Source organism: Diadema antillarum, unplaced genomic scaffold (genome assembly GCF_040938485.1).
Source record: "Diadema antillarum isolate AM-2024a unplaced genomic scaffold, OU_Dant_1.0 seq00000984_RagTag, whole genome shotgun sequence".
In the NCBI taxonomy this organism is placed as follows: Eukaryota; Metazoa; Echinodermata; class Echinoidea; order Diadematoida; family Diadematidae; genus Diadema; species Diadema antillarum.
In genome coordinates this window covers 136,642-197,041 of record NW_027271824.1, presented here as the reverse complement: position 1 = coordinate 197,041, position 60,400 = coordinate 136,642, and the positions used below count along the sequence as shown (strand labels likewise).

General features: G+C 37.8%; 3 protein-coding genes across 3 annotated transcripts; all 3 read left to right on the top strand.

Moving 5' to 3' along the window:
• Positions 1-37,005: 37,005 nt before the first annotated feature.
• Positions 37,006-41,688, top strand: LOC139742194 (4-galactosyl-N-acetylglucosaminide 3-alpha-L-fucosyltransferase FUT6-like). Its single transcript, XM_071652772.1, has 2 exons — positions 37,006-37,065; positions 38,329-41,688. The coding sequence occupies exons 1-2, from the start codon at positions 37,054-37,056 to the stop codon at positions 39,907-39,909; spliced, it is 1,593 nt and encodes a 530-aa protein (XP_071508873.1). The 5' UTR covers positions 37,006-37,053; the 3' UTR covers positions 39,910-41,688.
• Positions 41,689-48,034: 6,346 nt separating this feature from the next.
• Positions 48,035-49,069, top strand: LOC139742192 (protein FAM43B-like). Its single transcript, XM_071652771.1, has one exon. The coding sequence runs from the start codon at positions 48,035-48,037 to the stop codon at positions 48,887-48,889; it is 855 nt and encodes a 284-aa protein (XP_071508872.1). The 3' UTR covers positions 48,890-49,069.
• A 5,347-nt stretch (positions 49,070-54,416) lies between these two features.
• LOC139742191 (lys-63-specific deubiquitinase BRCC36-like) lies at positions 54,417-60,125 on the top strand. The gene is made up of 6 exons (XM_071652770.1): positions 54,417-54,631; positions 56,065-56,184; positions 56,935-57,022; positions 57,477-57,630; positions 58,786-58,961; positions 59,483-60,125. The coding sequence occupies exons 1-6, from the start codon at positions 54,527-54,529 to the stop codon at positions 59,635-59,637; spliced, it is 798 nt and encodes a 265-aa protein (XP_071508871.1). The 5' UTR covers positions 54,417-54,526; the 3' UTR covers positions 59,638-60,125.
• The last annotated feature ends 275 nt before the right edge of the window (positions 60,126-60,400 follow it).

Below are 60,400 nucleotides of genomic sequence, written 5' to 3'. Positions count from 1 at the left end.
TTTGGGGGGTGTTTTGTGTTTCTTACAGATTCAGGTTTCAGGTTGAATGACATTTATTTCCAGTAAATATGAATATATGAGTACAAGATTAACAACATAACTGTAATCAATTTGAAAATGATGGGGCCCGTCTATAAAAGTACTAAAACTTGTGACTGATGAATCTTAAAAGTCATATCATATCATATCTTATCATATATCATATCATATCATATCACATCATCAGTAAGCGAATTATTTCCCTTATTCATGTCATGCTCTTTCGTATCACCTCCTAAATTTTATGATATCGACGCGCAGACACACATCGCACAACACAGCCATGTATACACACTGTACACACTGTAAACAGAACCCATGTATAGCAGCAAGATCGGCCCGCATGTGATATCAATTAGCTAATGGTTGTCGATGAATTTTCCATGCATTATTTCAATATCGCTCTTATCATCATATACATTATTTACGCACAAGATAATTACTTTTGCCTCATGTTGTCTATACCTCTGCTGGGAAGCATGCTTCTCGTCGCCATGCCAACATGGAAGTGAGTGCATAGAGGTAACCACGGGCTACACATGTCGCTGTTCAGCTGACAACAGCAGTGTCGACTGCAATGTAGGTAAGACACCGAGTCCTCAAGATCGTTCCTCGAATTCCTTCTTCCTTTGTCTTCCGCTCTCTCATTCAAAAATAGAAATAAAACAATCATCTATGTAAAAGCACATGTGCTAAATTTCATTTTCTTTGAATTCTGAATAAGATTTATCAGAACGTGATTTTGATTCATTTTGCGATTTCTGATGGTAAACCGTAAACCATGATTTTGATAGAAAATACCTTTCGGACTCGGGAGTCCTTTTTTATCAAGTTGATCCATTGACACGTTTATTTAGATGCCTTGCTTAAATAATGATAAAAAGAATTGCTTCCTAACAAACACCAAGTAGACAGTCAGTTACTGTCGAAAGGTCTTCGTCTCCTACGCCTATTACTGTCAATTTGTGTCCATTTATTTCTATAAGCCAGTTCGTAATTCCACTTTGCGCATGAGCAGAAAAAGGTCATTTGTACCAAGATGCACGTTGGTTTTCAAATTCACTGAGATAAGCATCTGTCATATAATGATTATTCATGTCATCCTTGTAAATAATGCTTGCCAGTACATCCATCTGACAGCAAACCTGGTATTTGGCAATATGAATAAGACAGTTTTTTAATGCATTCAAAGCAAAACAATGATATGGATGCTTCCCCGATGGCCGATTGACGGATCATTCTGGTCACCTGGTCTATGCAGTGCCTAACCAATTGAGAACATAGAAAGGTCATTTGTACCAACGTGCCCATGAGCTAATTACGAACTGGCTTATTTCGCCTCCTAGGAAATGATACTACGTACAACCATACAATGGTTGGCGAGGGTGTTCGCTTACTCGAATCAAGGGCAAGGCGCGAAGGCCTTGTTGAGGTGCGGTACGACGGACAGTGGTATCCTGTGTGCGGGCGCTATTGGGACATTTACTCGGCCCAAGTTGTCTGCGCCACCCTGGGCTTTCCCGGCGTCATTGCGGCACACCCTCCCGCCACCAACACGTACAGGTATTTTTTGTTTTGTTTTGTTTTTTACGTGATAATATGTTTCCTTTCTCATGCTATACATTCACAATACACGAAACAGGACCATTGATATACAGAATACATTGAAAAACACTTCATTGTTTCATTCAATCGGAAAAATCCTCGCATCATACACCTTCATAATTCATAATTTTCACTTGATGATCATAAGATTTCAAGCTTGTAAATAATCTTTTTTTTTTTCATTTCAAATAGCTTCTAATCGAAATCAAAAAAGATGCGAAATCATAATTCCCACCTTAATACCCAACCAAGGGAGGTATACAACCCTTAAACTTTCCTCACATCACAAACACCTTGCATAAACACTCCCAAAAAACTCATAGGCCCCTACCCCTACACAGACAAAAAAAAAACAACAACAACAACCCGTGTATACGTTATGTTCCCTTGATCTTTATCGATTTCATTCTCAAATCATACGTAGATAAAACAATCCGTTCTGGATTCAAAGCGAAACATGCAAGTACAGTTGAAGACAAAACCAGCATATTGAGGGATTTATACGACGATAATGTCTCACTTTGACATCAACAATCAGTGATAAATCAATTAAAATCCCACCATCTGAACCTTAACATCAGCAATCGTGATAAATCGATTTAAGTCTAACCACCGAACTAAATTCTAACAAAACAATATTTTTGTTGAAATGCATTATATTCCATTTGAATATGATTTTGTTAACATATGAAACAATACTTCACTCAAAGAAATGTGCAAAAATAAGTCATATCCCACCTTCAAATATAATGTGCAGGAATACACTTGCAACATTTCGTAAAGGCCTTGTCAACCTTTTACCTCCCCCCCCCCCCCTAGATATAAAAACAAATGTGGATATATCTCTACTTCTTTATTCAAAAGGAGAACAAAAGTAATCTGACTCAAGTCCGAATTCTAAAAGCGTTTGTTTCGCATATACAGCCCCTTCTAATGATTTGTATGAAAACTCCCGTTGTCTTCTACATACCATTGCATTTTTCGATCAGCTTTTTTTTTCGATGATACATGTATTTTCTTTCCTTCCTTTTGCCATACAGGAATGCCAATGCGGCACCACCTCCCGAGATTGCGCCCCCAGCGTCACACTCTCCAGAAGCAGAACTGTGGCATACTGGTAGTTTAGCTTCTCCTCTGTCGGGCAAAGATGATGCGACTACGCTCAGGCTCAGTTGTCGGGGGGATGAACGCCATATTTCACAGTGTCTAATACTACTGACTGACGCCGGCGAGTGCGCATGGAATGACCGAGCTGCAGTTGTTTGTGGTGAGCGTCTAAATGAAATTACAGTTGTATTTATACATCATAGTGAGTGTGTAGAGCCCACAAATGTAAAAATCAATCGTCCACTAATGTCAAAATTACCACAAATGTTATAACACATCAACCACAAATGTCATAATTATCACAAATGTCATAACACGTCAACCACAAATGTCTCAATCTAATTAACCACAAATGTCACAACACGTCGATCACAATGTCAAAAATTTCCATTCTTATACTGCAAATGTCATAACGCGTCAACCACAAACGTCGAAACTTATTTTTGCATTAAAATAATGAACATAGTTATTCATAGGCCTACTATTTGATCAACGTTTGTCTGTCCAGGGAGGTGGAAAGAGTTTCTTCTCACGAATGGGACTAAATCTCTGCCAGTAATCAACTCTTGCGACTGTGATTGACAGGATTATATGGGGTAAAAGGGATAGTAGTTTCATTCCTAATCCCGTAATGAGTGTTCATCTCTACGTACTTTGCGACGCAGAGAAAAAAAATGAATTTTAGGAATGCAAAATGATAAAATGTATTTTTCACTGAAGCGTGATTAAGGGATTAACATTAAAAATCTACATTTCTTGCAGACATATACTACTATGACGAGAGTTATGCTGCTGTTAATGAGAGTGACCCTTCTTCATGGATGACGTAAACTTTCATGGCAACGGAATCGGCATCGGATGGCATCGTCTAACCATAACCATGAACAACAACTGCCCCCCACGATAAGGGCATAAGTGTAATCTAAAGTTCCTGGATAACTGCATTGCTACTCGTGCAAACGGCGAGCTCTACCGCTGTGAAAAATAAAAATGGATGACATTAAATCTTTGGCCAGCACCAAAATATTAGCAAAAATCATCGGTTAAATTAGATATACGCACACAATAAGCTATTCTTGTCTGCTCTATTGATCTTTGCGCAAAATTAGTGTATGTGTTTAAAAAAAATGATTATGAGCTGCAACGTGTTGAAGTAAACAGAGAATATTGGATCATGTAGCCCCTGTAATTTGCAATATACCCATTATGTGCCATAGCTCATTATGTGATTCTAAACAGTGTAATCAATGGTCACCATGCTTTAGGCCACATTCTTTATTTGTTATCACTTCCCATTATTATGAATTAAAAATGCCCAGCGAGTCATAGAGTGTAGTCTTTTATTTACTACGTTAAAATGCTGCTTCTTACAGGAAAAAATTGTAATAAAATGAAATAAAATGAAATGAAATAGTGGGGATTATTGCACTTGATAAATAACTGAACTTTAGATCCGGCTTTTCAAATGTGTGTAAGATAATTTGTAAAGTGTTAATTACGTTATGCATATGTATATACCCTAAAAAGTGCAATTATGTTGTCACTAATGATCACATGTATTTTGTCAATTCACGTTTTTTAAATTATAACGAATATGTTTTGTTAATGCATGTATATAATTTCCCCTGTTTATTCAGTTGGATTGAATTCATATCAAGTGAGAAAATGAGTGCAGAACAAATCTATAGGAAAACGTCACTTATTTGCAAGCATAATGCGTCGATCTTTTAAAGGAAACCAAAGCCAAGTTTAAACGTTGTTTTTGTAAAAGCAGCAATATAAGTGGGACACATCAGTGAAAGTTTGAGGAAAATCGGACTATCAATCAAAACCTATGAATTCTCAAAATTTTGGTGCCATCGCCACTGGATAAGGAGACTACTTCATAACATCATATCGGACAAGAAAATGATTGAAACATTCCACAAACGTCATTTTTTTCATGAGAAGTACACATTCCATCGGCTTATTACTGAAATAGGGCCTATGTGAAAGTTAATATCAATTTCCCTGCTTTTTTAAAGATGCGAGTCAAGTGCTCTTTTATCATGCTAGAAAACAGAAAATGTTTTGCATTTTCTTTATATGTTCTTTATGTTGTCGTCGATAATGACGTCGTGAAGTATAGTAGTATCCTTATCCAGCGATGACGCCACTAAAGCTTTAAACGTTCATTATTTTCTAATGCATTGTCTGATTTTACTCACAATTTTTACTGAAGTGTTTTACAAATATTGCTGCCTTCACTCAATCCACATTTATATTTGAACTTTGGTCTAAATATTGCTGCTTTCTCTCTGCTGGTTTTCTTTGGTGGTATTTAAGGGTCGAATGACCAATGGTATTCCATTCCAATTGACATGCGACATTCACAACACCGGGGTCATCCCACGAGACCAACACCCACGAGTCATACAGCCCACGAGTTCGACATTGAAAACAGGTCCATGAGTCATACAGCCCATGAGTTCGACACTAGCCATGAGTTCGACACTAGGTAAAAACAGCCCACGCGTTCGACAGATACAACACGGGGCTTAATGTGTCGGTCTCGTGTGCTTTGTTTGCTTAGTGTCGAACTCACGGGCTGTATACTGACTCGTGAGCTGTATAAATCGTGGGCTGTATGACTCATGGGCCGTATGACTCGTGGGCTGTATGACTCGTGGGCTGTGTGACTCGTGGTTGTCGGTCTTGTGACGTGCACCCACAGAATCTACCGCGTGGAAAACATGTGGCAAGTAGAGTTTAATTTGTTCGTAGGGAAAACTGGAGTTATGGAGTCCGGGGATTTGATACCAGGGTTATAAGGCTTTACAGATCCGTGTGTCTGCAGTCCCGCAACACTTTACTATCTACGCCTTCATTTCACCACGTTAAATACCCAACTTTGCATACTAACCGGAGGGCCAAACCCCAAAAAGTCGCTTACTTAACGAGTGAGTTGCACTCTCTCTACAAACTAAGTAGACCATGCTTATTTTCAAGTTTTTATTGTAACAAACAACATTCCGCTGGTCTACCTCAAAAAATTTGTTGCGAAAGCCTCCAAAACCAAGATGGCGTCCAAGATGGCCGCCATATTAACTGAATTTATTTGAAAGATAGAATTTGATTGAAACATCAGATTTCAACAAATTTGATGTCATATGAAAGAGAATAAAATCTTCTACAAGTTGATACCATTTTTGTGGGTTATTGTGATAGCTGGATTGAGATTTTAAGGAAAAAACACTCATTTTTTGATATTTTTCTGAAAAAAGGAAAATCATGAAAATGCTTGATTCATCATAAATCAAAGAAAGACTAGAGGATTATCTTGAAACATCTTAAGAATTTTGTTTGACATATAATCAATATTTGGAGAAAATTAGGGGTCAGTACCATTTTTGGTTCAGGAGTTATAATGTCTCAAACTTGAAAACTCACTATGTAAAAATGGCCACTTTAGTTGTGACAAGACTTTGTTGGTCGTAAAATAAAGCCTGCGCGCACCAAGACTATTACACGCACCACTGGCACTGGCGCTTGTAGCAGTGCCAGTAGTGCGTGTAGTAGTCTTGGCAAACGCAGACTTTTTCTTTGACAAACAAGGGTTTGTGCCTGCAAACTAACTTTTCATACCAAGTGGTAGCTCAGGTGACGCTGATTGCTATTATTTCAAAGTAGATTGTTCTGAAGCAGATGAGATGAAGCAAAAAATATCTTTCAAATAGAGGTAGAAGCTTGAAATAACCTTGCTGTAGAAAGTTTAAAACAAAATTTGGATCAATCACTCAAAAAATTCAAGATTGCAGGCCATCAAAGCTGACATAGTGTATTGCGCTAAAGTAAATGTATCATTTCGATTTTTATACAATTTTGTCTGTTTTGGTGTCTATTTATATGGTTTTTATATGTTCTGAACATTTTAATGCTATTTCAAACCATCTTAGGTTTTTATGGAGACATTTTCCAGAATGCACCATGAATATTTCTCTAAAAAGTTACAAAAAATTTAATTAAAAATGTTTATGAAAACCATGCAGAAATTCAAATCTTTCCCATATAATCAATATTTAGAGGTCAGTATTGTATTTGGTTCAGGAGTTATAATGTCTCAAACTTGAAATCCCATTTTACATAATATGTATTTGCACGCATCTGTTCCCAAAGACGTCACAGAGGGTCAAATCCAAGATCGTGCTTACTTTTCGAGTTCCATCACTCTCTCTATAAACAAAACCATACATAATATTAAGCATACTAAGCAATGTTCCGTAAGTACACCTCAGTAGATTTGTTGCAAAAACCTCCAAAGTACAGATGCGGTCCAATAGGGCCGCCATTTTTATTGAATTTAACATTTCAAACATAAAATTTGATAGAGACATTGGATTGCAACAAATCTGATGCCATATGAAGGAGAACAAAACTTCCTAAAAGTTGATACCACTTTAGCTGTGTATTGTGATAAATTGTGTGTGTGTGTGGGGGGGGGGTTGTTTGCTTCTCTCTTTTTTTGGGGGGGATCCATATTTTTATATTCTTTTGAAAAAAGGAAGAAATGTAAAAATGCATGATTTAGTATTTATCAAAGAAGAACTGAAGAATTATTTTGAAACCTGCGAATGAGATTGAGATTTACTGAGATTGAGACATAATTCATATTTCTGGAATTACAGGCAATATCATACACTGTTGACAAGTTAACATCTAAAACTTGAAAAAAATATATTCATGCATTATAAATTTTGCATACAATGTGTTTACATGGTCACATGTAATACTGTAATGGTCTAGTGACTTGCAAGTACCTGCAAACTAACTTTTCATGCCAAGTGGTAGGTGACGCTGGTCGCTATTACTGTAGCATTTCATCATAGTAGATTGTTCTGAGGCAGATAAGATTGAACAGAAAGTATTTTTCAAAAAGAGATAGGAGCTTGGAATTTGGCACAAATTTTTCCAATGTGTAATAATTAGCGATAAAAACAGTATCCACACAAAATTCAAGATGGCGGTAATTAATCGAGGTTGTCGTTCAAGGCATTATTTACCATTAGTGCACGTAAAACAAAAACCCAGCTTTACTTAATTCCTCAAGCTAATTCTAAACTGTGAGTTAGGGATAGAACAACTAATGTACAAACTTAAATCAGTATGTTTAATGCTAAATATTCTTAGATGTGCTAAATAGATCTGATAAGAATGTTTTTTTTAATATAATTCAAATTCAAATTCAAATTCAAATTCAAATATTAAATTGTTAACAGTTATCATGGTTATGGTTTCTTGAAAAGAAATGGTGATATCGCCGTATGTTTTAGGCTTTATTATGATTTTTTACATGGTAGAATGTTTTGTAATACAACTAACCTGCACATATAAATCGAATGTGATATCTCTCCCAATGGCAAACAACATCTTAAGTGCGTTGCGTGAAAGATAAATCTCAACTTATAATTTGATATACATTTTTAATCTTCTTATCTTTCTGTCTATTACATGTATATATACATATATACATCCGAACGATATTGTACTAGTGTAAACCATATTGAGGGTCTTTTTTTGGGGGGGGGTGACGCTCATTCCAGTGTTTGGGTAAGGCTCAATCTTTGATAAAAAAAAGAAATGCTTCTGTGTCAAAGATACTATATGCTTTTTTACTTGTATGTTACTCTGCTGTTGTAGAAACGTGAATGATGATGGTATATGTGTAATAATGTCTGATCCGTAGATCCCTTCTGATCCGACCCCCCCCCCCCCACAAAAAAAAAAAAAATCTGACATGGCGGCAATTTCTCAACTTTGCCCTTAAATGTGTTGTGCGAAATTGCTTTTCAGTATATTGTTCGAATAAAATTTTCCAAATTGATTATTCGTGCTGTATATTCACATTTACAAATAAGCATGCTGAAACTGTATTTACTGTTATCAGATTTTTCTTACATTGTTTTTGGGCTGATTTCATGTGGGTTATAGTGTCACAATTGATCTGAACTTATGCCATTGGTAGATGCTTTCCCATATTAGATATCAGGATCACTCGAGCGTGAAAATGTTCATTTTCATTTATTTTAGAGTGACCTCGGGGATCACTCGAAGAGTGACGAGTGATCCCTATTCAAAGGCAGGGCTCGACACTAACGTTGGTCCGGTGGCCAGGGGCCACCAAAAACGCACATCGGGCCACCAAAATGTCAGAAATGAAGAATTTGGTTACCTGATCGGGCCACCAAAAAGGTCGGATATTTGCCTTTGGGCCACCAAAAATAAAAGTTAGTGTGGAGCCCTGCCTAAGGTCACTCTAAAATGAGTGAAAATGAACATTTTCACTCAAAAGTCACTCCAATTTCACTCTAAATTCACCGTTTTCTGTTATTCACTCCTCACATCAAAAGTAAAAACTTCCACTCGATTTGTTTTTTCTTTTTCGGAGAGTAGAATATCACTGGTTTTAAACATGTGTCCATAAAAACCTAAGACGGTTTAAGATATCACAACAGACAAAATTGTATCAAAATCGAAATAATACATTTAATTTGGCGCAATACACTATGTCAACTTTGATGGCTGTCATCTTGACTTTTTTTGGAGCGGTTGATCTAAATTGTGTCTTAAACTATCTATAACAAGATTGGTGCCAAGTTTCAAGCTACTACCTCTATTTGAAATTTTGTTTGCTTCATCTCATCTGCTTCAGAACAATCTACTTTGAAATAATAGCGATCAGTATCACCTGAGCTACCACTTGATATGAAAAGTTAGTTTGCAGGCACAAACCCTTGTTTGTCAAAGAAAAAGTCTGTATTTGCCAAGACTACTACACGCACTACTGGCGCTGCTACCAGCGCCAGTGCCAGTGGTGCGTGTAGTAGTTTTTATGACCAACAAGGTCTTGCTCACAACTAAAGTGGCCATTCTTACGTTGTGAGTTTTCAAGTTTGAGACATTATATCTCCTGAACCAAAAATGGTACTGACCCCTAATTTTCTCCAAATATTAATGGTATGTCAAACACAATTCTTGAAACGTTTCAAGATAATCCTTCAGTCTTTCTTTGATTTATGCTGAATCAAGCATTTTCATGATTTTCCTTTTTTCAGAAAAATATCAAAAAATGAGTTTTTTTTCCCTTAAAATCTCCATCCACTTATCACAATAACCCACAAAAATGGTATCAACTTGTAGACAATTTTATTCTCTTTCATATGACATTACATTTGTTGAAATTTGATGTTTTTATCAAATTCTATCATTTAAATCACAAATTCAGTAAATATGGCGGCCATCTTGGACGCCATCTTGGATTTGGAGGCTTTCGCAACAAATTTTTTGAGGTAGACCAGTGGAATGTTGTTTGTTACAATAAAAACTTGAAAATAAGCATGGTCAACTTAGTTTGTAGAGAGAGTGCAACTCGACCTCTGTTTTTAGCTTTTGGCCCCCCGGTTATACAGTTGTATCTGTTTTCAATATGTTCTTTTTTAATTGTTGCTCATAACTTCAGGAAAAGCCAGTTTAGGTTCATTGTGCTATTGGAACGCTTTGCACAGAGCTGTGCTAAATTTCACAGTTTGTTCTGACACGTATGGTGTGATTTCACATGAAAGTTTGGCTACGTGTGTGCCATACCTAATCGTTTTCATTTGGCGCCACTGTCAAAACAGGCCTCAAAAGAAATGAAAACTAAGGAGTTAAGCTGTCTTCAAAAAAAAAAAAAACATTTTTCTTACATAAAAAGAGGAGAAAGCCAGACTAGAATGCACCTTCAGAAGCCATTTGCTGATATGGCTCGTATGGAAGTCCTTGAAACCTTGAAAAGTAAAGAAATAAGAAAAGGAAAATATGCACTGAATATGAATTATGTTAATTTTCCCCATTGAAAATTATGTGACCTAGTTCCTGCGTCCTCTCACCGTTATTATAAAACATTTATACACTATATAGTGAAGGGCATGCAGTCAGTACAATAGGAGATTTACGTGAATGGCTGTTTTGTGTCATTTGATTGTCTGCTTTGGTGATAGGCAAAACAGTCCGTCCTTCAAGAAGAACATACGATGGAGGCCCCATGTCACAATTACACAAGTAAAAAACAAACAAACAAACAAACTTATACAAAAACTTCACTTCATTCCACACAAAAAGTGGAGTACAAATCCTTTGAAATGGTCGGCTTTTGATTACACAAAGGAAAACACGGGCGAGAGATGCTCATCCAGCTAGATTCGCCAAAGGAGTTTAGCATCAGTCCTGTAAATGGTATTTACCAGCCCTGTAGAACCACAGAATAAGAAGAAAAAGAAGAAGACTAAACTAGTGGAAGAGTTGTCTTGAAAGACGCTTTCTGCGTGCAGTGATCCTCGCTATAATCGAGCTCGCTTTAATACAACGAGTGTAACGCTATTAAAGGTGATCTTGTCGGTCCCAGTTTCATTTCCCTCTAAACATAATGGCAGAATGGTTCGGTTATAACGAGATTCCAGTTGTAACGAGGAGACATCGGTATTTCAAGGACCTCGTTATAACATAAGAGGTCTCGTCCATGGTAGGTAGCTGAAAATGAAATTGTATTCCAAGGTTAATTCACATTTGATGAATAGAATAGAATTCAATTCAATTCAAATCAAATTATTTTATCAAACAAACTGAACAGTGAATTTTTCGGTGAATACAGAAATATTGAGCACCTGGTGAGAAAAAAAAACAGTTTTCAAATGTCTTCACAGTAATTCCAAACGCAACCATGATTGAAATTAAGTAAGGAACTGCTTGATGCTAGGACTGGTCCGTTCACCTCTTATATATACCGACGTTTTGCCATGATATATTATTCAGACTATAATGTTTTGCCAAAACCTCAGCTGCTCCTTCTCTCTGCATGTATATAAGTAAAAGCTGATTTATAATTCTATTACATGACACTCCTGAATGTAAAGTATTCTTTTTACTGTTTGCCAAAAGGAAATATTATCAAAGATTATAACTTGAGAGGCGTTTCGTTCACAAACACACACACACACACACACACACACACACACACACACACACACACAAAAGTTGTGTTAGTCCTTTGCAGTATATACCATTTTTCTAACGTTTGAAGAGTTCCTTTCAACAGGTGCTAAATCCACTGGAAGGAGGGGGATTTATTTTTATTTCACAAGTTTCTAAGTGTCTTCATGCAATGACTTCATGTCCCATATTCGTCTAATATTATCAACAATGGGATAACAAAAATGTGCCGTAGGAAAATCTGCCGTCTACAATGGCATTTTTTAAACAATTGATATTTTAGGAGATTATGTGGATTTAGCACATTTTATAATAAAAATTCTAGCATGGAGATACATCATTTAAATATTATACCTTCTATACAGTTTTTGCCACTTTGTGTATTTTAGTCTATGTGTTATCTCTACACATTCTCAACTTGTTATCTTCATCTTCTAAAGACTTTATATGTATAGAAATGAATTCATAGCTAACAATCAAGTGATATGTGGGTAATCTGGGAAGTAATAATACATAGCTTAAGAGAGCTAGCCAGCCTAATCTTACTCTGGGTTCATAGTGCAGTCAAGCATGCACACTGGTTTCCGATTGGATCCCTCGGGACTTAAGACATTTTGCAACAACGTAAACAGTTTTTTTTTTAATAGCGCCTTTTGGAATGTAACTCATTTCTCATCGCCTGATTACTCCATTTCCTCTCAGGGATTTTAATACTTTGAAAAGTTTTTTTTTTTTTACTGTATGGGACGACTAAAAGTAAATGCATTTCTATAGGAAAAAAAATGATGAAAAATGGATCTTTTGAAAAGGAACTCTTGAGCATTTATCATTTTCTGGTAATATGATGGTATCTGAAAACGTACATACTGGCTAAATCAAGCATATAAGAACATAAAACTTTCGAATATTAAACAATAAGTAATGTAAGTAATAGGCCTTTAAGTAATTACGGAAATACATTTCTATAGGAAAAAAAAAGTCCAATTCGATGAAAAATTGATTTAGCATCTTTGGAAAGTAACTCTTCATTTTGTCTGTTTATCATTTTCCAGTGATGTGAGCGATGGTATCTAGAAATGTTACAAATTGACTAAATCGAGCGTGAGAACCTTTAAAACGTTCGAGTATCGAACAAGAAAAATGCGTTTCCAAAAATAAGTGACATAAGTAAAAACATTGCTATACAATGAAAAAATGTCCAATCCGTGAAAAATGGATTTTCCATCTTTGGAAAAGATTTCCTCAATGTTGTCTGTTTATTATATTCTGGCAATATAAGCGAATGTATCTAGAAACGTTCCTACTGATTATCAAAATCAAGCATAGAACCTTTTAAACTTTCTGATGTCAAACAAGAAAAATGCGTTTCCAATATAGGAAAACTTTCGCATCCTTGATGACTTGTATAACGTTTTCCGAACTGATATTCTTCTCCAAATTCACTGTTTGCATATCTCAACGTTTCTGTGTCTGCTTTTACTGCAATGTGTTCTTCCCTCGCTCCATTCAAACACTACCTACTTAGACAAGATTCTTACAAAGGAGGGACTTGGATTAAGAAGCAGGAGTGTTTACCTAACGGGTTGACAGAGCCCTATACCTATGCATAACACACAACCAACAAACGCGTGGTGGCGACCTGTTACTTTCAGTCAGTATAGACTGCGAAGAAAGGTAACGCCCAGTGAAAGTTGCCTTGCAGAATACCTCCTTAGTGGAGACAAAGATGTGGTAACATGCCGTATCACGTGTAATCGCTAATCCTGGACGGAACGCTACCTGTGTGCATCAAGTACGACAGATTGGTGAGTATTTTATAGATCAAAAGACGACAGGCATTATTATAGTAATGATTACCTTTGCAAAAGAAAAGCGGAATGATGGAGTTGAAAATAACATCATCGAGCAATTCTTCATGGTTAGTATGCTGGGATCATGGTGAAGGACTTTTTGAGCCGTTAAAGTTTGATGATAAGGGTAATTAAGTATTCCTTTCGATATTGTAGATTTGTTTTGTGTGTGACTCAGTACATTTGATTGTCTTTGGGACCCTGAGACCGACAGAGTTTTGATCATATGATTTTTTTTCCTGATTAGTCTACAGCTTATATTCCTTGCCTTTATTTCTTCTCAACCAATGCATATATCACACCTTTAAATATCAATCTGTTGTATAAGTCAGTGATTTACATTATAACCAGATATGGCAAGCTGGTTTAAGTCAGATTGACACACTATAGCTTCCAAGAATAGGGTGGAGGCTTCATTCACAACTTGCGTAAGTTTTCATGGTCAATAAGTGGATTAAGGTTTGTGCTTTCACACACAGAATGTCCAAGATTTGTGTCATGTTTCTTGTGGCCCTAAAAGTGTCCAACCTTTTCTGTGCCATGGAAGTTGGATAGTATAGTGTACAACGCCAGGGGTATAACACCATGGGGTTTTTGGGGTTTTCGTTGCCATCGTCACTCAAAGCATATACAAAGGGTTCATCCACAATGCTCCTCTCTATACGAAGTGTGCCATAATCGGTACTCGGCTTGAAAAACACGGTGGTATATAGGGTGGTTGGTTTTAACTCGACTGTATGCGGATGATGCGGCGCAGGAGAGAAACCGAAGCCAGATTCATGGCCTAAATCCTCGCCATGAAATGAATTGAAAACCGGTAGGAGCAGGGTGGATCAAATTCCCTATTTTGTAAAACAAACAAACAAACAAATAAATATACAAACAAACAAACAAACAAAAACAAAGCAATGATAGATTCATGATCTATCGATAAATTCTCAAATTTATATGCAGTAAAACCAGCGTGCGCGTAAGCGTGTCAGCACTATACGTGATTGGAATGTCCAAAGGGTGGGCCCGATACACGTCAGTTATTCACAGTTCGTAGTATTTGATAGAACAAGATGACTTAGTCACAGCGATATTTCAAGGCAAACGGTAGCATTTATGAAACTCTTAATCTTTCTTCATTTTTGGGGCGTCTAAATCAGGAATTTTGAAGACCCACCCTCTTCCACCTGGCCTCGCCCTCCACCCACACACAAAATTTCCTTCTCGCTTAGGCTACGGTCACAACTCAGAGCGGCGACCGACCGATTTGTAGCCTGCTCGGTCGCTGCTGAAATTTTGGCACCGCCCAGCAGTTTTTGGAGATGCTGAGCAGGCTGTAAAACCCTGACGATGACGGAGCAGTGCCCTGTCGATTTCCCGTCGGTCACCGATCGATTTCAGTAAAATTTTGGCGAAATATGGGGATCTGCAACGCGCAGAGTCCGAGCAGTCACCGAGCGATGCCCCATCGGCAACCACTGGCAACTGGACGATCTCCCACAGGTCACCGGCCGATTTTTACGAAATCGCTCAGCGACCGACAGGTGATCGATAGGTTATCTATCGGTGACCCGTAGGCGTACCGACGGCCACCCGCCGGTGTCTGCCGGAAATTTCTCACGAGCTACCTGTGTTTATTAATGTACAGTGTACCTATATGTGATTTGTGATGTGTTTCCTTAACTATCAATTTAGACATGTTAGATAAAACTCGAGGAAAAAGATCTAAGAGTTAAATTATCAACTAACAAACCTCAGCTATGTGATACCACAGATAACTAGAAATTAGGAAATAAAACAAAAGGGAGGAACACCCAAGATTAAACAAATTTAGAATAGATTAGATTTTTCCAAAATATCTTGTATATTTAACAGTATTATTCTAATCCTATTTAATTGTATATTTCAATTTTCCCCATTTATCTCTTGTCATTCATTTCTTCTTCAATCAATAGGCCTTAAATGAATGATAAGGTAACCAAACCATATTTTACTACGTCAACATAATCTATTACCAACACTAACTTTTAGCTTTCATCTCTTTTGCCCCAAAGTGGTTGCCTCTGACTTCCATGTCCCTCATGTTTGTTGCCGAGATGTTGAGATGCTGAGATGTTGGTGGGGTTTCCTTGCCTTTTATTTCTCCCCCTGCTTCTTCCACATAGCGTTAGATTATCTTCTCCATCTAGTCCCTGGTTTCCTTCAGTGCTTTTGTCATTTTTGTCTTAACATTTTTAGTCCCTAAGTCGCTCGACGGCGACCGCTCGATCTATTCTCTTGGTTTTCTTCTGTGCTGTTGTCATTTTTGTCTTTATTATTTTTGTTCCCTAAATCGCTCGGCAGCGACCGCTCGATTAGGTCAGTTTTGGGCAGCGAGTGAAAACTGGTCGGTCGCCGCTGAAATTTTAACTCCGCGCTAAAACTTCAGCGGCGACCGACTGATGCCCCAAAAATCAGTGGCGCCTGGTCGGTCACCGGTCGGTCACCGGTCGTTGTCCGACCGGTTTTGTTCAGTTCAGTTCAGTTCAGTTCAGTTTTTATTTCTGCATTTCAAAATCAATACAAATCAACAAATCAACAAAATACTTACATAGTCATTTACACAGCTAATATTCGTAACGTTTCGATCTTACATACATTTTCTTTTTTTTCAAGAACGAATATCATATATGAAAGGAAGCAATAGGAAATGATAAAAATGAAATGCAGGGGACCATCATCATAAGCTAAGCTTGACGAGGAAGATGGCCCCAGGTAAAGAGATACATAAAGAAAATCTTGCCACTCACTGAGTGGGGGGTAATTGTGCGAAGGGCACAATAAAGAGATACATAAAGAAAATCTTGCCACTCACTGAGTGGGAAGTAATTGTGCGAAGGACGTGCGGTGCAGTGCGGTGTGCATTGTGTTGGGATGAATCTTGGTTTGTACGTTGAGTGTTATTTTGTGTATCAGTGTGATGAGGTGAATGTTACTTCAGTTATGGCCGTGAACTCATTGTTTAGGGTGTTTGTTGACCAGGTGGTATGAATATTTATGTGTCAGAAGTATACTGGATTATGAGGGTGTTTTTTAGTTCTCGTTTGAAAATGTTCAACGACGTACATTGTTTTAAATTAGGGGGTAAAGAATTCCAAATATCTGGTCCATTATGTTTTAATGATTTTTGAGCTAAAATGATTCTGGGGTTTTCGAGATGGTAATCGGACGACTGACGTGTTGGATATGAATGAACGGTGGAATTTGGAGTGAAGAAGCCATCAAAAATTTTTGGAAGACAATTAAATGTATATTTATACATAAAAACAGCAGTTTGAAAGGTGTGAAGATCCTCAATTTTCAATGTTTTTAGTTGACGAAATAGGGGATTGGATGGGGATAAGTAACGGGAATTGGTAATCAAACGTACAGCACGTTTTTGGAGGGTAAGAATTGGATTAATTTTAGTTGAGCCACAGTTTCCCCAAACGATATTGCAGTATGTGATATGTGGTAAGATCAATGCATTATATAGAATAGTTTTTCAGTCGATATAAAATTCCTACAGTTCTTGAGACAGACGTGTGGATATTATGAATGTGATCGCTCCAAGTTAAACTCGAGTCAATTGTGATTCCTAAACATTTAGTAGATCTTACTTCAGTTAAGGATAATCCATCAATATTAATATTATAACTGCTGTTAATGTTCTGTGAAGCGGTAGGTTTGAAACGTATAAAATTTGTTTTAGAGACATTAAGGGATAATTTATTACATATAAACCATTGGGAGACTTTGTCTATTTCCGTGTTCAGAGTATTAAACAGTGTTTCGAGGTTCTCATGGGAGTAAAAAATATTAGTATCATCCGCAAAAAGTATAAATTTAAGAGTTTTTGATGTATTTAATATATCATTGATATATACAAGGAACAGTAAGGGGCCAAGAATTGATCCCTGGGGACACCACATACAATATTAGAATTCGGAGATTTAGATGACTTAAATAGTATTGCTTTCTGTTGGATAAATAATCAATAATCCAAGAAAGTGCTAAACCACGAATACCATATCTTTTTAATTTGTAAATTAATATATCATGATCTATGGTATCAAAAGCCTTTGATAAATCCATGAAAATTCCTATAAAGTATTTTTTATTTGCAAAAGATTCAGTAATCTTATCTAACAATTGAATTATAGCTAAATCGGTGGAATGGCCCTTTCTAAATCCAGACTGATTAGGTATAAGTAGGTCAATTACATGAAGAAAAATGTACAGGCGTTTATGAATAATTTTTTTCCAGAATTTTAGAAATACTAGGTAATAACGATATTGGTCTATAATTTGTTAAAAGAGAAGGGTCGTCTTTTCTTTTGAAAATTGGAACTACTTTCGCAATTTTTAATGAGTTTGGGCATATTCCAGAAGACAGTGAAAGATTGAAAATGTAAGATAAAGGTGTATTTATTTGTTTGATGATTTTCTTCAGTATATAAACACTTCATCATGGCCACTAGATCTACTTGGCTTTAATCTGTTAACAATCTCGAGTATTTCTTCCTCATCTGTTGGGGTAAAGAAAAGGGATTTGTCGCAGTTTGGTGGAAGAAATTCAGTAAAGTTTGAATGAACATGTTTGTTTTTTATTTTTGAAGCTAATTGGGGGCCAATATTTACGAAGTAGGAGTTAAAAGCATCAGATATTTCATCAGGGTTTGTGAGTTCTTTGTTGTCATTATAAAAAACGGACGATGTTTCCTTATTATTTTTACCTGTTATTTCATATATAGTTTCCCATAAGCCATTTACGTTATCCTTTTGATTATCAAACTTATCGGAATAATACATTTTACGAGAAATACGAATCAAGTTACTGAGTATATTTCTATACTTTTTTGTAACCTGTAAAATGTTTTGTATTGTGGGTAGTAATCGCCAGTTTATACTATTTATTACGGGTTTTTATTGAATTGATGATTCCCTTTGTAATCCAGGGATGTTTGTTCTTTCTACGTGTTTTTTTCTTAACTAAAGGAATGTTTTGGCTAAAAACTCGCCGACCGGTCGCCGAGCAGGCTGATTTTGGGGGTTGTGACCGTAGCTTTAGTATCTGTGGAGGTCGGACGCCACTCAGTCAGCAGAAAAATAAAGCTGGCCATGGAAGCTGGCCATGCAATGCAATATAAAACTATTTTTTAAATCCTAACTTTTCGTCCTTTTCAGCTTGTCTTACAGCTTTTTATGCCTCCGCCAAGAAGTGTAGCCGTGTCTATATCATCAGAATATTAGTCCCTTTGATCTTATTCTATACACTGTGTTTTCTTCGGCGAAACTAGGATCAGGTGAGCTCCAAATAGGCCTGCGGATTGAGGCTGAATTTGGGGGTCAACTGGCAACTATCGTATAACAAACAAATTTTGTAATTTTTTGAAAGTATATGTCTTAACAAACTTACCAGTAAAATTTACCCGAAATTTCTGCGTCGGAACATGCTCGAATGACGTCATCAATATGGCCACCCCAAAACCAAAAAAAAAAAATCAATGAGAATTTTAGGATATCTCAAGTGTTCATTATACAACTGACATTATAATCATTAGATAAGTTGCCAGTGTATGCATTTCTTATTTCCTGCCTTTCTTCAAACAAAATTGGGCCCATTTGTGACCTCTTTTCAAAAAATCTGAGCCCAAATTAGGTCATTTCTATGGCAACTTTATGCTGAAAACATTTTTTTTTCTCAAACAAAAAATGCAACACCCTCTCAACGATAAACACCATTCTAAATTTATATAAGTATGTAAATTTAATAGACTAGAGTTGAGACCTAACCTGTGAGAGACCATAGCTACCATGGTTACACCCAAATTTGCCTGTAGCCATTATAACACAGCTGTCCAGATATCACAATTTTTATTATTAGTGGTGTATCATGTATATTCCATCTCAGTAGCTGGATTTTTTGTTGTTTTTCGTTTTGCATTTGGCACAATCATAAGACAATCTGACATTTTGTTCAAGCCAATTAGGCATAGAACATATAGATTATTAAAGTCAATTTCTCATACTAGATGAGACCCTCCTCCACCTCAGCCCCCTTGTTAGTTCATGGCTGTTCCTTTCTTGCAGTCCTGTAGGGTGTTTCACCAAACTTCTCATTGGTTTCAGTTTCACTTCACTGGTTTCAGTCTCGCTATCTCACTTTTTTATTATGTTTCAGTCACGAGGACTTGCTAAGTGAAACTGAAAACACTAATTGACACTGATCTCACTGAAATCAATGTCGGTGAAACGGGTCTTGCATGGATTTCTGTACGATATCAAAGCAAGCTCATTATACTCGATGGACTACTACAACAAGTACTGTACTTCTGAAAGAAATGAAGCACTGTTAACAGAAACTGGATACACATTTTGTCATAGATCACATTAGTCCAGTCAAACTAGGGTTTCACCCACTATACTAATTGCAGTAGGAAATTCCACTGCTGTGCTACTTGTTATGGGCTCCTGAACACCCTACTCAAAGTCCCAAGAAATCCAGTGGGGCATAGTGGCTAAATTTCCATAATATGCAAATTAGCACCCATTATGATAAAAATACAGTGTTTCCATGAAAACTATACTTCTAGGTTTAAGATTGGAACACCGAAAGTGTTGACACCTATGTTTATAATGTCAGTTAGTGCGATGCAAACATTCGCCATGACATGTACATAGTCTGGGCCTCATTTGCATAATATGCAAAGTAGCTCCCATAGGCCTAATGATAAAAATACAGTGTTTCCATGAAAACAATGCTTCTAGGATTGAGACTGGAACACCGAAAGTTTTGAAATCTATGTTTACGATGTCAGTCAGTGCGATGCAACTATTTCCATGTACATAGTCTGGGCCTCATTTGCATAGTATGCAAATTAGCTCCCATAATGATAAAAATACAGTGTTTCCATGAAAACAATGCTTCTAGGTTTCAGATTGGAACACCGAAAATGTTGAAATATATGTTTGCAATGTGAGTTAGTGCGATGCAAACATTTCCACGTATATAATCTCGGCCTCTTGCATAATATGCAAAGGGTTCCGAGCCAACGGAATATTCTAATGCATCAAAGTGCCCGATATGAGCATATCAAGAGTGTTCAAATATGATATTGCAGTTTCTCTTCACCAAAAACAAACTTTACAGCCTTAGTAAACTAGCATGAATAATATCATAAAATTAGAGTTTGTTATCCAACAGATAATGACAGCTTAAAAGTACGAAATCAAAAAAGTGTCAACATCTATAATTTGTCTAATTTTGTAATGAATGAACTCTATTTGGAGGGTGGTTTGCTCGAATCTTGATGATTCATCTCTTGCATCCTTGAGGGTTTTGAGATATTGAAGATGGCACAGTCAAAGGAAACCCTGTAGGTAGTGCCCAAAGTCACCCCAGTCGATCATATTATCCCACGACCATTTACACAACATGCATCAACCCAACGCGATTTCAGTTGTTTTAAACGTACGAGATTTTATTTTTAAGTCGTTTGGCCGTCTAGCAAAGACTCTTTTATTTCCATGAAATAGAATTGGCATTGACAGAGACATTTTCCTACAATGCGTATAATTATCTTTAAAAAATGGTGCACAGTCAAAGCAACTCGTAAGGAGGTACCCGAATTCATCCCTATACCCTCACGGCTCGGTACAAAACATAATTATACACACGTGAATACAGCTGTTTGAAGCGAAAAAACTCTGTGCATAACGTCCTCTTAGTTTCATTTCCATTAAAATTCAGTGGAAGTTATAGAAGAATTTTTGTTCTACAATATCTATAGGGTAAAAATTGTTCACATACGAAGGCAACCACGTGGAGGGCGCCCAAAATTACCCCACCCAAAGGCAGTCTAAGACATGCAATAATCATGTACCAACGCAAATACATAATTATGTTCTATGGGTACATGCCTTTACACAGTCCTTTTGGTCCTCTAGCAACGAAACTTTTATTTAATGAAATTCAACGGAGTCAACAGACGATATATGGCTCTGCAATTTTGACTTACACTGACATAGTTAAAGTGGTTATCATTCGAAGGGAGCGTACTATATGGGAAGTACCCACATTAATCGCCTCTATACATGACCCTGTGTAACGCAAATATCAACGCAATTACAGTCGTTCCAAAAGTGCATGTCTCAAAAAAAGTCGTTCCTTGAGTTTTCTGACTATCACTTGAGTTTTATGTGTAATTATCGTATGGTGCTATAATCATTGTAAATTCTTTTCATTCGACATAGTTTTACGCACCTCATTTTCTTTTACAAAGAAAGTGATGTCTCGATCTGTTCTTGTTGAAAATGAAATAAAAATTAAATTGAATTGTATTGAATTGAATTGTATTGAATTGGATTCCTGCCATATCAAGACACTTTTTTTTCTATAAAAGTTGCCGGGGTAGAGATAAAATAACAACATTGATCTACAATATCTATGCAGTCCAAAGGGTTCACTTGCAAAGACCACCTTAGGGGAGGTGCTCAAAGTAACTCCATGCATCCTAAAAGCGATGAAAAACATGCAGTATACAACCGAGAAAAATGTTCCATGGTCACATACCTCTGAAAGGCTCTTCCGCCTGTGTAGCACATACGCTTTTATGTTCGTAAAATGCAATTAAGGTGATATAGGACACGTTGCTTTACAATATATATTTTGTCAAGCCCTTGGGAAGTGCCCAGATTACCCCTACCCTGACCGTCGTGGTCCTGAAACAGATTAACAAAACATGCATTTATGCAAGTAAAGACACTTTACTTTTCATGATTTTTAAATGGTAGAGACAGTGCTTTGCAATCATCATACAGTCAAAGGGGTGCACATTCAACGGCAACCGAGTGGGATGTGTTCAAAATCATCTAACCCCACGGCAATATAGAAACATGCACTAGCATATATCACAAATATGTTTCAATTTTCCATGCCTTCACATTTTCCCGATCGTTACGGTTGTAGAGCAATTGCCCTTTTGTTTGTAAGAAATGCAATATGATTACAAAAAGAAAAATGCTCTACATTAACTACATTGTCAAAAGGGTGAACATTCAAAAGCAATCCCTTGGGAAATCTCCAGAATTACACCGCCGCTCAAGACCCGTAATTACATCACACGGATACTATGAACGCAAATACCGACGTTCTTTCGTGCATGCATGGTTTTAGAAGTAGTTGCAGCAATACAGCTACACACTTTTATATCAATGAATGTCGTGGAAATGATAGGAAAAGCATTGCTTCAAAATATCTATTTAGTGGGAGGATGCACATTAAATGCCAATCCTGTGGGATGTGCCCCCAAAGTGCACCACCCTCATGGCAATATAGAAAACATCGAATATCATTAACGCGAATACACTATATGTTCCAAACATACATGTTTTCAAACTTCGATCGTTCCGTAAATCAAGGGCACTTTGGTTTTCAAAAATATGTTGTAGTTAATAGAGGATACAATGCTCTACAATATCCATATCGTCAAGAGGGTGAACATTGAAAGACAACCCCTTGGGAATTGTCCAAAGTACACCTACGCTCAAGCCCCCTTAACCCTATTAAGCCCAAGCTATTTTGACCCCTCGCAGGCCCAAGGGGGGGCACATTGTGCCCCCCCTATATAACTTTTTTATTATTTGATGTATCATTGTCATATTTGACACGTGGGTAGAGTAACTCATACTCTACATGACCGTACATTTGAATTTTCACAAGGTCACCCATGGAGGGCGCTATTTACAAAAATATAAAGAAATACATAGGAAATATGCTAAAAACATGACTTTTCGGTATAATTTCTTTATCCCCATTATATATGTCTTATTATAGACCAATCATTTTCATATTTGCCACAAATCATAAGCAAGTCGAATTTTATTATTTGTTATGTTTGAAATTTCTCAAGGTCACCACATGGGGGCGCTCTTCATATCAACATAGTGATACATTATGAGACCCGAGATGAAATGTTTGGGATGGGAACATGTATAGTTATGACATTTCATATTTGCATAATAGTGGAATTTTGAGATTGCAAATTGATAATATGATAAACTAATGATATTAGAGGCATAACTTGGCTGAAGGAATCAAAATAACTCAAAATATAAGGGCAATCTGTAGAAAATATTATTGTTTTCAATTATCTCTATTATATCTATTGTTTTATGCCTTTGTCACATAAAAACAAAGGAAATAATAAGAAAAACTTTCCAGGACCATAATTACATCAAATTTTGCTTCTTCAACAAATTTCAGCCAAGAAATACCCATTTCATACACTGTAATGCTGTTAAATGAAATGGGAACAGAAAAAAGATGCAAAATCTGACTGACATGGTTGTCAGTTTATGGTTGCCATGGCAACCAGCAACACAAAATATAGTTAAATTATATCTCAAAATGTTCGCAATAAGATTTTAGGAAAAGTCACCAAATTTGGTTGAAATCGAATTAAGGACGAAGGAGTGGCAAACGAAAATCTGGTAGGGGGGGCACAATGTGCCCCCCCTTGGGCTTTATAGGGTTAAGACAAAATATAGATATTAGCAACACAAACGTCATTGTTCTATAGCGTGGATGGTTTTAAAAGCACTTCCGGCAATATAGCAAATACACTTTTTAACAATGGAAAGTCATGGAAATGATAGAAGAGGTTTAACTTTACAAGATCTATGCAGTGAAGAGGATGCAAATTAAATGGCAACCCTGTGGTATGTGCCAAAAAATATTCCACCCTCACGGCAATATATAAGACATATAAAGTCATATAATGCGAATATATTATATATGTTCCAAACGTGTATGTCTTCAAAATGCCATCGTGCCGTACAGCAAAGGCACTTTTGTGTCCAAGAAATACAACTTATTAATAGAGGAGACATTGCTCTACAATAAATATATTGTCAAAAGGGTGAACATTTAAAATTAATCCCTTGGGAAGTGTCTAAATTTACGCCCTCTTGTTACAGAACACATATATTAGCAACGCAAATACCGTTGTTCTAGCGTGAATGGTTGTAAAAGTAGTCCCGGCAATACAGCAAATACAATTTTCATCGACGGGAAGCAATGGAAATGATAGAAGAGACTTAACTTTACAAGATCTATACAGTGAAGAGGGTGCGCATTTAACGGCAACCCTGTGGGATGTGCCAAAAATACTCCACCCTCACCGCAATATAGAAATCATTGTAATATCACATAACGCAAATATATGTTCCAAACGTACATGTTTTCGAAATTCTATCGTGCCGTATAGCAAAGGCACTTTTCTATCCAAAACTGCAACCAATTACTAGAGGAAGCATTGCTCTATAATAACTACATTGTCAAAAAGGTGAACATTTAAAGGTAAGCTTTGGGGAGGTGTCTAAATTTACACCTACGCTAACGGCCTTTATTACAAAATACGGATATTAGCAACGCAAATACAGTTGTTCTAACGTGAATGGTTTTAAAAGTAGGTCCGGCAATGCAGCAAATACACTCTTGCATCAATGAAAAGTCATCGAAATGATAGAAGAAGATTTACTTTACAAGATCTACATGATAAAGAGGGTGCTTATTGAAGGGCGACCCGGTGCCGTGTGCCCCCAAAATGCCCTTTATCCTCTTGGCAATATAGAAAACATATGAAGAGTTTGTTCGCAAAAACCGATAAGTCCATATTTGCCAAATGGAGATATTTGCGATTAAAGGTCAAGAAAAATAAAGAGAATAATAAGAAAATGTTTGCTTCTTTTGATCATAACTTCAAAAATGTACCTTTATATGTAGTGACCAATATATCATTTAAAAGGTATTATTTTGTACTTTTGACAGAGACCGTACTTCAAAATCTTCAAAAATGGACTTATCGGTTTTTGCAAACAAACTCTTCATATATTATCCTATGACGCGAATATATAATATGTTTCAAACGTACATGCTGTCGTGCCTTATAGCAAGGGCACGATTGTTTCCAAGAAATGCAATGTAATTAATACAGATTGTCACATAGTTCTTTACCTCAAATGTGACATCCATATTAATATATTTTGATAAACAGAATACACAAGCAAAATGACACTTGACAGATATGTCGAAATTGCACTCTCATTCCATTGCGTAAACCTGTTTCCGAAGCTCTTTCTCGTTGCCATGGAAAAAATTTTGGTGACCATGGTTAGCCTTACAATGAGTTGAGTCATCTAGTGACTGGATACGTTTACTGGGCACCTACTTATTTGAAAGTTATTAAGCTTAATTTATAACTATTTGCGTAGAAAGAATTACATTTTATCATTTAGGGTTTTTTTCATGAAAGCATTACCATGGCAATGACTATATTTCCCCCATATTAACACATGATTAAAACGGAAATTGGTTCGGCACTTCGCTGAAACCAACAAGACACGTCAAAAAACGTATATTTAGGAATTCTTATTATATTTTAACAAATTAAATGAAAATTATTATGATTTTTTTGTTTATTTCTACTACGTCAGTGTAAGGTTGCTATAGAAACGCTATTGGTATTCGTACAACTCACCAGCTCAACTGAAAATGAGCATAATTGATGGCTGATGACCTGAGGTACATGAGAAATGGCATTACTGTAGCTAGAATTACTTCCTTTCCGAAATATTCCGTTTTTATTATTAGAGATGTCGAAGTGACAATTACTCTGGCAAAATTGCAGTTCTTAAGAGGCCATTTTGATGACGTCATTTGAGCATGTTCCGATTAGATTTTTTGGGGTAAATTTCAGGTGGGATATTGTCAGGATGTATACTTCTTAAAAAAGTTAAAATTTGCTTGTTATACGATAGTTGCCAGTTGAGCCTTTTTTAAGCCACTTTTTGGCCATCGTCTGCAGGCCTAAAATGTATTGACCTGTTTGGTTTGGATGGTATTAATTATGCTAATGTCTATTGCGACCACAACTGGGGGAGGGGTGGGGGCTTCAAGAATGCCTATAACGATAGTTGATTTATGCACTGACATAGCAATGGACCTAACTATTTGCATAACTTCCTGAATTATCTTTTCTCGTTATTTTAGAAGCCCCCCTCCAATTATGACCGACATAGGTTACAGTATTATAAAACCGAAGAGGTCAATATATGCGTCGAGTAGAAACCTCCTTGTAAACCACATCTAAACCAAAACTATATCATCCTTTAATGGGTAACAGGTTGCAGTGCTTTAAAACCGAAGAGGTCAAAATGCGTCATGTAGAAACCCTCCTTGTTTACCCAATCTAAACCAAAACTATGCCATCCCTTTAATGTATCCATCTTCATTCTTTAAGAGATGGATGGCGAAAAAGTAAATGGTATGTTACTCCTCGATATATCTTCCGCTTTCGATACCATTAACCATACAGTTCTTCTGAACATCCTCTTTTTAGTGTTAAAAGTCAAACATTTAAAAGATTCAAGTCTGAACTGTCATGTCACTCTCAAGCTGTCCTATAAATGGTTGCACTTCAGATCTCACTCACTTAACTCTTGCTGGATATGAAATTGACTTGTCTAATGTAACCATGGTAACATTGCTGTCGGCTGTCTTTATCTTGACTCAAATATGGCAATGTCAACACAAATTCATTTTGTCTCAAAATTGTTCGATATCAGTTGAGCAATTTAGGTACCACCCGTAATATCTTAACCGTAGTGCTACTGAGAAAATTGTTCATGTATTCGTTAATTTTCGTCCCACCTGGATTTCGGTTATGGCCACTTGTTCGGGTTTGCCTCTCAACAGTACTTATCAGCAAAGTTAAAAAAAAATTACAGAATGCAGCTGCTCGTGTAGTGACCCTCTCCAACCGTATACCATGCCTACCACAAAAGTAGGGTCCATGCTCCAACACAAACACAGTCACATCACACCCCTTCTGAAATCACTTTATTGGTTGTCCTTCGAAAAACGTAGTCCTATTGCTTTCAAGATTCTGCTGCGTTTATTTCACTGTTAAAATGGCTCTGCTAGTCTACTCCACAGCATGTTTGTGTATGTGTTTGTGTATGTGCCTATACGTGCGTGTCATACTGTCTGTATGGTTGCTGTCATACTTTCTTTGTTTCCAAGCAAACGGTGGAAACATTCCTGGGATGTATTGTTATTGTTCTTCTTGGTTACCCACGACTTGCTGTGATGTGCAACTCGAAATGATTCAATCAAAGAGATTCTAAAAAGGCATTTCGCGGACAACCTCCAGCAGATCGCATGCCATGGAATTGAAAATCCGCTCTATTTTCAAACTGACTTTCACAATTATATCTAATAGACCGTTTCTGTAATTCGTTACAATATATATATATCGATGTTTCTTTTTCCCATCACAGCCTAGCAACGAACGTTTCGTTCACCTGCTCCCTCCCATTAAGTTTCTTAGACAGGAATTCACTTAGTTGTTGCTATGTTGGGCAAGCTTTGTGGTAGTCAAGGGCAACTTTTGTAAACGAAACATACATTGAAATATGAATACATTACAGATCATGTCTATTCGATCTAAACTACCTAACGTAATGGCAAACGTTCATAAATATCAGACATAGAATGAGAACGAAAATGCACACACTGTATATATATATATATATATATATATATATACATGTATAGCAATAATAAAGTCACAACAGAGGAATGCATTAATAGTCAATCTTGATTTAATGAATAATCCGAATTTTCGAGGATCCTTCCTCTTCTTCAGGGATGACAGTGATTCGCACTGTCATCCCTGAAGAAGAGGAAGGATCCTCGAAAATTCGGATTATTCATTAAATCAAGATTGGCTATTAATGCATTCCCTGCATTCCTCTGTTGTGACTTTATTATTGCTATTTCTAGTACTGCCAATACGCGGAACAACTACAATATATATATATATATATATATATATATATATATATATATATATATATATATATATATATATATATATTATTATTATTATATAGGCCTATTACATGATGTGATGATGTCCTTCGTTGAAACTCTCCAATTCGTTTTCTGCTACAATTGTCTCAAAAATTGTATTCTTAGTTTATGTAGCAACTACCTCAAAACATAATGACGTAATCATTATCATGTCAAATTTATCAATAATTCGTTCGGACTTTTTTTGTTAAAAAGAAATGAGATTTAAGTGATATTTGGAAGTCGTTGAATAGAATACTGACACAGTCTCTACGGGCAACGACATCGTCACGTATAATTTTATTTGCACGCATTTCATGAGTGATTCCGACCAATTTTACTATACTTCGTGGAAACATATGTTTTTACATGATGTCATCATCTCCTTTACTCCACGTTCGATTTTAAAGATACTTTCACAGTACATTGGTTTCAGTTTAGTCATCCCATGAATTTTTTTTTTTCATTTAACCCCTGGAATTTCTACCGATCTTCTCAGAGGGTGTGCCTATGGTAGGGTTGGGTTTCGAGAACTCGCTTCAGCGACTATACCAAGGACATAGAATGACGAGGGAGAGACCATTTATAGGTTTTCCGAATCTCGCTGCATTCATTTTCAATAATGACAGCGAAGAAGTACAAATGCTGCTTCCATTCTTCAAAATCAATGAGAGTGCTGAGGACGGAGTTCTTAAAATATCTCTGATGATATTCGGCCCACGAGAACGTTTAAGCGTTTCAGCAAGCGGGTAGGAAAATTAATATGGAAAACTTCTTTCTTGTGGATTTTGCTGCAGTCAAGCACCTGTCCTGCACTTCGCCGCCGAAATAACTCTTTTTCACTTGGTGTGGAACATTTGCCGACTCGTGATATCGCTAAACATCCATATTCTGTGCCTGGAAACAAACTATTAGTCTTTAGATATAGACTTCAGGAAAAATTGTCGTAGTCTACTTCACCACAGACTCTATCTCTACGCCCTGCTGTCGGTGTAATATGATTATTGCAAACTTCACGACGACGTCTTGGGCTTTTCTTGTCGACCTGGAATCAAAGAATGAGTGAACTGTGCACAGGATTGAACGTCTTTTTTATTTAGTGTTAACATTACATCTTTCGTGGACTGCCATCCACCTGAACGGAGACCAATTCTTACACGAATATCACACCGGAGTTGATTTGAGTTGTAGAAGTCACCTTTTCAATGAAGTCCTCCTCTTCGCAGTTCAAACTGAATTGTCTCGAATAAGAAACAACTTTTATCGACTACAGAGATGACATCCCACAATAAGGTGCGTGTGTAACATGAAATGATAAAACCTACTCTAAATTAAATTGTAATCACCTCTACATACGCAGCAGGAATTCAAACATTTACTGGTACATGGGTTTAATCCATCCTTTTTGTAAACTCTCTCAAAACTCACAATCACAACGTATATCCCAGTATCATCTGAAACTTCTCGGAATTAGCCACGATGACTGTATGCCTAGAAGATCTGTCAGAAAATGAAATAATAAGATAAAATATCTTTCAGTAATTAGTTCCATTGCTCTGTGTGATCTGTGATCCCACACCGGTAACACCATTTATACATGTCGAGGATGTTGCTCAATCGTACACGTGCTCATAACACACCGTTTACCCTCATCATGCATATAAATGATCGAATGGAATGTGAAGAAAGAGTTCTATGGACGCTCTGGATAACGTGCAGAATAAGCAATTGGGTGTGTGAACAAATGAATCGAAGAAAGTCTGTTATTCTGATGGCGAGTTAACCACAAAATACATGCGATATGAATATCCATCTGACACCTGGAAAGTTAGGGGGCTAATTAATAATGGTAGGTCTCCTAGTACACCAGTGTCAACGCTGGTGTACCCGGCTACTGATCGAAGAGGCTACCCAGGCTACTGTCCAGGCTACCGTGGTGGAACGTTGGATGGTAAAAGGCTAAAGCGGGGCCCCACGTATTCTTCCTTGGGTGTGTGCGTATGTGGCCAAGAAAGTTAAACAGTTAAACACAGTTAAACCTTCTCCCACCCAACAATTTGTCAATCAGTTGCAGTAAAGCTGATCTAATTGATACGACGCAGAGCATACCTCTTCACCAAATCATTGAAATACTTGAATGCCATTACAATGTTCCCCAATGTATTTTATTTTTCTTAGAGGTATTGTCAAATTAAGCAATAAAATCTATCCAACCACTATGCAATGCATTAATTATGTTTTGACATACATACGCCTACTTATATAGCAATTCATTTTCATCTGTAGCTCTTCTACTCTTTACATTTGAACGTGAGTATAGGTATTCTACAACATTATAGAAAGTCATAACCGCTTATGAGTACTTCATACTCTAATCAAACATGGTTGAGCATTTCACATCTTTTTTTTTAATTCAAGACATGCGATTTTGACAGTGTCGTTCGTATTTGATGAAACAAATTGCATGGTGTTGTTAGGATAAAACAAAACACATACATTTTCAAACCTTCTTAGGTTTTGAGTACCAATCGTCACAGAAAAATCGTAAGCTTTGTAGACTCTGTCCAATATCCCACGGAAAAGTTTAAATTAATATTATGGAAACCTTCCTTTTCATGATGAAATTACTAACATCAATTTATAAACGTTTATGTGACCAATAGGCTCCGGATAAACGTGGGAGCAATGCTCTCTGTAATTTCATCCTTGTCGGGGAAAAAAATCAACCGGTAGGTATCACGTTGACTGATTTTAAAGTATATTTGATGAAAATCAGTTTTGAAATAGCTGCGATATCCAAAGCAAAGCGATTCTAATAAAAGGTGGGTCCGTATGTGGCCAAGAAAGTTAAACAGTTAAACACAGTTAAACCTTCTCCCACCCAACGAGGCTACCCTCGACAAAGAAGATGATATCTTTATTACCATCCTTATTATTATTATTATTATTATTATTAACATTATTATTATTATCATCATCATCATTACCACCATTATCATCATATGACACTGTATGAATCAATTCTTGCCGTCCATTTATTTGTGAAGAATCTTTAAGTGTATTATGTAGTATTAGTGTAGTATTATGTCCACGTCAGCCAGAGAGCTTTCATTATCTCACATCTTTGTGAATCTTTTAAGAATATGTCCTAAATATGAAAATAATCAATCCAAAATGTATGCCAACCTTCTCAGTCATATTTTACATCGGCTTGATTATTGTAATGGACTACCTTCCGGTGCGAATTATAAGAAGATTGCAAAGATTATACCGGATTGCTTGCTTGTATATTATTTCAAAGCTGGATTGTCGTCATCAAGGCACATTGATGACGTCACGTCATAGGTTTCTTCTCAAAGAGGGTTATAATCAAGGTTTCACTGTTTATAAATCCCTCTATTACGAATCACTAGCATACAATAAACAAATCGGGTTCATAGTTATACAATGATACTGAATCTTCGCTCCGGTGGATGTCTCCCCCGCCTTTTTTACTCTAATTTTTGCAGCAATCGTGGAATGTATAATACATTTGCCATGCCAATTATACTAACAATATATCCTGGACAAACGATAAAAAACAAAAACATCAAGAGAACAAAACAACTGATACACTCAAATCTGTCAAATTCTTGCGTCAGATTGCTTTTATTGCAACTGATTGACAAATTGTCCTATATCGACGTAAGTTATCATGGAAATAATCAGATTTTTAGTACAATTGTAGCTGCCATGTTTCTAAATAAAAGTAAAGGAAATCATGCATTGGCATACATAAGAAACAACACTGGCTGTCCAGCGGAACCTCGGTAGTCTGGATAAGACGCCTGTCCGGTGATCAGGAGGTCGTGGGTTAGAATCCAACCCGCGTATGTCTGCACATGATGTTTATTTATCTATTTTTTGTTTATCATGGCTACTATTAAAACGGGTGCTGTTCGTTATTCCGAAGGTTCGCTATTCCGCATGTTCGTTATTCCGAAGGGTCGTTAATCCGAAACACGCAAATTCCCTATACCTACAGGTTCGTTAATCGTTAATGAAATAGGGTTCGTTAATCCGAAAATTTGTTTCGTTATTCCGAAGGTTCGTTATTCCGAAGATTGATTAATCCGAAAATGAAATTCGGAACAATGAATCTTAGGAATAAAGAGCCTTCGGAATAACGAACCTTCGGAATAACGAGCTGTAACCATTAAAACACCTATTAATTCGATGCTTACCTATTACTTCGATGTGGGGAAATTTGTCAATCAGTTGCAGTAAAGCTGATCTAGTTGATACGACCTAGAGCATATCTCTTCACCAAATCATTGAAATACTTGACTGTCATTACAATCCATTCTACATGTTTTCCACTCTGTTTTATTTTTCTTAGAGGTATTGTCAGATTAATCAATAAAATCTATCTAACCACTATGCAATGCATTAATTATGTTTTGACATACATAGGCCCTACTTATATAGCAATTCAATTTCATCTGTAGCTCTTCTACTCTTTATATTTGAACGTGAGCAGGTATTTTACAACATTATAGAAAGTCATAACCGCTTATGAGTACTTCCTACTCGAATCAAACATGGTCGAGCATTTCACATACTCTTTTTTTTCATTCAAGACACGTGATGTTAGACAGTGTTGTTTGTATATAATTAAGCACATTGCATGGTGTTGTTAGGACAAAACAAAACACATGTACATACATTTTCAACCCTTTGTAGGTTTTAAGTACCAATCGTCATTGATTGTCACAGAAAAATCCTAAGCTTTGTAAACACTGTCCAAAATCCCACAGAAAGCGTTAAATGGGAACATTTCTTTTCATGACAAAATTACTAACATCAATCTATAAACATTTATGTGACCAATGGGCTCCGGATTAACGTGGGAGCAGTGTTTTCTGTAATTTCATCCTTGTCGGGGAAAAAAAATAAATCAAGGGACAGCTAGCTATATGTGACCGTTTATGGCGTAGTTTTTGCGCATGATGAACACAAATATTCAAACAGTCTTATTGTTTATCTGTAATATACCGGTAGGTATCACGTTAACTGATTTTAAAGTATATTTGATGAAAATCAGTTTTGAAATAGCTGCGATATCCAAAATAAAGCGATTCTAATAAAAGGTGGGTCCCAGCTTTTATTATAGGATCCCTTTGTTTTTGGATTTTTCAGTCATTTCAAAACCCATTTTCATCAAATAAATTTTGAATCCCACGACATTGTTCTCCCCAATAAAGTTGGAAACCTGAAGCGCAATCTAAACCAAAACTATATAACAATGATAATGATAATAATAATAATAATAATAATGATAATGATGATAATAATAATAATAACAATAATGGAGTCTTATAATGCGCCTTGTCTGTCACACAGTGGTACTCCTGGCGCAGAAAGGATAAGACCTCCTCTCACATTGCTTCATTCAGAAAAAGACCAGAATTGAAAGAAAGCACACGTTTAACTGAAACAAAAAGGTTTTGAGTTCCCTCTTGAACAGAGGGAATGAGGTCTCCATTCTCAGTTTCAAAGACAATGAGTTCCAGAGAGAAGAGCCACATTGGGTGAAAGCTCTGCTGCCCCATGGGTATGATGAGTACGGGGAACTGGAAGGGTATGAGCAGTGGATGAATGAAGAAATCTAGTTCTTATAGAATAGTTCCTGAAGGTAGCTGGGTGCTGTACCATGTAAAGAATGGAAAACCAGGATCAAGATCTATAGACAGTTCGCTTGTCAACTGGAAGCCAGTGTAATTTATGGATGACGTGAGAGATGTGTGAAGTTTTCCTCGTTAGAATTACCAGTCTAGCAGCAGAGTTCTGGAACAGCTGGAGGTGATGTATTTGGTAGTATGCTGGTAGGTTTATCATCCCTTTAACAGATAATATTTGATACAAACAAAATGCGAATAATCATGGAAGACTGGAAATTCTTTTCAATCTTTCGAAGGATTCTGCTGATTGGATCCTTATAGTAGAACAAGATTTCAAGGAGATGGCACTGGATAAATAGAGGTTGTTTTCTCTCTCGTACTTTGAATAGGCTATACCTGAATAATAATGTAACCCTGTCCGTCTGCCCTGAAGACACTGCATGCATCGTGCAGTTTTAGGATTGATTCTTTTGCTAGCCGACTGTAGGTGACCCATACCGGTATCTATGTCCTTACTCTACCCTTTTCTTTTCTTTTTTTAGTCGAAAAAGCACTTGACAGGCTTTCTAGTTCTTTGTCGTATGATCGGAACAATGCCTGGCGTAATCCCTGCAAGTGGCGTAAAAAGAAGCATACTAACAGCAACGGTAAACAGTCAAGAAACTGTTCCGAGTGTTTGTGTAGCCCATGTAGCAACACAGCGTAGATAGAGTTGCAGGACTCTCCACTTTATAAGTGAGGCTACTCAATATAGGCCTACCTATCCAGAATTAGGAAACTTCGCTTCGAAAATGCGTTACATTGTTATGCATTTCTTAGCTGATGTAGACCGGCGGATTTTCGCGTCACCATCCCTGAGATGAAGTCGCCATTGAGCAGAAGAAGGCTGAACTTTGATTAGTCCTTGCAAGCTACTCTCCAGGTGAGAAACCTGCTTCTCAGGCCAGAGAAAAGCATTGACATTTGATAGCTAAACACCGTATTTTTAAATGCGTGCGAAAAACCCGAATCCAAACCTCGAAAACCAGTCAATGAGATGAAAGTTGTCGGCACCCAATCTCTGGGTGTGATGGTCGTTATAATCGATTTGTGTGTGTATTACACCAAACTAAATGTCAAGCGCAATGCAAATCCGATGTATATATGATTATGTCAATGAAGTGTTGAAGTAACACTCATTTCGAACAAATACTTTCAAAGACTAGATTATCTCATATACCAACGTCAATCAGAATGGTTTGAATTTCATCAGCGGGTTCATTTGTTGAGATCAACAGCTCTAGGGCAAAACAACAAGATGATTTTTTTTTTTCGTTTTAGTACATAATCTTACAAGGGCGTGGCTACATATCCTCCGTTCAGAACATAACCTGCAACAATGCTTCTCCGCTATGGTCGTGATATGTAATGAAAATTCTTTGTCGTTACGTGCAAAGACTTCTATCCTTCAAGAGAAATATACGGAATATTACTAAGGGTGGTCTGAGCTATGAAGAGAGTTGCTTCAAACGCTGCTATTAGTATTCCAGTAAAAATGTCAAGAAGCTGATAACATTCTTCAATTCAAATATAATGTTTTCATATGATACAAATGCATTTATACATACCATTCCCATCAATTAAGTATACAAGAAACAAGTAAAAAGAAAAATCAGTGAATTCATAGAATGAAATGTCTTCGGAGGTCATCACTGTCCACTTTATGGTTTATTACTTCATTTAATTTCATTTATTAAGTTTTCAAAAAAACTGAATTACTTATTCATTACTTCTATTCATTGAACAATGCAAGTGAAAAATGAATATATTGTATCCAAGAAATACCTTTGCATAAAGATTAAAATTACAAGATACACTCAATCGGTCGAGAGAGTGATATGATATTCAAGTAGGCCTATTTTTTTTTTCTTCATGCATTCATATATCAGATTAGCATGTTAAGTCGAGAAACTTAGAGAGAAATTCTATCATTCAATCTTGGCGCATTTTGTTTTACTCTCGTATGCCTCTGTCTTTGTACCCCTATGTACCACTCATCTTTTGTAAGTGTGGACGCCGAAAAGTGATTACCATCACTGAGACATATCTTCCCTATGGAGTGGGTGGTCACTATGCCATGAAGCATGAACTCATTGTCTGTTTGTCTGTGAGGCACATCCAGTTTGGTACATACTTCAAATATTTTTATGTGGCGGCATCTTAAGTGGGTTCAAAGAGAATAAGACTGTTGTCATTCCATCTCTTGAAACTCCTCGTACAGACTCACATTACTTCCTTTACTCTTTCCCCCAAAAACACTACAAATAATTTACTCACGCCTACACATGTCTGCTTTGGTAAAGAACATTGCCTTCGGCCGGCGTTTGTAGATGCGGTTGTCTGTGGTAAATCCCACGCAACATTTCAAGGTTTACTCAAACAATTATTTATTGTTCAAAGAAACTGTTCTTCTTTTTCCTTCTAAATTTCGTCTTTGGAGCCGAAGCGGTTCTCCCCCTTCACGAGCTGTACATCAAAACCCACTCAGGTTTGCATACCGTTAAGTGGCCGTATTCCCAACACAATTGCAGGAACAACTTTGACATTTTATATTCAAATACTTCGTATATTCTCCATTATGTATTTAACCCGGTGGTGCACTCCAAAAACTGATTCAGTTGCACGTAGTCAAGGGTGATTTGCTCCAGCATATTTGCCTTGGTCTGGTTTACAAGTCAGTTTGGTACCCGGAATGGGGACGCACCGATTGGTGTCTGGATTTTGTGCCGATATAAATGATTTTGGAGTACGTTGGAATTTAGTTTGTAGACGATCGCACATCGAGTCGGCTGGGTTGGATCGAGCTCTCTCTGAAAACACAAGCATGGATTCTAACGTATGACGTTTCTATTGTGCTGTTTTTGTTTATCATTTCTCATAATTACCTATGCGCATATCATTACTGTCTCATTTTCATGGTTTCTATGTTGATGTGAAACATACTCCCTCTACACAAGTAGCGTTTACGATATGCTTTATACCACCTGCATCATAATTACGTTCATGTAAGAGCTCGAACTGTACTTGGTAAATTTTGAATAATTATTATGTATGTTTTTGGCATATTGTATTTCGAGCGATTCGTGTAAGGTCATACAAGCTTGGCTTTTCACTACATTACTTTTTTCCATCACTATAATCTACTTTTTGTCAACATTGCAAAGTTTAATTCATTCCCTGCTGGAATGAACACAGTGTGAACACATTGTGAACACATCGTGAACACATTGTGAACACATCGTGAACACATTGTGAATCATCCATTCACCGTGTGTGAACACTCTGTGAAAAACCACACCACCGTGTGAAATCAGCTTCACACTGTTACATTCGAGAGTTTACACATAGCCGACGGTGGGAACACATTGTGAACACACTGTGAGACACTGTGTCCTTTCCATCCGCAGTAGGGTTTGGTTTTATTTTCGTTTCATTCATTCGTATACTATACGTACATTGTGTATTACATTCTATGATTTGTACTTCCTACAAATTGCTGAATAACATAAATTGCCAAATACATACCTTGTATTATGTTTTGTTGGATTGGATGGAAATAAAGCAACTTAACTGAATTGAATGGCATTAGATATTGTTCTCCATGGCGAAAAAGCTCAATTCAGTCATGGTGTTATTGCTTCTTGTGCCGTACTAGCACAGCGGTATACTATATGTCATCATTGTGAGCTGACAGAATTGACATGACAACTATACACTTTTGATCAATGCCTTTCCTATCGGTGTTTATTGATATATAAATACTCTTGCGTTAAAAAAAGCACTTGGGCGCTAAGCTGAAAAATGTATACTGCTCTTCATTTGATTGCTTGTCATTCCGAACTCTCAAAAGTGGTTCAGATTTTAACAGGCACGACATGAATTCAACGACCATAACCATGTCTATGGCGAAGTATCTGGATGGTTGTCTTGATGAAAAGCACCTAAAGTAAAACCATTTCTTCCTTACAAAAACATCCCCCTCCAGCAATTGGTTTGACGAGTGTATTTCGTAACTTACCTGTGTTTTCTGTTATAGTTACAGATATTGTAATACTTTCATCAAAAAGTGATAATGCTCTTTTCTTCCTCCTTCCCACAGACAAACACCATGGCTTTCACCTGCCGGCGTGCCCTACGCCAAGTCTTAAACTCCCGGGTGAGTCTGAGGACAGGCGTTCTGGCAGTTTTAGGGTTAATAGCTTTTCACCTGTGCGTCATCATGTTTCTGCGAACCAGCGTTCTCGAAAGGCCGAACCTTCGCCGCACTGTGGACAGGAAAAGGGAGCTAGTAGTGACCCTAGACAAATTTGCCGAAGTTTCTCCGGACAGAATTCCATCGCAGAATGAAAAGGAAAAGGCGAACTCGAATTCAAATATCGACATCAAGAAAATTAGATCGACGTCGATGGATAAGCAGGGAAGAGGAATTAAAAGTGTTCATAAAAGCGAGGCGGGGGAAGGCACAAGAAATGAGACGGAAAAGTCGAGCGAGCAGGAAAGCGCCGAGATGAAACACAACGCGGTGCAAGGGTCACGACAGGAATCTGAACAAAACAGGTGTATTCGTTACCTGTCCGCCTACACCCCACGAATGGCGCCGTTCGCGTACTGGCGAGAGTACGTGAACCTAAATGAGGCTTTCAAAGAGGCCAAGGATGTGAATAGTCCATACTACAGCAGCCGGGTTACCCAGCATCGAGAATTCCCCACCATGTTCATCAAGTGCCCCGAACATCGTTGTGACGTGGCACTGAGGGCCACAGCGGATGAGAGGTTCCTCGCGCGTAGCGATGGTGTTCTCATCAACATGGCGCCGCAGGAGGTTCGCTACAAAATGCCCCGCATTTCCGAAAGACTCATCACTCTCCTTCCGCGTCGCGTTAAGGTATTCTTCTACGCAATGGAGTGCCCGCTCATGATGAGTTACTGGGATTACACCATCAAGGACATCAAATACCACTACACCATGACCTACCACTCTGACAGCGATGTGTACTTCCCATACGGTCGGTATGTCCCAGGCGAGCCGACGGACTTTGAAGAAATCAACTACGCAGAAAACAAAACGTCTCTCTTGGTATGGACAGCTAGCAATTGTAATAACACCTTCTGGCCGAGGTATGAATGGGTGCAGAAACTCCAGGAGCTGATGCCATTTGACACCTACGGTAAATGTGGCACCAAGGAATGTCTCCCACCACTGTCACCGAACTGCACGAAGCAACAATCTGTCTACAAATTCTACTTAGCCCTGGAAAATGCGCCATGTGATGAATATATCAGTGAAAAATTTTGGGTCAACAGTCTTGCGAACGGAGTTGTTCCTCTGGTCTATGGCGGGACTCGTGAAGCCTACGAGCGGGTTGCTCCGCCAAACTCGTTCGTCCACGTCAGCGACTTCGCCTCGCTCCAAGATCTCGTTGACTATCTCAAAATGATAGACAAGAACGATAACCTTTACAATGAATTTTTCGCCTGGAGGCGAAAGGGTCGCGTTGAAAAGATATACCCCGATCTGTATCCCGAGGCATTTTGCCGCGTACTTCCAAAATTATCCAAATATTCCAAACCGCCTGTAAAGACGATAGGTGAGTCGAAATACTTCCGGGGTTGCCGCGGAGGGCCCCATCGGAACCTCACAAAACCTGGCGATATCAATAACTGGGTGCCGTGGAGGTAACCCAGAACCCTATGGTCGGCGTCATTGGAAACCTTAACTATGTTGGTAGATAATTTATGTTCATATCTTTCCCGTTGGTTCTATTAACAACTTGCCCAAGTGAGGCTTATGAACGGAGCTAGGTTATGAAAACTGAAGGCATTAAATAGGCGATTGATCATTTTGTCGTTCTTCGAAGGAACCTGTAATTGTCATTCCGGTACCAACGAGTCAAGCTTGCACAATGGGAAGCTGCGAATGTTATTGTTAAAAGTTTATTTTGTGTATAATGATTTCCAATTACTACTTTTTATGACCTGGCATCATTCACCTGTAGTGTCCGTTTCATGCTTGTACATATATTTGTTTTACATCGCATCGCATCATTTCACGTTTTTTCTTTAATTTCAGAATGACTTAAGTTGCATCTTTCTTGTAAAGGTGTAATTATCTCACTTCAATTACTCATTATCATGCATTGTATTGAATTGCAATTTATGGTCGTAGGCCTGTTTGTGATGAACCATATAGTTCATCCAATTATTCTTATTGGGAAGGTTTAAAAGCTTACATTTATTTTCTGGTGCCATAGTAGAGAAAATGCCGTAAAGGCCTTGTATATTATTTATTTCTTCGTCAGACTCATGACAATACTTGAGCATCTGGTAAAATTATATATACAAAAAAAAAATTCCCTGAAGGAAAAATTCGCCAGGAGTTCCAAAGGTTTCCAAGAATTATTCTTGGGATTGCTTATCAAGCACCTCCAGCAGGGCCTGCGCGGCCTTTAATCAGTATTAGTACAAACATTCCGCAGGTGAATAATTATGCCAAATACCCCCGTAGATCATGCCGCGGAAAAAAAAAAACACCCGAGCGTTCAATCAAACTGGATTCTGAGGAGATCGGAGTCCAGTTGAAATGAGATCATTGTAAACTTTCATGAAATCCGACGAGTTCTTTTGGCCTATGTGTCTTATAGAACATTAAACTTTCCGAAACAATGCTCACACAATATAATAGGTTTATCAGTCTATTTTAAGTTTTTTCCAGCAAATGTCTTAATGAAAATGAATTTGCCATGAATTTGCCCGTTATTAGATCACCCTCGTGTTCCGCATGTATATTCTAGCTTTATTTTCTCTGTAACCTCTTAGAATTAAAACACTGAAATCTGCTTTAAGTATAAGTTAATCTTCTTCAGATAAACATGTAATATAATAATGCCCCGTCACTGTACAGGCATGCTAACCTGGAAACATTAAACTGCACATTACTTGAATATGAGACCATTCTGAAGCAAATAATTTTCATACAACAATAGATGTATAATGTACTCTTAAATGAATCCCACAAGGACTGGAACAATCATCCCCCAGCATTCCCACTGATTCCCACTGATCAGTTACTAGCCATCCCCTTTGATGTTCAGCGAGAAATATGTGTGGAGGTTTTATTATATATCTGAGAATTTATCGCATAGTCGCATTAATCTGTTTTCAATCTCACCCTATGTATACCGGCACGGAACGTCGCATGAATGAGTTATATCAATCCTGTTACATGTGACTTAATTGTGAATGGCTGGATGTGCTGGATGGGGTCAGATAAAGTTTGCTTGAATTCCAAGCATCTTTCTATATTAAAAAAAAAAAAGTTTAATCAAAGCAAGACGGTGGTAAAATAAGAGTTAAAATTGCAGCGTCACCTTTCTTGATATTGAAAAGCTTACCGTTGATTTATATATGTTGACGGTGGTTTCTTAAATCTCACTTTGTATATTATTTGGAATTGCCACACTCTGACAACTTAAATTCTGCGTGGGGATTGCTACTCGTACTGTTCATCACCCCTCCCCTTTATAGCAAAAAGGCATAAGTGATTGCAGTTCGTGCACGAGCGTGCAATTGCCTCAACAAGGGCGTGTGTTTAGAGTTCGCTGGGATTTAAAAGAAATGTTCACGCCGCTTCGGGGAATAAATAGCCCCTCCTGAAATTACTAGTAAGCCCATTCAGTTTTATGATTCATAGTACATGTATGTCATTATTATGGTTATATATTATGACGTCACATTCATGCTGCTCATGTTAGGATAAAAATAATACGAAGTAACAAAGAAATACGTGTTGAGACTGATTGTATCATCATGACTAATTATATATTTTCACTTTTTCATTCAAACTGCATTCCATTTATGCTCTAAAATTACGTGTGTTTGTTGCAAAGCCTAAAATTATGCTTAATGAAAAACTGTCCTTGAGAAACGGGATAACCTGATCTCATTGACTTCTTGAATGGTGTATTGTTTCAAGTTTCAAGTTTCAAGTCTCAAGTCATTTATTATCATGCACTAGGCATAAAAATCTTCTCAACAGTCTCCATTTCAAAATTCCACTTATAACAGGTATAAAGGAAAATAAATATATGTATACATAACTGAAAGGCAAGTAACATAACACTAAACAAAGTACATCAAGTACGCGTATTCTAATAATCAAAATATTGCACTTGGTCCCTGCACATGTACATGCACATGTACGTGTACATGTTTAAACCATGCTGCATATCAGACAGTTTTCTTCCGCACGTTAGTCGTTCATTGCTTTCATTCCTAAATAGCGTCTTAAATACGTTATATCAAGGCTCCACTCCATGCACTGACCATGCATCAGAGGCTCATCTGATCCCAAAAATGCAAAATTATCAGTTTCCCCATGAAATCTAAATCGACAAGCTCTAGACACTCGAACAACGGCTCAACGAGGGTTATACCAATGCAAGAAGAGCCCAAAGCTCAATTTAAGTTGTCCGATGATTTTTAAATCGTCGGAAACTCAACAGACTGTCATAGGACGTTTGCCGGGCACGCCCGATAGTAGCACAGCACAAGTCTAACACACATCGGATTGACTTGATACTTTTGGTACTGACTAATGACACTTATCCGACACTGACAGGACGTGCGACTGGAAATGGCGCCCGATGGCGAACTATCAAGCTCTGAGCTTAGTTCCTTCATCGGACGATCTTGCCTCATCGGAACACACCCGACATGTCTGACACTGACCTGATATTCGACCACATAGTCAGATTCATCAGACTTCGATCCGAACACTTTGGCGGGTGGCCGGAAGCAAGAACAAAAACAAAAACAAAAACAAAAACAAATTTGCTCCCGACCAGTGACCGATGAGAAAACAAAAACAAAAAACAAAAAAAAACAAAACAAAACTTTGCGGAACGGGGGCGGGAGGTAGCAGACTTTCAATTCCCTCTTTCAATATACATGCCTAAGTCCTGCAGTTGCGTCGAAGACGAACAATAGATGGCGTTCCCCAATGAAGCAAGTTTTAGTCGCCCTTTACATGCAGCTCTGAAACATACGACACGGTCAGCAGCGCAGTCCGATAATAGAACTTTTAAAGGCATTATATACCATCTGCAGATGAAAAAAAAACAGCTTTAGTGCTTCAAAATGTGTAGTTGTAAAATGTGAGTTAGGGACAGAAACAACCAGTGTAAAAATGTTAATCAGTATAATCAATGTTAAGTATTGTTAAATTTACAAAATGTGAACAATAGCTAGTTATTTTTTTAATAGAATAAACTATCTACAGTTATGGTTAATTGAGAGAAATAATGATACAGTGTATCTCCTTATATTTCAGTTTTAATTGTGAAATTTTTATAAGGTAGGATGTTTTGTGATACAATTGACCTACACATATGCATCAAATGTGATAACTCTAATATTTTTTAAATCACGGCTCCCAATAGTAAACAATGCCTTTAAAGTGTGAGAAAAGTATATTTCTGTTTGCCTTTTTATTATACGTCATTGAGGCAATGTTGTTTTATCGTTAAACTTCAATGTGTAACAATAATCATGTTATTTGACAAATTTATCCGTTTGGTGTACCTATTCAATAAGTTCAGTATGCCAGAGTTGCAAATGTTTAATTTTTACTATACTCTGTATTTTGTTTTGGGTTTTTTTTTTTTTACTTTGCATTACATATTCATGTATGTTCATGCTTACCGCTACAAAATAAACGATGTCGTGCCAGCTATAATTTTGTAGGTTAGATATGACAATAACCAATGATGAAAATATATAAAATAAAAGAAAAATGATATATGAGAGAATTGACGTTTTGATGATTTACTCATGAGTTTGCCATACATGCACCATCCGATGTGCAAATGTTCATGTATTCTCCATAAACTGACAAGTCTTAAAGATGATCATCTTTCTAAACACGTATACCACTCAACGTACAATGTCAGTCGACTTCTCCTGTTGATAAATAAAGCGCCACACTTGGTGAAAATCAATAGCGGGCGTGCTTTTCTTGTGTTTGTCTTCTCTATTGATTTTTTTGGAATGGAATTCAGCACTCGTTTGCAGAGTCCTTGTTTTACAGGGAAACACACCTGCTTCGCTGCACGATATTAGCTATAGTCATGACAAATTTACAGCAATGTTTTAGTGTGGCTTTGGCAACGAAACTCCATTCCAGAAGACATTGTGAAATATTTCTCTGGTGTTGCTGTATACTAGCCATCGCGCGTACGTTTGTGTGCTTGTTAGTGCTTTGTGTGTGTGTGTGTGTGTGTGTGTGTGTGTGTGTGTGTGTGTGTGCTTTTTTTTTGGGGGGGGGGGATGTTTTGAAACAATATCCGTAATTTTCGTTGGTTTGCAATTTCCTGTCATACCCGGCTAACAGATATATAGTATGTTGTTTTAAAGAAAGAAAGAAAGAAGGGAGAGAGAAAAATGAGGCCTTATACAACTAATTTGCCCCAAACAGCACTTAACATAAAACAAACAGTATAAATCTTAGATAGATATAAACAAGAATATTAAATATACCAAGTCTCCACGAGGGAGCTCATATCGTCTCCACGAAGGAGCTCATAATATTGTCTCCACAAAGGAGCTCAATGATATTGGTGAATACCTCATATTCTGCAAGCAAACTCAAATATAGTAAGCCATATAATTATAGTAAGCCATGTATGAAATCTTTGAAACATTTTACTGATAAAATATTCGTATCCAATACATAATTTCCAAACAAAAATGTTGTGCTTTGTCCGTACCGGAATGTAAGCTATTGAATGTGTACATTCCAGCTTTAGTGAGACATTGTATGCTCGAAGGAGACGCTCGACATTACCGAAAGAACTTATATCTCCTTAACGTTTTACTATAATCATATGCTTTATATTCATCGCATACATACTTTATATGCTGAAATTGCTTATATACACAATGTCTTCCTAAAACTGGGTCCAGACATAGTACATGTAAATATATATACATAATATAAATGTGCGTGTGTGTATGCGAGAGTGTGTGTGTGTGTGTGTGTGTGTGTGTGTGTGTGTGTGTGTGTGTGTGTATGTTGGTGTTTATTCAAAACCCAAATTTTCGGGGGGCTCCCCCTTCGTCAGGGATGAAAATGCAAAGCGTATACACCTGTAAAGTGTATGCAAAGTGTATATACGTGTAAGACACGTATTTTTGTGTATATTATTTGCATAATAATGTATGTTATGTTTCTTTCTCATGACAGAGTGCCATTACGTAACTCTTACAATTTTAGAATTTTCCTGAATATAGGTAACCCGTTTTTGGATGCTATCTTCCAACCCGTCCTGGCGAACACTCCTAATATGCAAACCCACCCCACACACACGGACATACACACAAACAGTCACACACCCTCACACGCGCACAAACCCATGCAGAATGCATACCTTTGTATTCCATTCTCCTTGTAAACACACCACCTACGCGCTATTTTCGACAGCTGAGCATAAAGTGAGTCTGCCGGTTTTGCAATGCCATTGTGTGCAAACAAGGCCAAACTATTGTGTGCGCCAACTGGACCAAAGCGCTAATTCCTCCCAACAATAATCCCAAAACTCCTACTTGTTCAACAAGAGACATTCATCGGTGAACATCGTGTCTTACATTTGAGTCTGAAATTCCCATACGGCCTCGCCTTCACCATTGATTCGCATTGAAGCGCTGGGACAGAACACAAGATTTAACGACCCAAATGTTCAATTTTGAACCAACACGAGGTGAGTTTCTCTCTGATTTCGTCTTAGCCAAAGCACACCCTACACTTTGCCTCAGATGTGACCAGCAGGCAAATTAAGCACAAAACAAATTTGAAGTGGGAAGGACGTTCAGCTGTGAGTTCAGACAGGGCTTCACAAATCTATAGTATCATGTAATTCCATTCACAGAATGCTGGAAGGTTGTTTTACAAAGACTTCAAATTTGTGATTTAGCACTTTCTATCCTGTTGTTGTGATAAGCCCATAATTGACACAAGTCATGTGAACATCACAAATGGTCGACGAGTTAACGTGTCAATGCACCGGGCTTACTGGAAAATCCTTAATTGGCCCTAACGAACATGTTTTTGTTTTTTTTATCGATCACGAGTATTTACATGTATACCGTCTACGAGGCAACAGAAAGTGTGGTACATTGTATTTAGTCGTACATGTATATGATAGCAAAGTTAGATATCAGTCGGTTTTCCGTTTGGCCGAATGTTACCTGAACAATTTATATTAACTTCGTATAGCAATGGAACCATGCAAATAATAATGTCATTTCTATTCGCACCCATCAAATCCGTTTCATATTAAATTTACTTTCGTAATACACTCCGTAGTTTTGACGATGATAAAGATGTTTTCGCATCATGTGCTTTTACAGAGGAATTGTCTGTGTGACATCCGTGTGAGCTTTGTACATGAGTAGGATATACACCTGTACTAATCAACCTGTTGTCATGGTCCACAAAATGATTACATAGATGTTAATCACTAAGTGATCATCGTATGACATGCGACTATTTGTGATGAAAATGAAATGCGCCTAATGAAAATTTGGGTGCACTAAAAGGTCATCTCCGTAAACATCATTACAAAGTTGGTTTCACGTCTGAGTATGACAATACATTTTCCTCCGTCAGTAAAATGTATTTTAACAATTTTCCCAAGCAGTTTCATGTGAGACCTGAGAAAAATGGCCCAACCTATAGAATGTACATTAATTTGCAGATCGCATGGAATGAAGTGCATTACAAAGTGTAATAATTACATGTATATGATTAGATTCAATTTTTATATCCCGAAAATCTATTTATAAAATTTACTTGCCTCAATGTACAGTAGATTCCCACTTAGCTTCAACAAAATCTGTGCCTTAATGAATCCTTGAACAGATAAAAAAAAGGTACGATGTAATATAACTAATACAATACTGTAGCATGGTAAAACAAGAGGCAATGTAATCGGTTATCGTACAAATGTGCATCATATATTATATATATTATATATATCTACATGTACATATATATATATATATATATATGTATATATGGTATATGTGTATATGTATGGTATATGTATGTATATATATATGCATACATATATAATGGTATATACATAAAGTTGTGTATATATATATATATATATATATACATACATGTATATATATATGTGTGTGTGTGTATGTGTGTGTGTGTCTGTTTTCAGAGAAAAAATAACTCTAATGCATTTTCTATGTTTTCTTCGATTCCTCTGATTTACCAGGCCCATGCGAGGAGAGCACCTGTTGCCGCTGAGTTCAAACAAGCTGTGACGTCGAAATCGAATCGGCACCTCAGTATTCAATCACTGCCTGGACACAGACGTGAGATTTCGCGGACAGAAATTAATTTGCAACGCAGCAGCTATAGCAGCATATGGAATTAAAAATTCCCTGTAAATTGGACTGATCGATATCCCCAGAGAGCCTGGTATAAGGTTTTGGTATAGGGGCGATCTGACTGCACGTTTATGAGATAGGCCTCATTCACATCGGATAGCATGAGTCACAATTTTCCACTCTGTGCCGCATCTGTGATGATACGTTTCATTTGAGACCGAACGTTATACATGAAAATTATTGCAGGTTGTGAAAGACATAATTTCAAAAATAACTACGCGGAGAATAAAATGACACAGACAAATTAATGTTGGCAGGTGACTCTTACACCATCATAGGTAGTCTCGTTTCACGGTAGCGTTAGCTCTCTAGGTACTGGATTTTTTTACGTGTAATCACACGAAGTGATGTTTTCACCAAAGAAGCAGAGCCTTCAGATCACTCCAGACGATCCCGTCTTTGAGGCGATCTATCTGGGTAAGATTGAGATCACCGGCGCCATACAGCCGGCAAGCGTCGTAACTGCCGTGAAATCGCTATGGCAGCGCGCGCATGACGTCGGCCCAGAAAAACTTCCGCGGGTGTCAGTGGCGCTTGGTCCGCACGGTATTTGTATGGAGGACAAGCGGCCGAAGACGAAATACAAGTTTCAGTTCAGCATTGGAACCATCCCGTACTGTATGGCAAATAAGGGATTCAGCTGTGTGTTTGCTTGGGTGGTGGCGGATCCGAGAAACAGACCAAACACGAACACAAACGCCACTAGTTCTGAGAGAATGCACACGCAAGATGGCGAGATCAAGAAGCCGCGCTGCCACGCTGTGGTATGTGAGAGGGAAGACGTAGCCCGCGCCATGGCGCTGCTAATGACTGCCTATTTCAATACAGCATATCGTGATCACAAGGACAAAGAGCGTCGGGAGACGAGAAAACAGAGCACCAGGGCCCAAGTCAGCGACTTCGAACGACGACGATCGAGCAGCTCTTTCGATGACGACTCCCCATCGGCGTCGCGGCTCCCTTCTCGGCAGTCATCAACGAGGTCGGAGAGATCGCTGGACGGCGAGAACATCAGTCCCATTCATGCCATGGTGGCCAAGGCGTTCGGGATGACACCGAAAGCATTGTCTCAAGCTGACGCCGATGCTTTGCACGCCACCGAGGAGAAACTAAAGTCGCTGCGGATGGATCCTCGACAGCTGAAGGATCGAGGAGAGGTCGAGGCCCTGTTTAACTGGGTGTCTGACGAAGACTTTTACTAAGCTTCGACAGTCTTTTGGACTGCAGCTGGCTTCGTTTTGATTAACACATAAGAAGGACCATTCTTCCCTTTTTCGTTTTCAAATAAGTCACTTGCCCTGAATCTTAAAATCTTGCTCTGAATATACATGTTTCACTAAATTATCAGCACGTACTGTATATATACTGGATGTGATGTGGTTGCATCCCAGGAAAATATCACGTGGGGATTGTATCAACAAAACCCTTCGAGGTTCTCTTCACATTTATCTCACTAAAACTTCTGCCATCGTGACCCTTATCTTGTTTTTGTATCGTATACTATACTCTTGTATTTATAAACCTTATATTATGTTTATATTTGATCAATTTTATAGATTTGAATTAAATAAAGTTTTGATCTAATCAATACATACTAATTAAACATTTATGAATAAAACAAAAATTAGTGATACGTGCTTATATCGGGTTAAAATAAAGAAACAGTGATTGTACTGTGTGCTAATACACACTTTTCAGCTTATACAACACCAGTAATGTATTGAGAAACACAATGAAACATTGGTTAACACCTAGCTGAGAGACGTTTGTTTCCCTCGGAACAACACAATATGGATGATGTTCGTTATTCCGAAGGTTTATTAGTTCGTTATTTCGGGAGTTCGTTAATCTGAAATTTGAAGAAGGTTCGTGTAACAGAAAATGAAAATGAACAATGAAAAAATCGGTGCGTACTAACGAACCCTCCGATAAACGAACCTTATTTCATTATTCAGATTTATGAACCTTCGGAAAAACGAACTGCAACCCATGCAACAGATGGCAACAGACAAAGTTTAAATCAAACCGCATCGGTGTGCTGAAAAGTGTTAAGTAAATACGTGTACAGATGCAGGTGCGTGCCTATGAGCATGCATTTATTAAGTACATTGTATATCAATGAATAAAATTATCTCTTTCTTGTCTTGAAAAAACGGAAGGTTTACATGTATTTGTATATGGAGTGTATAAGTGTGAAAGAATAAGTGACGTATACAATGTACTATATAGTGTCTGCTCGCTTCTAAACTATTATGTAAGCAGACATGATAACCATTAAGACTGTACAGTGTACTCCCGTTATAACGAACACGGTTACATGTATAAGCAATTCCGGTAACAACGAAGTAAAAATTCAGGCCCCAACATTATCCGGTCTTTGTCTTTTTGTTTTGTTTTGTTTTGTTTCTTTTAGTTCGGTTATCACGAAATTTCGATTTTACGAAAGAAACCTGTAGGTCCCGTTGACTTCGTTATATAGGGAGTCCACTGTACGTGTATAATATCAGGGACCGCATAACAGGGAGGGAGAGGTTCAGCCAATCGAACTTTTGGCTCTTATGAAAAATATCGCAGGAAAAAAATGTGTACTTCCGAGATTTCCACCGAGAGAGACTTCAGGGGGAGGGGGAGAAGAATTATCTCTTGAACAAAAATTATTTTTGAATGAAAATGCAACAGTACAGTACAGTGTAAATATCGCTCCCTTACTGCTTCTCGTAAAAGTTGAAATGATCACAATCCCGGATAAAACCACTGTCCCCACAACAACAACAACAACAACAACAACAACAACAACAACAAATACAATCTGGCTTTCTGTCAATGCAAATTCTTTGAAAATAATCCTACTTCCAATGTCATGTTAAATGCCTATTTTTTTGTGTGTGTGCGAGGAATGCAAAACGCATGACATTTATATAGGGCAAAACATACAAAATCCGTCGTTGTAGTCCTACGTCGCGAAAAAGAACAAAAAATACTCTGCACAAAAAGCATTAAGCTCAAAGAATTTCGTCAAAGCGACAGTCGACATAGCGACATAGATTTATTCTTATTCAAATAAAACACCACATCTTTCAAAAATTCAATCTAAAATTATTTATAGGAGAATGAAATAGAACAGAAACGTTTTATGACAATCGGAAATAAGAATGCTTAACGAATGAAAAAGTTTCGCAGGGCCTACTCTCTTCAATGAAGCAAACTTGACTAAGGAGTGGAACTGCACTTTTGGGAAAGAATATTTCATGAAAAAAGTGATGATACACTGTGATGGAATGATGCTGAAGCAGCTATCAGATAAGTGAGAATAGATGTAGAAGAAAGCATTAAAAGACGGTCTGAATTATCTAATTATGACCATCTTTCACGTAAGAATTTGCTGTATTATAGGCTACGTGATGAAGCATGCAGGTAATTCGATAAGTCACCTTCATCGCGATTAATTACATAAATAAAACGATGAAGTCTTGCTCGGTCACCTTGCATCACGACGTGAAAGTTCTACCCGCGATCAGTATATATTTCTATAATGACCGGTCATGAGCAAAATAATTACGTATCAGGCAAGATAACTACATGGTTAAGTACACGCTCTCAACCATTAGGATCTGCTCCATCATTAACCTGTATATTTTTTTTTCGAGGATGCGTATAACAAACTAACTTCCTTGAACAAACCAAGAACCAATTTGTACTTTTTTACAACAACAAATACATGTTATCAAGTTAGTGAAAATCTTACAAACAAAATATTTAGGAAACTGTACTTATGCCTTCAGGTGACCAAAAGATGTCATTTACGATTTTCAGACAGGCTTATAGGCTATTAATTCTATGCGTTTCTATCTGTCATTGTTATACATTGTGTATCTTATCCTGTATCCTTATCGTGTATCTTATCCTATTACACGAAATCCTCTCTAAGTTGGGGACCAAAATAAGGTGGTATGAAATCGTGTAGGCCTATTACACATGGGAACAGTTTCAGTTTCAGTTTATTTCCACAAACATTCACGTCGTTAGGAATGACTCGTACATGTTCATGGGAACATGTGAACATGGGCCCTTCTTCAGTTAGCCTACAAGATTCTGCAACAGGTTTATACATTGAATGTTGTGATGAGGAACCTAAATGAAGCATAGCTTGTTGAAAAAGGCCCGGATGTATATAGAATTATCAATATACAGTCTGCTGTATGTAGATAAATAAGGGGAAAGCGATATACAAATGCATTTCAGAAGGTAGGGGTAATTTTAAGGACTAGAAACTACAGAAGGTGGGAAGTGGGAATGGAAAAAAATCGGAGTGCCCACATAAAATATTATATAGGAGATGACAGAAAGTAGTGGCAGATAGCATTGTGCAGTTGCAAGTTACCCATGGCGGCAAGACGGGATAATCAATATTACATGCAGACATATGGAAAATGACCTTTGAGTATTCTATTTGAAAGCATACAAGCCCAAAGTTGCGTTAGTCGTAAATCCCATCATAAATTGCAAAAGTGACTTCTCCGATCATGTGTACGCCTACCATTGAATAGGAGTAAGAGGTGGAGGATATGATGTAGGATAGGTCCTATTCAAAAGGCAGTACTAAATTTGGCGATATTGAATGGCAAGACAATTGGCTGCATAGATCCGGAATAACTGCATTTATTCTGTGAGTATAGATCCAATGTGAGTAACTTGATAATTAAAACACATGATATTGATCATTAACCATTAAAGATCACATTTCACCAATCAACAGAGAATGCAAGGGTAGGCCCTATGGTTTTCTTTGTGTGTGTGCGTGTGTGTGTGTGTGAGTGTGTGTGTGAGTGTGTGTGTGTTAGGGTGTGTGTGTGTGTGTGTGTGTGTGTGTGTGTGTGTGTGTGTTTGTGTGTGTGTGTTTTGGTTCCCGTGTTTTTAAAGCCTTATGTGAAGAGAGATACTGGAGTAGATTCAACATCGAGTGGCAAACTGTTCCACAGCTTGGGGTCGGAATATAAAGTGATTTGTGTAAGGGCTGTGCGTGCATACATGTACGAACTTAAAGAAGAGATCTTAATGATATGCGGAACAAGTTTTGATGGGGAGTGGATCATGGAGTAACTATTACTATTACACTTGTATGAACATCACTGTGTTTATGATATAAAAGAGAGCTGAGGGTATTTGGGGATTAATTCATAATGGTTTGAAACATCCAGGACCAAAGATGGAGAAGATGCAAGTCTCCAATTTTCGCCGATTTGCTTTCAAAAACATATCTGAAGTGTGTGAACTGAACTCCAGATTGAAAACAGATTGCAGGGCCCCCTAGCTTACTTGACGTTTGTGCATCTTTAAAATTATACCAGTGAATATAGTCCATGGGCCAGGCCAGATATTGGTACCATCTGAGGTGGCAAAATCTTTTTGGTGTCATTTTGTTTGTCGGGCATAGATATGCTTATCAAGCTATGATAGCATTTCCAAATGAGTAGCTTAGTCATAATAAATGAATTTTCAACCAATTTGGTCTCGTTGTTATATCCCTGTACTTCTGAATGGAGACTAACCGCTATACAAAATAAGAGCACTGTCTTCTTTATATCCACAGGTGTTCTGTTGTAAACGCGGTGCGCTTAGTCTTTATTCAAGGCAGCGAAGGGAATATTCAAATGTTATGATGTCCACAGCGCTTAGTCTCTATTCAAGACGGCGAAAGGAATATCCAAAGCTTTTGATACAGTGTACTAGTATATCTCTTTATCTAAAATCAAACGAAAAAGCAATTCCTCGTGGGTTTTGCCGTATTTTTCATTTATTCATCATTTTCCGGTGAAAACGCTGCGGTGGAAACGCTAATGCCACGTCACTGTCGCTTTATTCCCATCCAACAATGAAAGATAATGCAAAAACAATGTACCGGTACACTACAATGCATTATAATAAATAGAATTGTTAATGAACAGAATGATTTTTGTTTAAAACTGATGTATTTGTTGAGAGGGTAGTAAAAAAACAGGATAGATAATCCCTTTTATTGGGAACTTTAGATATGATAACGGTACATTGGTCTAGATAAAGACTAAGCGCACCGCGTGACAGCTGTGGACATCATAACCCTTTGGATATTCCCTTCGCTGCCTTGAATAAAGACTGAGCGCATCGCGTTTACAACAGAACACCTGTGGACATCACAGACTGTGGTGGACATACAGAAGACAGTGCTCATCTTTGTATAGCGGTTAGTTTCGATTCAGAAGTATAGGGATATAAAAACGAGACCAAATTGGTTAAAAATTCATTTATCATGACTAAGCTACCCATTTGGAAATGCTATCATAGCTTGATAAGCATATCTATGCCCGACAAACAAAATTACACCAAAGAGGTTTTGCCACCTCAGGTGGTACCAATAACCCATTGTTCGGGTCTGGGCCCATGGACTAATCTTGAAACTGTTCCCCATCAAGCAACATACTTATGTAGGGCCCTACTAAACAAGCGCGAAATACAGTTGTAATTCTGTACGTGTGACAACAGCACATCAAGGATTCACCGATTTTGTGTAGGCGAAAAATTGAGAATTAATCTTTAATTTGACCTCTCAGAATAAATGTTTGTATACTCGAGTGAAATACTCGTAAAATAATCAACACAGTGCAGCCGCCGTATGGCACTGAATAAACATTTAGTGATCGGGCGCCATCATCGGTATCCGGCTGGACAGGCAGGCAGCACAACAAACACAAACATCGTAAAAGTTGTGGACGTAGTTGTTGGTCTAATTTATCTTATGAGGGAATGTCACACGCAAATTGAATATTAAATGTTCATAGGACGGAACGAGATTTTCTATCAAGATGACGGCATCTGGTGTACATCTAGCTGCAGACGCCTTTATGGTCTGTCTTACCCACGCGTTTTCAACTGAAAGAGAGGAAGTAATGGGCTTGTGTATAGGAGAGGTACGTTTGTATGGTCCCACATACTTGATATTGTGTATGTAAAAATAAGTTATATTAGCTAGATGTACTAGACTGCGTTATAGAGTCAGAGATGCAGATGGAGTCTTGGCCGTTCCCAGCTCCCGGTTTTACGCTGTACATGTACTTGTGCTCTCCCACTCTAGCCAGCAGAGAGACGGAGAGGGAGACGAGAAATATTTTTTCTCTTTTTTTGTGTGTCAAGTGTCAGAGCACAGAGAGTCGCGTCACCACCTGTCACATCACTCCATCAGCTACTGTTACTAAGTACTGTATGTAAAATTTGTAGACAGAAAGATCCGTCTGTCCGGAGGAGTCTTTTATTTTTTTGCCATTAACGCTGTCCTCCGTAGACAGACGGAAGGTATTAGTACCCATTGCTGTGTGGATGTTCTTATTCTTAACCACTGTCTCTATGGAAAATTGGTTGAGGTACCTCGCCCTTCTCGATTGCGTCTAACTCTAATTCACGGCCCTAGCCAGGCCTAGGTCGGCAAATTTAAGCTTGTAAAGTGAAATCAACTTTTCAAGAATACGCTACACTCACCAGATTATACGGAGGGGATCCGTGAAGCCAGACACAGTCTCCGCGGAACATTCCCCGACAGACAGATACAGACCGATCTTTCGGTCAACTGTATGTACTGAACTAGTGTGGCAGTGCAGTGTACTGTTATTGTTAAATTAGATCTAACCGTTGGCGTTAGATCTACTTAGTAGTCTACTGTTCATTTTCTCACCATAAAACTTAATGTTGATAGAGTCTACTTAATGATAGTTATTAGAACCCCCATACATTTGTAAGTAATAAAATAAGTAAAACTTTATTTTGCGACGGGTGATTCAACAAATGAATCAATTTGCTGCATATGCCCTAAAGTAGTACCGTAGTAGTAGGTAGTACTACTGCTGTGTGGCAGTAAATTTAGACATGTATAGAGCTCTAAAATGAATTGTATTGCGTACTTATTGATCATTCAGCAAATTTAGAGTAAGATGATTAATATGAGTCCTGACTGGGTCTATATTTCGTATGTTTGGGTGCTAATTGAATTTTGGTGTAAATCTTACAATGTAGAAAGTCAACCGTCTAGAGGTTCTAGAGCGTGCTTCTGGAGTAGAGGAAACTTTACATCAAATTGAAAAAGGGTCATCCTAAAATGTTATCAAAGCCAAGTAACTAAATTTACATACAATACAAGAAGATAAAATAATAAACTTCAACAAGTCTGTCGCAAAATTTATGATATTATACAGGCCAAACTTTTCATGTGTAGTGTAATACGTAGGCCCCTAGTAGAGTCTGTTAACACATTACAGTAACTTACTCTCTATTATATGTAAGTGACTTGAATTGGCTTCAATTGTCCAATAATGGCTCTGGCATGTTTACTGATTAATCTTTACTCATCCAGATTGATACCAACAAAATAGTCCACATTGTGTCAGTCATCATGCTTCGCAGATCGGACAAGCGCAAAGACCGAGTGGAGATCTCCCCTGAGCAGCTGTCCTTCGCAGCATCAGAGGCTGAAATATCCTTTCCTGACTTTGAATGCAAGGAGCTTGCTTCGTTTGATTAACCTTTGATAACTTTAATAGAACTGCGATTGGCCTTAGAAATGGCTATACTGAATGTCTACTACGTAAATTAGTGAGAAAGAATGTGGACTATTGTATGATTAGGAACAGTTTTGTATTTTTTATATTCTTGTTTTTGTGTTTCTTTTACTGCTAATTTCTGTTTTCTCACCTTTTTATTTTTCCTTCTTTGTTGTTCTTTCTCTCCATCTACCTCTGCAGCTAGATCTGTCACATTCAATCCTTGGAACTCCACCTGTTTATGTACAATGTATGCATATTTTTAATGTTAAATGTGCCGAGTACTGTAAAAGTGGAAATTTTTGCAGTGTTAAAATTTTGGCGCATTTCATGCAACCAGAAATTAGCACAAGAATAAAAACACACAAATATTTTTGCTTGCCATATATACCACTATGTAATGTCTCGGTTTTGCAGAATTGAAAACACAGGAAATTCATCTTACTTGGCCAAGCATGAAAAATTACTCATGCAAAAATATCCGCATTTACAGTAATGCATTTGGAGAACAAAGCCAAACTGTTTATCTGTTTCTTTGAATGTTAGTCTGATTGATTGAAGTGTGAAGAGAGATTGATGCTGTATTCATTCCAAGTCACTAATTTACTCCCTAATTTTGTCATTGTTTTACTGAATCATGCAAGCATTCCCTCTGTGTTAGCACCTTGACATTTGAAATCCACAGATTAGCAAGGCAGATGAACCGCCCCTTGAGGGTTGTTGGGTGGTATCATTCCCACCCTCACATCACAGTTTGGCCATCACATGTCGGTAAGTTATAAGTGGCGACATCACTTTCCTCATTTCATTTTCCAATTCAAATTTACACTGCATCACTCTGGACCATTCCCTACCTGGTGTACTTTCCTAATTGCAGTAGCACAGTCATTTATACAATCATTTTATCATTGATAAAAAAAAGATGATGCTATTCCTCATGAATGCACATCAGCATGATAGTCACCTCATATTTATTCAAATCTGCCTACCAAGGACTTTGCTAACAATGCTTGTCACTGTGATCACTGTGCATTAGTTACTGATAAGCAACTACATAATACAATACATATAGTTACTGTATGTTTGTGTATATTTATATGTTTACATATGTGTATATATTTATCATGATAGATAGGTTGATAGATGTTATGATGTCATATTTGTGATCTTAACAGTTTTCTCAATCCTTAAGATCGCACTTTTCTCTGTTAACTGTATCAAACAGATGTCCAGACACAAGCCTCCTATCAGCTGCTTGACGAGTGTTTTGTGGGACTCATATTCTCCTGCTTCAATGATGACAACAGCTCCCACCAGGGTCTGATCCAAGTCACCTGTTTCCAGTCCATTAACCAGAGCCCAGAGGGAGAGGCACCACTGTAAGTCTGAGTTGAATTCACCTGTACAGAATGGTCAATCCTAAGGGGAGTTTAACCCAAAGGTAGCACAATTAAAGGGACGCAGTCCTCACGAAATTTAAAAAAATATGTTGTTGTTGGTACCTCCAATGAACTACTTTCATCAAAAACAAACTTTCAAATCACCAAATAAGCTCGTACATTTCGGCTAAAAAAGTGTGACTCTGCAAATGAGCAAGTCCTGGCGGAGAGTCATACGTCATCGATGCACAACTCTTTCCAGCGGTGTTCTGCTCGTCATCCCTAGTTATTTATAAATACATGTTTACTATTTATTTTTATATCAATTGTATATATAAATAAGCTTGAAATATTTTGTTTGAAATAATAAAACCACATATTGTCACATTTTATGAAAAAATCAGATATGATCATTTTGAACACTTCAATTGGTTTTCTGAGGCACGGCTGTCAACTTGAGAGTAGGGCATCAATGACGTTGCACCTTTTGGCAGGCTCTTACACGATCGCTTGCAGGAATTATTTTTTGAAAATCGCGTACGGAGACAATTTTTGATGTCCACGCGTATGAATTGGTGAAAGGTTATATTTTTTACTCTTCTTAATTATCAGTACAGTGAAAATCTCAGGACTGCTTCCCTTTAAACAGCACTTGACTTACCTCCTTAGAAGGAGGGAGGGAATAATATTATCCTACAATTTGTCAATGACAAGTCAAGGAACTGTGTACTTTTTTGTAACAAATAAATCTTTTTGGAATTGTCTTAATATTTTCTTTATGTAGTTTCATTACTGTGACATTTTGAGTGTTGTACAGTTCTTATTCATTCACCATGGTTCATTATAACGTCATTATAACTCTTTAGTTTCTTGGGTCCCCCCCCCCCCCTTATCATTTCATCATGTGCATTTGTTACCCACCAAATTCTCATATAAGATCAGCAAGTGGCAAGACTTTTTTTTTTTTCTTTACGTGGAATTCTGAAATTCCTCTTTTTTTTTTGGGGGGGGGGGGGTTGAGATGTGAAAAGATGTGATGAGAAAAGTACAACAAGATCCTCATACATGTACACACCAGAATGTAGACAGGATTACAGACTATATACCTGTATCTGAAACATCAATGCTCATGTTGCTTCTATCTTGTTGCCATAGATACGACAGACTGGAAATTCCACTCCACATCATCCCACAGCAGTCCTTTGGATGGGCGTGTCTTGACGCCCTGGCTGAATTGCCACGGATACTGACGATGGAGGAGGGGGAGGCCTACAGCAAAGCATGTGAGGCAACCCAGGGACATCTCCTTACAGCGATACACAATGGGGCAGGTATGTACAAACTCTCTTCCTAGCTTCAGCCTTTTTACACTGATAGATAGCAAGTTAGCTTCAGAGTTTGATACACCAGCCCTTTCAGTGAAGTTTGTTCTGAATTTGAATTAGTCGTGATACTTTTAGAGACAGACTCAACATTCGCAGATATTTAGTAAAGCTATCCTAAGAAAACAAGAGTGGCAATAGAAACGCTTGTGGTTGATGTGTGAAGCTGACATTAATCAGAATCAGCAAGAAAAAACTGGGCAGGAGTATTTCTGAGGAGGACATCAGTGGAAATATCAGTTTGAAGGCTACAGGATGTATTTCTTGTCTGACTAAATGTAGGACAATTTTGCCTGATTAAAATCCAGGAATGTTCTGTTTATTTATCAAAGCCTAAACTCTGGGTAACACGAGTACAGCGAATACACACTTTAAAAAGTTCATTGCACAATATCAGAAGACATAGTTTGTAGTGCTCTTCATTTGATGGTTTGAATCCATGTCATTCTGTGTCCATGTATTTCCAACAGTCTACACCAAGTCTGTGTGTCACCAGCTAGAGAGATTGACTGGTCCTCTTCTACAAACCCTGGAGCATCGTCTGGAAAAGAACATGCAGCTCATCGAGGAACTCGAGAGAGAGAAGAAACAACTCCTAGAAGAGCTCAAGGCAGGAAGCTCATGATCAAACCATGCACTATTTGGATACCCCTGTAGCATTTCTGTTCAGAGCAGATTGCAAGTAGTGCAAAAGCTTCTGTGAGTATGGCCATTTTAAGCTACCTGGTTCAAATAAGTTTTGGTACATGTACATCCAAAGATTGGAGGCTTTGCAACAGGAACTTGCATCAGTGTATGAAGTGGGTTGAACACAGCAATATCCCTAAATGTGACTCATGTTCACTGAGTTGGAAGCAGAGAGGCCTGTCCATCCATGGCACACTGCATTGTGAGCAGTCTGTCTTATGTAGCAGTGTCAAATAATGACAGCGGCCTACATTTGAAAGTGGGAATTAAGTTTTCCATAACTTTTAAAGGCACATGGTCCCGGTGGTTTAGTCAAATGCATATGTGGGCGCACAGCGCAAGTTTCCTGTAGAGACCTATGCTATCGACTCCTCTTTAGCGCTTACGCTTCGACCCATTTCCCCGAGTCCGAAGAAGTCCAATCCACTGTAGTCAGTGGTCCGATCACAGTTCGGCTCATGATTCGGCTGAGGGGATGACAGCTTTAGCAAACTTCTTTTGTGATGTCATAAGAAGAAGCACATATGCACACACCCTGGCATTACTACAGACTGCGTGATGCGCAGAGAAGACAATGAAAGTAACGCTACTTAGCAACACCTACGCGCTTTACTCTTGATGACAGCTCAACTTCGGCAATCTTTGTATCAATGCTAACGGTGATCGGCAGTATCATCAACAGCACCCCCGCACCCACCGGT

What these genes read in the sequence shown, in the direction of transcription:
- LOC139742191 (XM_071652770.1), top strand. Translation starts at nt 54,527, where the DNA reads ATGACGGCATCTGGTGTACATCTAGCTGCAGACGCCTTTATGGTCTGT. An exon ending in TGGGCTTGTGTATAGGAGAG is followed by an intron (nt 54,632 to 56,064) that starts GTACGTTTGTAT and finishes TTACTCATCCAG; the next exon opens with ATTGATACCAACAAAATAGT. An exon ending in AGTTTGGCCATCACATGTCG is followed by an intron (nt 57,023 to 57,476) that starts GTAAGTTATAAG and finishes TGTATCAAACAG; the next exon opens with ATGTCCAGACACAAGCCTCC.
- LOC139742192 (XM_071652771.1), top strand. Translation starts at nt 48,035, where the DNA reads ATGTTTTCACCAAAGAAGCAGAGCCTTCAGATCACTCCAGACGATCCC.